We start from the raw sequence: 60,948 nt of genomic DNA, 5'->3' as shown, positions 1-60,948 counted from the left end.
CAATGATAAGCATTACGTAAGTCCAATTTCGTGAAGATCGACGCTCCCTGCAACCTCTCGAAGGCTGAAGACATCAACGGCAAAGGATAAGTATTCTTTACCGTGATGCTGTTCAGTCCCCGGTAATCGATACAAGGTCGCAAAGATCCGTCCTTCTTCTCCACAAAAAAGATCCCAACCCCCGCTGGAGAGGAGGAAGGGCGGATGAACCCCGAAGCTAGAGAATCAGAAATATATTTCTCCATAGCCTCCCTTTCCGGAACAGAAAGCGAATATAATTTGCCTTTAGGCGGAAACTTACCTGACAATAAATCTATGGCACAGTCATAGGGATGAAGCGGAGGAAGAGAAGCATCACGAGACTTATTGAACACTTCCTTCAGGTCGAGGTACTCCGCGGGCAAGTTAGACAAATCCACTGCTTCCTCCTGAAACACAGAAACAGACGGACAGGCAGACACAAGAGAAGACTCATGACACTTATTGCTCCAGACCAAGACAGATCGCAGTTGCCAGTCCACTTTAGGGATGTGACGGATGAGCCAGGGGTGTCCAAGGACTATGGGTGCAAGCGGGGAGTCCAGTATACAAAAGGAGATGATTTCAGAGTGGCTGCCTGACGTGATGAGGTTAATGTCTCCAGTAGTGAATGAAATGACAGGAAGTCTTTGGCCATTGAGGGTGTGAAAAAGTGATCCTGTGAGTGAGTGGTTTGAGGGGAATCTGAAGCTTGTGTGCATGCCATGCCATGAAATTACCCTCAGCCCTGGAGTCCAGAAGTGCTTGACAGTCGTGGGTGTGTGCTGACCATCTCAGTCTTACCCGGGAGGAGCGTAGATGATGATGAGGTCTTCTCGGCAGAGATCCCACCCGATGGTAGATTCATACTTATTATCAGGCTGGGCCCATTGACCAGACAGATGTAGGCATGATGACCGGCTCCCCCGCAGTAAAGGCAAAGGCCCTGGGATCTCAGCCTCTCCTTCTCCTCCCGGGAAAGCCGAGCTCACCCTACCTGCATGGGCTTGTGATTGTAGATGGGGCTGACCGCGTCCCTGCCGCTGATTCGTGAACCCGCAGGATCTCTCAGAGTATGGCTGGTTTGGTGCATCAACTCTTAGTGCCAACTCAATAAGTCCATTGAGAGAATTAAGAAGATCCAGGGCATAGATCTCTCTCAGGACGCGGTCAGCCAACCCATGCAGGACCATGTCCCACTGCGGGTCCTCGTTCTATTTACACTCCACCGCTAAGGTTCGGAACTCGATCGAGAAATCCCACACCAATCTCTCTCCTTGTCGCAGGTCTGCAAGCATTCTGGCTGCCTCCCTCCCGGCGACGGCCCAATCAAACACTTGTTTCATCTCAGCGGCGAGCATCTGGAACGAGCAAGCTCACGCGCCACACCTGAGAGTTATGTCTGTCAAACTGAGCCATCACCTGCACCTCAAAGCTGTTGGTGCTCTCTCTCCTGTCAGAAACACACAACACAAATCAACTACACCGACAACATGCGTAGAGTCTAAGGAAAACGTGTTAACTTGTAAAACCCAGCACCATGATGTGAGCTTACTAAGATGTTCTGATATGCCACATTGCTGTAGCTGCTAGGACACTGTGGGAGGCACTTACTAGCTCTGCACAGTATATTGTAAAAACTGACATTGTGATGTTCTGTTTTATTTTGTTCGATGTTTTATTTTGTTATATTTTTTCTGAGACATACATTATGAATACAGGGGTATTTAACAGAGGTGTCAAGTAACGAAGTACAAATACTTTGTTACCTTACTTAAGTAGAAATTTTGGGTATCTACGTATACTTTACTGTAGTCATTTTTTTCAGCCAACTTTTTACTTCTACTCCTAACATTTTCAAGAAATTATTTGTACTTTCTACTCCTTACATTTAAAAAATAGGTTTGTTACTTCTATTTCATTTCGGCTTGTTTTCATTCTGGCTTGTCATCATTAAAAAAGAAAAAATAATAAAATCTATTCAGATAAATCGCGCCATCCGGATGAAGTGAATTGGATTGTGGTTGGATGAGAAGTATAAACATATACCATTCCGACACTCTATTGGTTTGTATGTGATCCATTGCACCTGCACACGACACAAATCACATCACACTCCTGCAAGGACATCTTTAGTTTATCAAAAAATATATTTCTTAAGTTATTATTTCTCAACTACTGGCTCATTTATCCAATGGGTGCTTTCTCTTCTTCCTCCGCAAATTAAGCTACTGTAGGTCAGTAGTGAGACGTTTGAATTAGCGTTTGTGATTGACAATGTTTTAGGCTATACCAACTTTCTAACTTGTTACCCCCCCCCCCAACACTGGACATAGCAGAGTATGTAGCGAATACAGGAAGGTATCAATCAAGAAGGTATCAGGATTCTAAGTTATTTTTAATTTTTCTTTTTTTATTAATCACTTGGATTAATCATTCATTTTGACAGCACTAATGTTTATTATAAATAGACAACCGTACAAGGGTAATTGTTACTAAGCCTGCCCTGGGTACACCAGTGTTCTTGTCCATTGCCCTCGCAGATCCCTGCAGCTAAGTTTGGATGTACATTTACATTCCATTAAAGGTTATTGATCAAATGCCTCTGAAGTTTGACTTTTTGCACCATAACAATACTTATAGGCAACTAGTCATCATATCTCTAGTTCTTTGATGTATTTGCATTGTACTAAAATGTGTTCATTTTCAATGGGCATATATGCGGCTGAAACAGGTAGCCTAGTGCATCCCAAATTTTTCAACATGAACATTTTAATAGAACATTATAGTCATTATGGCCTATAGCCTTTAGAAAAAAAATTTGTGAGGAGGTGATGTAGTGCACAATAGGCCCCTGCCTAAGCTTTTGTTCTTAATGGCATTTTTTTCCTTACATCACTTTTACATTTATACTTTAAGTAGTTTTTTAAACCAGTACTTTTACACTTTTAATTGAGTAAAAAGCTTGAGTTGATACTTCAACTTCTATAAAAGTCTATTTAAACCCTAGTATCTACACTTCTACCTGAATAATGAATGTGAATACTTTTGACACCAGTGGTATTTAAAAATACAGGAATCTTCATCAGGTGAGTTTTTTTTTTTTCAACTGAAAATTATTCTTGTTTTTATTTTTTTTTACAGAGTAAACTGTTTTTTAACTTAAGTCTTCATAGGCCACATTCACACTGTTTTTGACCCATTCAATTTAACTATAATACTTTTTTGATTTATGCACAAAAACAATAATAATATACTGTAAAATAAAAAAATATGTATTTAATCAATATAATTTATTCTATAGGCTTAGTACTGTAAAATTGTTACAAACACGCCAGGTTTCACCTCCACACAATCACAGTGCACACCCTCACCTGAATACTAGATCACCACCACCTGTTCCTCATCACCCACTCATCAGCGCTGCACCATAAAAGCCACACACACGCACTCAGTCTTCGTCCGGTCACGTTCGCGACAAGATCAATCCTGTATGCTTACTATTTGGACTAACTCCTCTTCTACTCTGTCTCCAAGGATTATCTCCGAAGGACCCAGTTTCCCGAAGTGCGTGTCTGTGGTTCACCGATCCCTCCAAGAAGTCACAGCCTTACCTGCACAGATCCAAACTCCCATTCACTCCTCACTACCTGCTCCTCTGCTTGTGTCTTTAAATAAAAATCTTCATCTGTTACTCCTCAGCTTCCCGAGTGATCCGTAACAGATGACCGGACCAGCACCGACAGGCACAAGCATGAGCCTCACGGACCCCTTTCAAGATCTGGTAGATGCACTCCGTCAAACACTCATGTCAGCCCCAGCATCTCCACCACCAGCGAAAACTTCGGCCGATCCTGTCATCACTCCTTCATCTGCCGTGCACGCCAGTCCCTACTCTGGCTCGGTGGAGGAATGCATCGGTTTCCTGCTTCAGTGTTCACTGGTCCTGGAGATGCAACCGCACTTGTATCCAACGGACCGCTCTAAGGTAGCCTTTATCATTTCCCAATTGCAAGGCAAAGCACTACTGTGGGCAGATTCACTCTGGACTCAAAATAACCCAGTTATCCAGTCTTATTCTAGCTTCATCAACCATTTCCGAGAAGTTTTCGGCAGACCTGCCTGGGATTCTTCGATAGGTGAGAAGCTGTACAATTTAAAACAAGGGAAAATGTCTGTCAATGAATATGCCTTGCAGTTCAGAACTCTGGCGGCCTTCAGTGGATGGAACGAACAGGCTTTGCTAACGACCTACCATCAAGGACTGGAACCCTGAGTGCGGTTGCATCTCGCTGCATACGAGGATACCATCAGCCTCGAGCGATTCATCCAGCTGTCCATCCGCTTCGCCACTCGTATGCAGTCGTGCTTAGAAGAGCACCAGGGCCAGGCGCATTCCTCCACTCCACTCAGCCGACCAGAGAACGTCAGCTCCCCAGAACCAGCCAGTGAACCCATGATGGTTGACTCCTACCGCCTCACTATGGCGGAGCGTCAAAGATGGCTGGCCCAGAATCTATGCCTTTACTGTGCAGCTCCGGGGCATACCATAGCTGTGTGCCCCGTCCGTCCTCCTCGTCCCATGGTGAGTGCCATTCTCCCTTCACGATACCAAATGAAACCACTCACCACTGTTGTGACACTTACTGCTGCCGATGTATCTCTTGCAGTTTCCGCCCTCCTCGATTCTGGGTCAGCCGGCAACTTCATCTCCGGCGCCCTCTGCCGTCAGCTCAAGCTCACTACTACGGCCACGCCGGCCGCTTACCAGGTCCACACAATCACCGGCAAGCTGTTGAGCAAGAAATACATACGTCACTGTGTGGGTCCCATCTCCCTCCAAACTGGACTCCTGCACCATGAGGAAATCCATCTGCTGGTTCTGAAGGATTCCACCGCTGACGTCATCCTAGGGCGCCCATGGTTGGAGCAGCACAACCCCGTTATCTCCTGGAAGACAGGAGAGATCCTGAAGTGGGGCGAGGCTTGTTTTCAATCATGCATCTCCGGTTGCCCTATTCCAGTTGAACTTCCCCCCGAACCACTACCAGTCTACTCCACCTCTATCGAGAGCCCTGTCGAGAACCAATCCATCACCATTCCTCAGTGCTACGCCCCCTTCAGCGATGTCTTCTGCCCTAAGCGGGCCTCCAAGCTGCCTCCATACCGGCCGTGGGACTGTGCTATTGATCTGCTGCCGGGTGAACCAGTGCCAAAGGGACGGAAATACCACCTATCCGTTCCCGAGGAGAAGGCCATGGAGGATTACATCAAGGAGGCGCTGGCACAAGGATACATTCGCCCATCTACCTCCCCTGCTGCTTACAGCTTCTTCTTCATGGCAAAAAAGGATGGAGGTTTGCGATCATGCATCGATTACAGAGCACTAAACAAAATAACTCTAAAATTCCGGTACCCACTTCCCCTCGTCCCAGCGGCCCTGGAACATCTCCGTGGTGCCACTGTGTTCACCAAGTTGGACCTCCGCAGCGCGTATAACCTCATCCGGATACGTGAGGGGGACGAGTGGAAGACCGCCTTTATCACCCCTACTGGCCACTATGAGTACTGCGTCATGCCGTATGGGCTTGTTAACGCCCCCTCCGTATTCCAGGATTTTATTCATGAGGTGCTCCGGGATTTCCTCCACAAGTCCGTCCTAGTTTACATAGACGATATCTTGATTTACCCCCGGAGCCTGGCAGAACATCAGCGCCACGTTGCGGAGGTCCTGCAACGCCTGAGGGACTACCATCTCTATCTTAAAGCCGAGAAGTGTTCCTTCCATCAGCCCTCAGTGCAGTTCCTTGGGTACACCATTGACCGCAGTGGCATTCGGATGGACGGGGGAAGGTGAGCGCAGTCAGGGACTGGCCCATTCCTACCACTATCAAGGAGCTGCAACGATTCCTTGGCTTTGCCAATTTCTATAGACGATTCATTCATAATTTCAGTACAATCACCAGCCCTCTTACCAACCTTCTCCGCCAGAAACCCAAATCTCTCTCCTGGACTCCTACCGCCACTGAAGCCTTCCAAGCCCTCAAGCAAGCCTTCACGACTGCCCCACTCCTAGTACATCCGGACCCCGATCGACCGTTTGTGGTGGAAGTGGACGCCTCGACCACCGGAGTGGGAGCGGTCCTTTCCCAGCAGCAGGTGACTCCCAGTCGCCTCCATCCATGTGCCTTCTTCTCCAGGAAACTCAACCCGGCGGAGGTAAACTATGACATCGGGAATCGGGAATTGCTAGCCATCAAACTTGCCCTGGAGGAATGGAGACATTGGCTAGAGGGAGCCAAACACCCGTTTCAAGTTCTCACTGACCACAAGAACCTGGAATACCTTAGAGCAGCCAAGAGACTCAACCCCAGACAGGCCCGCTGGGCTTTATTCTTCACCCGCTTCCAATTTACCATCTCTTACCGCCCAGGGGTAAAGAACGTGAAGGCCGATGCTCTGTCCAGATGTTACGCTCCCGAGGAAAAATCAGAAAATCCAGAACCCATCCTCCAGGACGATATCATTTTCGCTCCTATCACCTGGTCAGCTGAGACTCTTCCTCCTGCCGAACCTCCTAATGACACCCCGCCGGGTTGCCCACCAGGACACTTGTACATCCCCAGGACACGGCGCACTCCACTTATCCACTCCACACATACATCACTTGGCACTGGTCACCCTGGGGTCAATGAAACCCTCTCGTTGCTACGGGAACGCTTCTGGTGGCCCAACATGGCCTCGGATGTCAGAAGGTACGTGAGTGGATGTACCAGCTGCGCCATGTCCAAGAGTCCTCGCCACCTACCATGTGGCAAACTCCTTCCTCTGCCCGTTCCTAATCGCCCGTGGTCACACCTAGGGGTGGACTTCATTACAGACCTTCCACACTCTGACAATAACACCTGTATATTGGTAATAGTGGATAGATTTTCTAAAGCTTTTTGTCTTCTTCCTCTGAAGGGCCAACCTACTGCCATGGAAACTGCAGAACTTATGTTCAACCATGTCTTCAGGTACTTCGGCATCCCAGAAGATATCGTGTCGGATCAAGCCCCCCAGTTCATCTCCCGAGTATGGAGAGCATTCCATTCCCTCCTAGGTGTGGCCATCAGCCTGTCCTCCGGTTATCACCCCCAGTCTAACGGGCAGACGGAGAGGAAGGTCCAGGAGATCGGACGCTTCCTCCGTACCTTCTGCCACGGCCACCAGAACTCCTGGAACCAATTCCTGGGGTGGGCCGAGTACGCACAAAACTCCCTCCGTCAACCCACCACTGGACTCACCCCCTTCCAGTGCATACTCGGCTACCAGCCACCTCTATTCCCCTGGTCAGGAGAGCCCTCGGATGTTCCCGCCATCGACTACTGGTTCCGGGAGAGCGAGAGGGTCTGGGACGCGGCTCGTCACCAGCTACAGCGGGCACTTCGCAGACGCAGGACGACAGCCGATCTTCGCTGGTCCGAGGCTCCCCAATACCAACCCGGTCAGAAGGTCTGGCTGTCCACCCGGGACATCCGCCTGTGTCTACCCTGCCACAAGCTCAGTCCCAGATTCATTGGCCCGTTCACCATCACCCAGCAGATAAATCCGGTCACATATAGACTCCAGCTCCCTCCTGAATACCGGATTCACCCCACATTCCATGTGTCACTCCTGAAACCTCACCATCCTTCTGTTTCTCCCTCCACAGAATCTGGCGAGACGGAAGCCCCCCCCCCCCCTCCTCTCCTCCTGGATGACGGTGCAGCCTACATTGTCAAGGACATCCTGGACTCCCGGCGGCGTGGTGGTCAGCTGGAATACCTCGTGGACTGGGAGGGATACGGTCCAGAGGAACGGGTCCCACGCAATGACATCTTGGATCCCAACTTACTGGATACCGTCCATTCCATTCACCCCAATCGACCAGCTCCCAGGGGAAGAGGACGCCCACCACGTCGTGGTCCCCGGCCCTCAGGAAGGGGCGGTGGGGAGGGGGGTACTGTTACAAACACGCCAGGTTCCACCTCCACACAATCACAGCGCACACCCTCACCTGAATACTAGATCACCACCACCTGTTCCTCATCACCCACTCATCAGCGCTGCACCATAAAAGCCACACACGCGCACTCAGTCTTCGTCCGGTCACGTTCGCGACAAGATCATTCCTGTATGCTTACTATTTGGACTAACTCGTCTTCTACTCTCTCTCCAAGGATTATCTCCGAAGGACCCAGTTTCCCGAAGTGCGTGTGTGTGGTTCAACGATCCCTCCAAGAAGTCACAGCCTTACCTGCATGGATCCAAACTCCCATTCACTCCTCACTACCTGCTCCTCTGCTTGTGTCTTTAAATAAACATCTTCATCTGTTACTCCTCAGCTTCCCGAGTGATCCGTAACAAAAAATTTATAACTTATTTATTTTCAAACATTAAGTAAGCTTTTATTTAGGTGGTTTGCCAGCTAAAACAAATAAAAAAGTGTGCTGCAGGTATGAACCATGGAATGAACCGTGAAATGTGCTGCAGAATGAGCTATGGCACTGTGTTCAATTATACATGTAAACAAACACCCAATCATGAGCTGGCGGCATGTAAATGAACACAGTGCCAAGTTTCCCTCTGAAATGGCAGTGCATTCATTTAAATAAATCACAGCTTTCATGATTTGAAAATCATGTCTCATCACAAAATTTATCACACAGCCCTACTCCTTGCTAGGTTCAAAGTACATTGAAATGGCTTGGACCCTTCCTTTAATATGTACGTGTTTTTTATTTGTTTATTTTTAGACATTCTGTATAAGAACTAAACTAATGTCTGTAGTGCAGAGTTTGGCTTCAACCCTAATCAAACTCACCTGAACAAGCTAATGTCTTCAAGATCACTAGAAATCTACACTCAGGTGTGTTTGATTAGGGCTAGTGCTGAACTCTGCAAGTAAGAGGCCCTCCAGTTGCCCATCCCTGTAGAGTGACCATATATCTTTTCTTTGACACATCCTGGTCTTCAAAAATGTTCAGGTTTTGGCTTTGTTTTCATACTTGCTGAGGGTAATAACCGGAAAATCGTTTGACAAATAGCATGCAAGCATAATACATAATCAAGCAACTAGAAAGACCTGGAGCGGATCCTAGAGATGTTCTATGCACGTTGTCTGTGATTTTGTATGATTTTCAAATACATGGACACGAATTAAGAATTTGTTCCTTCATATTAATTTACTCTCTCCACAGCTTACTAAAACAAGGCAATACATTAGTACAGCATGGCCACAATTTACTGTAATTTTTTAAATAATTGAACAAAATAATAAGTGGGAAACAAGTTCTTAATTAGTGGGAACTAATTACAATATACTTTTATATTGTACCCTACATTTAGAATTGTAAAGCAATTTCTTTTAGGGTTAAATGGATATTTACGACTAAAGAACATAACAGAAATAATACCTTCCAGCTAGCAGTGCAATGCCATTCTCCATGGTCCCCTTTGTCCCAGACCCAGTTTGTCCCAGACCCAGTTTAGAAAAGAAAAAAAGCCAGAAGGTTTGTCATTACAAAAATTGAACAATCAGGAGCAAGAACTTCAGAACCACAAGACACCAAGAATTAATTCTTCAAGACTCAAAACACTATAAATAGCTGAATATCACACAGCACGATGCTTGAAGGCTGCCTGAAGTGTGAACTGCAGCTGGACGTGATTCACAAACTAATGCACAGCAACCACAGACCGAGAAAGTCAAAGAAACATTGTGAATCAGATCTTTCTGATCTGCTGCAATGCTCTTCGCCACGAACATCTTGCAGTAAAACTACTTCTTGATACCGACAAGAAAACATCTAATACAGTTCAGTTAATGATAACTTCAACAGAAATGCTGGACTCCACTAGGGTTGTGGGTTTGAGTCTCGGGCTGGCAATAGCACGACTGAGGTGCCCTTGAGCAAGGCACCGAACCCCAACAGCTACCCGGGGACAGCAGCATAAATGGCTGCCCACTGCTCTGGGTGTGTGTTCACAGTGTGTGTCCGTGTTCACTGCTGTCTGTGTGCTCTTTGGATGGGTTAAATGCAGAGCATGAATTCTCAAGACACCTTTATTTATATAGCACTTTAAACAAAAAGATTGTCAAAGCAACTGAATAACATTAATTAGTTAATTTTGTAAAATGAGAGGCAGTTCATCACTGAATTCAGTGATGTAATCTCGGTTCAGCTTAAATAGTGTCTGTGCATTTATTTGCAATCAAGTCAACGATATCGCTGTAGATGAAGTGACCCCAACTAAGCAAGCCAGAGGCGACAGCGGCAAGGAACCCAAACTCCATCGGTGACAGAATGGAGAAAAAAACCTTGGGAGAAACCAGGCTCAGTTGGGGGGCCAGTTCTCCTCTGACCAGACGAAACCAGTAGTTCAATTCCTCGCTGCAGCAAAGTCAGATTGGCAGAAGAATCATCTGTTTCCTCTGGTCTTGTCCTGGTGGTCATTTAAGAGTCAAACAATAAATCCGCCGCCTGACACTTTTTTTAAAATAGATTATAACCTGCAACACAACTCAAAACATTGTGGATGCATTCACATCTACTTTGTATTGTCGGAAACTTCACTAAACGTTCTCCTGTCCACAACATTCAGTGACTCTAACTGAACTAATTATATTACAAATTCATGGAAACTGATACTTCCATGTACTTAAACTCAGAACAAAATAAAGTGTCCTCTTCAGTTAATAACTCGTCACTAAATAGAGTTACATCTGTTAAACAACTGTTAAACTTTCCCACTTTTTTTCTATCGTTGGGACCTACAAGATGCAGACTATAACTGAAGGTGAAAAATATAGCAGCTAAACTTTGGAGGCTGTAATAAAGGCAAATATTAATGGGTTACTGTGTGTAGTCTTTGAGGTAATGAGGTCTAATGACTCTTTCAGGTTTTGCTGTAGTAACCACAAGATTATCTATACTAGATTTTAAGCCTGTCATTTTGATCCTGAATTCCTCAGTTGGCTGTTTAATCTGTAATTATTTTAGTCCTGTGGCCCTGTTGTTCCTGAAGTGTCGCTGATACCTCCTTAAAATGTTCCCTGAATTTACCTGGACGGCATAAGATCTGTAGTCCACGTTTCACAACTGTGCCTTTTCTGTCTTTGCTTGTTTCATCTCTGATGGCCTGCATTCTTTCTTCTGCTATATGAACGTGCTGGACCATGTTTATGCTCTCAATCTCCATTTCTACTAAACATATTCAGGTAAATATGAACGGCTCAGTGTGTCGGCTAGTAACATGTCCTTCACTGGGATGTACTTGACGTCGATGTCATACCTTTGCAGTTTAAGTGACATTCTTTGCAGGTGTTTTGGGTGTTCAGCAGTGGTTTCTCTAGCAGATTTACATGCACTCTAAATCATAAACATCTTACATTTTCTAAACATTTAACATCTTATAACAAACGTCTTTGAGACATATTGCAGATGTGCAAAAACTCTAAAAAAAAAATACATCTTTTAGATGTAAATGCAGACATTATTAAACAGATGTGATGTAGGCCTGATCAGCATACATGCTCTCAGGTTAATGAACTATCCAAAACACAAATTATTATACACAAATCATACTCAAAATGTAACATTGTGTGCAATATAACAGGTAAAACAAAATGACAGTTTTCAAAACTGAAGCATCCAATACAGTTGTATCTATTCACATTGTGCACATGTGCTGAATCTGTTGATGTGTTTGTGCGAGTGAAAAATCATCATGTAGCCTACACATCAAAGCAACATAAAAGTCAGTGCATGAAGTTCGTATGGATAACAAACAGTGTGGCAAAAATCATCCCATTATTTTCTTTTGTATTGAGAAAGTAAAAAAAAAAGTAGTAGAAAACGACTCATATCACTCATTTAAAGGAGCTGACTCATCTGCGAACGACTCACCACTAATTTCATTGTTCAAACACAAGAAGCAAGAGTCCTTGAACATACAAAAATCACTTTGAACAGCAAAAAAGAAAAACAATTCATCACAGGGTGAAGAAAATGGATATACGCTTCACTTAATTGTGGTTACATCACCAATTTTGTTCAAGGGGTGGCTAAACTTCCCGACAGGCTCAAATCATGCCTCACACTCCATCCCAGGAAAGTGGCAAAATCTGTAACTAAAGCTGGTTTGCTCCACCATTAAACAGAAGCAGCGATTTCAGTAAAGAAACATGGCAGCGGTGTGTAATGAGTGTTGTTGCAGTACGGACTGTGTGGACTGACTGTAGACTGATTAATGACTGCCTTGGATGGTCACTGCAGTCCAAAAGTTAAACGAGACAGTCGAAAGGTACCGTTTTTTGCTGCAATGCTCCTAGGAAAAGAACAGGTGAAGTTTCAGGTAGATTTTGGAGCTAGCTTTAATATAATACCTGTCAACATGTTAAACCCAGCAACACAAGCTGAAAAGACTGAGAAAGTGGTGGTGATGTACAATAATTTTTAGTCCAAAGGCTTTTAATTTTGTTCTTTGTTTTGAAATTTGTTCTGAAATTTTAAATAGGCCTTGCTTATTTAAATTGTCCTTTGAAGTTTTTATGAAATTGTATTTCCCTGCAGCATTTACAAGTGGGATGTAGAGTACTATTGTATTTATATTCCCCCTAAATAACGAAGTACTCCGACACACATCTCCACAATCCAAAAATCCAATTCCAAATCAAAAGATCTGTACTGCCTGTTGGTTAGAAATTCGACGGAGGAGTTCAAGATAAACTCAGAAAGGTCCGGATGCTCTTGATGCTGGATGGGATTAATGTTCAGCATCAGATAATATGTCAATGAGGAAAATATTTACCTTGAGACTTGTTTGTAGATGATTAATGCATCACCACATAAAATGGCATCGCTTTAATAAACAAATTCTGAATATAATCAACATAACAAGTGAGAAGTTGCAAGCTTTGTTGCTAAGCAGAATATATATATAGATTTTGGTGGCATCTCTAACACCTTTTCATTGCAAAGTGAGAGAAACATGACCTTTGCTCTAATTTCACATTACACACTTTGCTGCTCAAGAATAACACATTAAGCAGGAGCAAATGACACCCACTCTCCTCTCGCCTCGATTTTGTGAAACTAACAAGATTTCAGTTGCTCCTATATTCTGTTTTTATTAATAAACGGCGCTGAGGCTTTTGCAAGTTCAAAACGTCAGCCTCGCCTGTCAAAGTTTCCAACTCAAGATAAAGTCCCCCAAGTACAATCATCTCTTTTACCATTTTCATTCATCTTTTATTTATTCTCTTTAGGTGTCTAAATAATCTGATCATCCTTTTTCCTTAAGAGACTATCTAATCTTGGATGTGTTCTGTTCTTTCTTCTTTTCCTCTTGCTCTTCTTCGTAGCTTTCCTTTCTTCTTTGTTGTGCTTCCTATGTAAACCTTGCAAAATTAATTCACTCATGTCCATTTTTAGATCACCTGGTTCCTTTTCCATGATTCCTCTTAATAGGGATTGATTAGGAGAGTGCATCTTATTTATTGGATCTATTTTCTAGTTTTATAAAACAGTACTATTAGCCTAGTTCTGTAAGGTCAATAACATCCATTCAATCCATTATCCAAACCATTATACAAAAGTTTTTTTTTTTTTTTTTTTTTTTTTAAAGCCGTAATTTAAAAGCTGTTTATTTTAGCTCTTAATTTAAATATATCCAAGGATGCACGACATATTAAAATGTACTTTGTAATTAGTTATTTAACCCCTGTGCAGTCTTCGGTGATTTCTGACCGGAGAATTTAACATTTTGAATTTTTTTTATCGTATCTTCGCTAGAATGGTACGAACACACTTGTGTGTGAACACACACACACAAAATTGATGGCATGATTCAAAAAAGCTATAAGTGGTCGTAAAAAAAATATTCAAACTCATGGTCTTCGGTCAAAAACAACTGAACATAGAAATAAATGGGAAATGGAAAAAAAATCGAAAATGCAGAAATTTTTTATGTGTATAATCAACAAATCCCACATGATGCAGAAAAAAAGCACAGAAACTAAGGAGAGAAATTCTTAAAACATCTAGTGCAAACTCAACACACTTGCACACACATACTGTACACACCTATGAACTGGTGTGACTGTAATATTGCAATTATCTAAAATAAAATCAATAATTTGACTATTGTGCAGTAAAAAAAGTGGACACATCCTCTGACACTCTCACAGACACACACAGAATTATACATAATGAATTGGTATGGCTATAACCATATGAGTCAGAAGACTGAAATAAAAGGTTAAAACCAGATCAGACCTAGAAGGATTAAGCTCTGATAAAGCATTCCTGTTCATTTCTGCTACATTTTTATAGACTTTTTATGCTTTGTGTACCAAAGTGCTGTCTGTGTTCAGGCTTGAATGTAGCAATAAAAATGCAAAAAAAAAAAAAAAAAACTACACGCCTTTGAGAATGCCTTAATGTACATTTAAATCCACATCCTAATAAAAGTAAACAATTATGTATAAAAACAATGAGAATTCACAAGCCTCTCTATACACTCCTATACAGGAATCTAGTGGTTACACTATGAAATTACAAGTTTTTCTTTTTTTTTTTTTTGCTCTCACGTGGAGGTGCTACTCTGCCTTCAAAAATTGGATTTTAAAGGCCTAGTCTCTTTTTTAATCTGAAATAATGCATTCATTCCCATAACACTCTATGTACTTGCTACATCATTAGAAGAATGCCATCTACGCTAATATTAGTCTGTTTCTCTCTTATTCTGAGGTCACCGTAGCCACCAGATCTAGTCTGTATCCAGATCAGAGGGTCACTGCAGTCACCCGGATCCAGTACGTATCCAGACCAGATGCTGGATCAGCTCCTAGAAAGGACCTCTACATCCCTGAAAGACAGCGGAGACCAGGACAACTAGAGCCCCAGATACAGATCCCCTGTAAAGACCTTGTCTCAGAGGAGCACCAGGACAAGACCATAGGAAACAGATGATTCTTCTGCACAATCTGACTTTGCTGCAGCCTGGAATTGAACTACTGGTTTCGTCTGGTCAGAGGAGAACTGGCCCCCCAACTGAGCCTGGTTTCTCCCAAGGTTTTTTTCTCCATTCTGTCACCGATGGAGTTTCGGTTCCTTGCCGCTGTCGCCTCTGGCTTGCTTAGTTGGGGTCACTTCATCTACAGCGATATCGTTGACTTGATTGCAAATAAATGCACAGACACTATTTAACTGAACAGAGATGACATCACTGAATTCAATGATGAACTGCCTTTAACTGTCATTTTGCATTATTGACACCGTTTTCCTAATGAATGTTTTTCAGTTGCTTTGACGCAATGTATTTAGTTTAAAGTGCTATATAAATAAAGGTGACTTGACTTGAACAATTTTTTTTTTTTAATTTGAATTATTATTAAAAAAAATGTATTTTCAATGGGGAAAAAAATTATAATTATTGCATAAATATTAATTAGTAACATGAAATGTTCTCAAAATACAAAAGAAAAAAATATTATTGAACAAATAATATATATGATTGATTTTACTGAAGAACAAAAAAGTTACAGTTCAGGTGTCCGGTCACTTTTGACCGTGAAGACCATGAGTGACTCTAAAATGAGCAGCACACAAGGGTTAGGCTGGACCCATTACTGTGCTCTCTTTGCATGGCGTAAGTAAAAACTTGCTCAACTCACTGTGCTCTCCCCTATAACTGTTGCTTTCAAAAAGATGAAAAGAGCTTTATAACCTTTGTAGATTTACCCAAGGGTATATCGAAGTCAGTGTCATTATGCTTAAGAGCCTGTTTAGTTATCTTGTCCACACCCTTGTTACCCTCCACACCAACATGAGCCGGCTACCATAAAAATATTACTGAAGTTTCAATGGCAAATTCTGTATAAACATTGTAATATTTCTATTAATATATCTTGTCTGGAATCCAATTTTCCACTGAACTAGTAAGGACTGAAAATGAATCTGAGCAGATTATAAAACAGCACATGGTTTAATTTCTTCCACTTGCTGTAAGGCTATCAAATAGCCTCCATCTCTGTCATATATACAGATAGATCATTAGTGATCCTTTTAGCATCTTTATACTTAAAAAGAAGGATATACATAGCTGAAACTGTGCGTCCAGTTACTGGGTCTTTAACCATCTGTAAATATTTTTACAAAGTTACAAAGTGCTTTACAATAAAAAGATACAGCAGTAAAGTAAAAATGATCATCAAAATACTATCAAATATTCAATCATACCAGATTTAAATAAGCATATATGTTTTGATATATTATGTATTATATGTTAATCTTCAATCTTAAATCTAAATCTATTTTTCTTGGCATGTTCTATTTCCTTTCAAATCTATTAGAGCCCTAAAAAAAATAAAAGAAATATATCAACTCTATACCCCATCCATTTAAAATATTCACAAATTTTCCACTGATGTTGATCATAAAAAGTGAGGTATACCTATATATAATGTATCGAACAAGTCCATCTGTCACATTTTTTCACAAGCAATTCACTGCAACATTTCTCTTCCTCATAGAGTAGTCTACATAAAATGCATGGACAGTTCAAGGTTTTGTTTGTTGAAGTTCAGTGTAGTGCAGCATTATGCTCACTACTTATCTGTATTTCTTTAGGAGACTGCCATCTGGTGGAGATTTGTATTATGATTGAGAGGGCAAGTTTAATTCACTTCACAGACACACCTGTTTGCTCATGTCTCTAACACAGAACCAGGAAATTACACCAACTCTCCACTTCAAGGAAAATGAAACTGAAGTGCCTGTCAGCTGTGTTGCGTCTCTGTGTGTGCATGCAGTGAAATGGCTGAAGCCACATTTTCTCAGGATAAATTCAGCTGTCCAGTGTGTCTGGATCTATTGAAGGATCCAGTGACTATTGCCTGTGGACACAGTTACTGTATGAGCTGCATTACAGACTGCTGGGATCAAGAGGATCAGAAGAGAGCCTATAGCTGCCCGCAATGCAGACAGACCTTCAGTCCAAGACCTGCTTTAAATAAAAGCACCATGCTGGCAGAAGTGGTGGAGCAACTGAAGAAGACTGAACTCCAAACTGCTTTTCCTGCTGGACCTGGAGATGTGGAGTGTGACGTCTGTACTGGGAGAAAACACAAAGCCATCAAGTCCTGTCTGGTGTGTCTGAACTCTTTCTGTCAAAATCACCTTGAACAACATGAGAATCTCTTTAAAGGAAAGAGACATGATTTAATGGATGCCACTGGACGACTTCAGGAGATGATCTGCCGTAAACATGAGAAACTGCTGGAAATTTACTGCCGTACTGACCAGAGCTGTATATGTCTGCTCTGTATGGTGGATGAACACAGAAATCATGAGACGGTATCAACTGCAGCAGAGAGGACCGAGAAACAGGTACAGACTGAGAGACACTGACAACATTGCCCAGGTCTCTGAAATGAAAACACAAAGTCACTGATGAGTCACTCAGAAACATTTTGTACTTTCAGCTTCACTCATATTTCCGTGATGTACTGTTCTTTTGTCCTATACAGAGACAATTAGATGAGACATGGAGAGAATTCCAGCAGCAAATCCAGGAGCGAGAGAAGAGGCTTCGGGAGCTGAAAGAGGCTGTGGAGACTCACAAGGTGAGTTTTGAGAAGGAGCAGCAGCACTGGCTCCAGATTCTTCTTCAGTTGGTTATTGAGGGTGGTTTTTAGCAGACTGTATCAGCAGAAGTAAGAGCTGATTGTAATGTGTGTCCTACAGCGCTCTGCACAGACAGCAGTGGAGAGCAGTGAGAAGATCTTTACTGGACTCATCCGCTCCATTGAGAAGAGACGCTCTGAGGTCACACAGATGATCAGAGATCGAGAAAAGACTGTAGAGAGTCGAGCTGAAGGACTCATGGAGCGGCTGGAGCAGGAGATTGATGTTCTGAGGAAGAGAAACGATGAGCTGAAGCAGCTTTCAGACACACGTGATCACATCCATTTCCTTCAGGTAGCACCAGGGCTCAATTTTTTTTGCCATTTTTTATGCCATCCTCCCGCATTCCTTTTGTTAAAAAAAGACAAAAAGCATCCCCTCTGTAAAAACATTATTCCCCCTTTGCATCTCCTTTAGATTAATTATGTTCCGTTTTATGTAAAACTTATGCAAATGAAATATTAAAATTCTCTACGAATGATAATTTAGCATCCCTTAAAAAAACAGCAAAGTGCCCTTAACCCACTAAACTGTGTCGTCTGTTCTACATAGATAATAGATAATAGTTCTACACACACTTGTGTTTTCATGCCCACTTAAACAGGAAATATATCTCGTAAGTTGACACGTGGTCAAGTGCAAAGACCTTATATCTGGGTATTTGGACAAGATCAGTCACTTGCTTCATTTGTAAATGAAACAGCCGTTTTGAACAAATCAATTGAATGAATGATGAGTAACTGACTAAGACAGGGACTTGCTTCCCCCTACTGGTTGTTTTAATGTCATTTATTTATCCATTGACAGGCCTGTACCAGCACAAAAACACAGTCACCAAAATATTGTTTAGTTATCGTAATCAACAAAAATCACCAAAGATATCGAATTTTTTTGTCAGAATCGCTCACCACTAATGGCGCAGTACTACCGATGTAATGAGGTCACAGGTATGTGTTTCTTGAGTAATTTAACTCAACCAAGCATAATCAAGGACCAGAACTATAAAGAGTTATTTTTATTTGAAAGAAATCTGTTGAAAATGATTAGACTATAAACCTTTCAATACCCCAGAAGGCATTATGTAGGTCATTTGGCAACCTACATTGTGAGGAGCAAATGCCCCCACAAAGACAGTAAAACTTTCCATTTTTGACATTGTGGGGCCATTTCGTAAGGCCCCACAAAGAAAACAGCTTATATTTATATATAAATGTGAAAATGTGAAAGCTGACCATATCCTTGAGAGACCGTCTGTGTTCGCGTTGGCCGTCCCCGCTCGGTGTTGTACGGTGAAGTGGAAGTCCTGGAGCGCGGGGAACCATCGAGTCACCCTGGCATTGGTATCCTTCGCTCGGGCCATCCACTGTAGAGGGGCATGGTCTGTAATCAGGATGAAGTGGTGGCTGAGGAGGTAGTAGCGGAGCTCCAGGACTGCACACTTGACGGCCAGTGCCTCCTTCTCGACGGTCGCATACCGTCGCTCCGCTGAGGTCAGCTTCCGGCTGATATAGATGACCGGGTGTGCCTCACCGTCGAGGACCTGGGAGAGGACGGCTCCCAACCCGGTATCGGATGCATCCTTCTGCAACAGGAAGGGGCGATTGAAGTCGAGGGCCCTGAGCATGGGCTCGGAGGTGAGGGCGGCCTTCACGCGCTGGAACACGCTCTCCGTTTCCGGGGTCCACGGGACCTTCACTGGCTGCCCCTTCCTGGTCAGGTCTGTCAGGGGAGAGGCTGAGGAGGAGAAGTTAGGAATAAAACAGCGGTAGTAACCCGCCAACCCCAAGAAGGCCCGTACCTGCGTTTTGGTGGTGGGCCGCTGCACGGAGAGGATCGCCGCCACCTTCTTCTCCTGGGGTCGAATGAGGCCGCGGCTCACTTGGTAGCCGAGGTACTTGGCTTTGGTGAGTGCCAGGTGACACTTACAGGGGTTGGCGGTCAGCCCAGCCCGGGGGAGTTCCGACAGCACCTTCTGCAGCAGCTCCAGGTGGTCCTCCCAAGGATGTCCATAAGCAGCTGGAAGGTGGCGGGAGCCCCATGCAGGCCGAAGGGTAGGACCCGGTATTGCCAGTGGCCACTAGGGGTCGAGAACGCCGTCTTCGGCTTGGCCTGCTCCGTTAGGGGGACCTGCCAGTAGCCCTTGGTGAGGTCACTCAACATCTCCCATACCTCCTTCTCAATGGCATGGCGCCGAGCCTCTCGAACTCGATAGGGCCGCTGCCGGATGATCACTCCGGGTGCTGTGCTGATATCGTGTTTGAGATATAACCCGGATAACCCGGTGGACCTCTGGGGTACCTCCCGGATGCAGAAGAGGAGATAGGGCAGCATCTTGTCCCAGTCACGCCTGTCCTCAGCAGCCACCCGCCGCAGCATTTGCTTCAGGGTCTGGTTGAACCATTCGACCAGGCCATCCGTTTGCGGGTGGTATACAGTGGTGCGGAGCTGTTTTATTTGGAGGAGCTTGCAGATGTCAGCCATCACCCGGAACATGAAGGGGGTGCCCTGGTCAGTCAGTATCTGGGATGGTAGGCCGACCCGACTACTCAACAGGAAGAGCTCCTGGACGATGGCTTTCGCGGTGGCTTTGCGGAGTGGGATGGCCTCAGGGTAGCGGATGGCATAGTCCAGGATGACCAGGATGTGTTCGTGTCCCCGAGCGGACTTTGGCAGCGGCCCCACTAAGTCCATTCCGATCTCAAAGGGCACCTCAATGATGTGCAGCGGAATTAGCGGGCTGGGGGGAGGGGTACATGGAGACGTCCGCTGGCAGGTGGGATAGGCCTGACAGAAACGTTTCACCTCGTCCTCCAGGCCCGGCCAATGAAAACGGTCACGTATGCGTTGGATGGTGTTTTGGGCCCCCAGGTGGCCGGCCATGGGATGGGCATGTGCCAGTTCCAGCACCGCTCCTGTTTTGGTCCGTGGAACCACCAATAAAGTTTTCTCCTCCCCCTCCGCTGGGAAGCACAGTACAGCAGGCCGTTTTTGACCACGAAGTGAAGTGTTGGGTGGGGTGCCGGTTGGAGGTCCTTCCCCTCGGCGACCCTCACTTGGGCCCAGCAGTGTTTGAGGCGGTCATCCTCGTGCTGCTCTCGGGCAAAGGCCCCAGCCCCCGTTACCTGCTGGAAGATGTCATAATAGAGGTTAGGGTTATGATGTGCAGACTCACCTTCTCTGGGACTGTCCGAGGCCAGTAGCATGGGACGCCGTCGGGGCTTCGTTGTCGTCCGGTGTGGGGGGGCGGTTCAAGGTGGGGCTGACAGGCTGGCTCGCGGAGGCAAAGAGGCGGTCGAACCCCGACCAATCCCTGCCGAGGAGGACCGGTACAGGCAGATCCTTGATGATCCTGACTTCCACCGGCCAGACGCCAGGGGGCGCCGTGATGGTGATGCGCCGTGCCGGTACTTCTCGAGTATCTCCGTGGACACAGGTGATGGGCAGTCTGGCTTTGGGTTCTGGCCGTGGAGGAAGGACAGTTGGCTGGACAAGGGTGACGGCGCTGCCTGAATCGAGGAGGGCGAGGACCAGCCGGCTATTTATCTTCACTTCCGCCTGTGGGGCCCGCTTTGGGGTTTCGGCGTGGACGGCACAGCCTGCCAGCCAAGCACGTCCAGGGGAGCCAGCCAAGCACGGGGCTCCGCTCGGGAGTAAGCATGAAGTACGCCCGTTGCGCTTCTCCCGTCAGCAACACCGCCACGATCCCAGCCCACTCGTCCCTGGGCCACGCCTCCCAGATGGCGATCGCCTCGAACGTCTGAAGGAATGTCTCGACGTCATCATGTGCCATAATTTTTGGGATGAGTTGGGTAGCCTGGGCTCGGGGGTCAGGCAGCGGAGTTCGCGGGGCGGCCGCCATGCGGAGGGCGGCGAGCTCTAGTTCCGTTTCCCCTTGTCGGGAGGCCATGTGCTCCTTAATCTGTTATTGGCGGATGCTCACCTCGGTGAGGTGCTTTAACAGATCCTCCATCGTTGGGGGAGGAGCGCCACCTGGGGAAACAGGAAGGGGACGTGAGAAACAAGCCCGGGAAAAAAAACTTTGTCAATAAACCAAGTGAACGGTGACAGTGACAGTGGGATCCTGGTCAGTGACCTCTTCACTGTAATGCCCGCATTCTCCACCAGTGTGACGGGGTGATGAAGCAAACAACACGAGGACCAAGGTAAGTTCCCCGAAGGGTGGATTTTATTGAGGTGGTGTAGGGAAAAATAGCCAACGTGAGGGGTTTCCAGTGCTCAGTGCTCAGCCTTCTCTTCCTCCTTTGGTGCGCAGTGCTGTGTGGGTCCGTGAGGTCCGTGTCCTTAGCGGGCTGGCGGTCACACACTGCTGTCTGGAGGGGAAACACAGAGAATTGTTAGCTGAGTCTTTTGGAGACATCGCTCACCTCTGTGTTCGACGACGCTGCTTATAAAGCCCGTTTCTGATGGGCTGCAGGTGTGACCGCTCAGCCCATAATGAGCAGGTGCAGGTGTGTCTGCTCTGTTTCCAGCGCGACGCTGATGAGAGATGTATGTATGTATTAATAATAATAATGATTACAATAATGTATTTAAAAATTTGACAAGTTTTGTAATCATTGTGTAAAGTTAGTAAAGTATCCCCTATGAAATTTTCATACAATTCGACCACAGGGTAGCATCATGACCTGTAGTCACTTCATTACAGAGAGCTTATTCTTATTTTAGTAAGCAGTAGTTCATTTCTTCTATCCCTGATTTATTCTCTGGTTGTTTGTCTTTGTGTCTGTGTAGAGTTTTCCATCTCTCTCTGACGCTCCTGGATGTCCGGATGTTCCCAGCATAACTTTCAGTTCCTATGATGATGTTGGACAATCAGTCTCTAAGCTGAGACAAAAATTTGAGTATTTTTGCAGACAGAAGATTGAAAAGATATCTGATAAGGGTAAGACTTTCGGGGGGGGGGGGGGGCTTAATGCTATTTTATCCATGCTATTTCATGCAGTTATTGACACTGTGCCAAATATACTCCTTCAGGGTTCGTATTAGTTTCTGAAAGGGTTTTTTTTTATTTTATTTTATTTTATTTTATTTTTTTTGAGCATGGCCCTGTATGACATCATAAAAGGCCAAATTCCTTGTATGGGCACTTCTCCCGGAAGAGCCTTTGCACTCGATTGGCTGAAACTATGTGTTATATCTCCTTTATAAAACATGCTGTATGCAGAGAATGGGAGATGAGACTCTGATTGGTTTATTGCACGCTATGCCCAAAACATATGGAAGCATATGGGTAGCAATATTCAATTTAGGATGTAATATGCAAAATGACAAGGCAATATGTAAAATGGCAATGCATTTCTGTATTAACATTTACATTTTCCAATACATTTGTGCAACGTTTGGTGCAAAATGAAAATTTAATTACATAATTTTCATTTGCCATTTTATACACTAGTTTTAATATCTAAAATTAAAACTAATTTTAACGCTTTATAAGTCGCAAAATTAAAATGAAAATGTATTACAGAAACGATTAGATATGTTTAACATGTTCAAACAAAAACTGTGGCAAAATTATCATTCAAATTTTATTTTTCTTAGTTGCATTTTCACTCACAGTCGAGACACTTACGCTTGCACTTTCATTCAATGAATGTAGCAGAATTCAATGTGCACACTGAAAATGCATTCCGAGCCGATCGCGTCTCCGCCTCCTCCCGCCATGTCAATCACTGCGTGGACAAGGCGGGGCTTGCAGAAGATCAAGAGACTCAATACTCAAGAGGATTCAAGTGAGAGAACATGGACAAGACAGTTTGTCCGTGTACGTTTTGATTATAAAAACGATTATGTTACAAATAGGTTTATGGCTTCAATATTTCATTCGCACTTGTGGGCAGCGCTGAAATGCTGCTTTCATCCGATTAGTCGAATCGCTCCGCCTTCAGCACGTCTTTTCATTTTCTCAGACAGGATAAGAGTCAGTGCGAGAGTGCAGGAGGCCAAGATGGCGGCGGTGTAGGTGGTAGCGTATCTTTGCTCTTCAGGGAAATAGAGGTGAAGTGGTGATATAACCTATTAATTGGACTGGTGATAATGTGAAAAAATACGTGGAAAAAGTTATGTGATTCTGATTTGACATCTTTATGCATTGGTAAAAGAGGCAAGAATAAAGTTAAACAAGATTGGCTTGACACCATGTCCTCCGACGCATCTGGCTCAATTGTTCAATTTGAGGATTCAGCATCAGCCTCGAGTAGTGCTCGATCTAAATTTAATAAAGATACCGAATCACAAAGCTTTGACGGATGTCCAAATTTCAACAATGAGGTTGTTTTCACATCCCTCCCGGACACTCCTCAGAATCCAGCTATAAAAAAAACTAAACGCACAGAATCTAACGTTAGTGGTAACGGAAATGAGAATGTCTTGGCGGCTATTCATGATCTTGATTCAAAATTAGACAAAACGTTCCAGAAGATTTCGGCGATTGAAACCACCACCGAGGCAACTTCCAAACAAGTCAAAAGTCTAACAGTGACGGTGCAACAGCTTATTTTGGATGGTCCTGAAAGCAAGTGTACAGGAGTGTAGACGTTACAGCTGGCGAAGGTTTCTAAAGTTGAACGGCGTTGCGGAAAAAGACAATGAGGATCTCGTTCATCCTCTGGGTCCGAATCGGACGGATGGAAAGATCAGATCGATCATAATTCTGTTCTCACAGATCTTTGGATCCTTCTATTCATCAAAGAATATTTAAAATAGTAAAAATATTTCACAATATTACTGCTTTTGCTGTATTCTGGATCAAATAAATGCAGGCTTGGTGAGCAGTAAAGACTTCTTTAAAAACATTAAAAATCTTACTGTTCTAAAACTGTTGACTGGTAGACTATATAGATTAAAGAAATTTTATATTGTAATGTTTTATATAATATTGAAATGGTTTATATATATATATATATATATATATATATATATATATATATATATATATATATATATATATATATATATATATATATATATATATAATTTCTGTCCCCCTCACTTCTGAATAAATTGCTACGACCCTGCACCTCTCCCTTTACATCCTGGTAGGTAAGTCTAATTAAAGTAGCTAATATTTTTGTTATTTTTTCTTATTCTTGTTCTTGTTATGGATAATTCGTTTAACTCCTTGTCAGTCATAACCTTAAATTTAAGAGGTTTGCGGCCAATCTGAAAAGAAAAGTAATACAAAAGAAAAGTGCAGCTGATCTTATCTTTCTTCAAGAAATTCATTCAGGGGAAACAGATGTTAAATTTAGAAAGTGAAAGTGAAGTGAAATTCAGCCAAGTATGGTGACCCATACTCAGAATTTGTGCTCTGCATTTAACCCATCCGAAATGCACACACACAGAGCAGTGAACACACACACACACTGTGAGCACACATCCGGAGCGGTGGGCAGCCATTTATGCTGCGGCGCCCGGGGAGCAGTTGGGGGTTCAATGCCTTGCTCAAGGGCACCTAAGTCGTGGTATTGAAGGTGGAGAGAGAACTGTACATGCACTCCCCCCACCCACAATTCCTGCCCGGGACTCGAACTCACAACCTTTCGATTGGGAGTCCGACTCTCTAACCATTAGGCCATGACTTCCCAAATTTTGGAGAATGCAATGGGGAAACTCAATTTTCTTTAGCCATGGCAGCAGCCACTCGGCTGGGACTGCTATAATATTACACAGATTTAAAGGGACTGTATTAGAAACTGTATGCTCTGATGAATGTAGATGGGTTTGTGCTGTAATAAAACAAGATAACGCCACCTTTATAGCTTGTTGTGTATATGGACACAACTCTCGTGCATACAATAGAGTAATGTTCTCTCATCTAGTGGACAAGCTTATAAAGAAATATAATAATGCTTATTTTATTTTGGGGGGAGATTTTAATGAATGTATGGACGATCACCTGTATAGATACCCCCCTAGACTTGATAGCAGGAGGAATAATGACCTAACTTCTTCCCTGTGCTCCGATCTCTCTCTTACTGATGCATGGCGGTTCTTTAATCCTTCTACATCTCTTAGGTCTAGGATTGATTTTTTTTCTAATTTCATCTTCTATCCTTAAAAATGTAAAAGATGCTTCTCACGTCACAGCCCCCTAATCAGATCATAAATTAGTTGCAATAAAATTAAGCGACATCAATGATAATTCAAGAATGAGGGGCTACTGGAAACTTAATAATAAATTGTTACAAGGCAAAACGTTTTATAATAGTATCATCAATCTTACTAAATAATTATTTACCGCATCAACCAGAGATTATAAAAAATTGGGAGTTCTTTAAATATAAAGCTAGATATATTGCAGTTAAAAGAAGCAAGGAACTTAAAGATATTAAACATAAAACTGATGCAGAGCTGGTTAATAGACTTAATGCATTACTGGCTAAAGATAAGATTACAGAAGAAGAAGATATGGAATTAAAAAAATTTAATCTGGAATTCGACAGAGCTTACTTAGAGTTGGCTAAAGGTGCATATATTAGATCTCGGGCAAAATGGCTTGAGGAGGGGGAGAAGAATTCTAGCTATTTTTTTGCCCTGGAAAAAAGAAACGGTCAGAAGAAGGCTCTTTCAGCACTTAACATCGGTGGAGTTACCCAAAAGAAATATCAGAATTGTTACCAATTTTTTTTGCAATCTTTACAACTCTAAATTTAACTATGACAGCTGTGAAAAATGTATTGATACAATTAAACACCACATTACAATTATTGATCATGAGTTTAGTCAAATTTGTGTCGCTGATTTGTCAATAGATGAAATTAATCAAGCTCTGCACTCAATGAAGTTTACCAGGTAAATCCCCTGGAATTGACGGGCTTTCAGTAGAATTCTATCTTCACTTTTGGGAGTTTATACATTTATTTCATATGTATAAGGAATGCATCAGTCAGGGAGAAATGACCTCTACAATGAAACAGGGAGTTATATCCAGTCATCTTTTAAACTTTTCTGATAAATTGACAAAAACTAAAAACGTCTTTAACATCTGGCTTCAGAGAGATCTTTCTTTATACGGTAGAGTCCTCTTATCTAAGGTGGAAGGGCTTTCTCGCTTTGTATACCCTGCTCTCTCTCTGTTTATCAATGATAAAGCTATAAGGGAAATTATCAAAATATTTCTGGATTTCATTTGGAAAATAGGCCTCACAAATTGAAAAGAGAAGTACTCTCTAATTCCAGAGGTGAAGGTGGCCTTGACTTTTTGGATTTTGCTGATACTATAAACACCTTTAAAGTAAACTGGCTGAAAAGGTGCCTTGTGAATCAGTGTCATTATCGATTTTCATTCCTAATAATATCTTTAACAAACTCGGTGGCCTGTCTTTCCTATTAAAGTGCAACTTTTTACCTTGCAAGTTACTCATTTCCTTATCTAAGTTTCACCAGCAATGCCTTCTCTCGTGGAAATTGTGTTTTGTCCATAGCTTTTCCCCCCACAAAGTTCTCCTTTGGAATAACGCAGATATAATCATTAGAAATAAATCTCTTTGGTTTAACAATAATTTTAATTGCATTCTATCTGTCTTTGATGATTCTGGTCATTTTCTTACCTATAAGCAATTCTTGAATCTCCATAACTTTCCAGTTCCACCAAAGGAATATAATACCTTGATAAAAGCTATCCCAGCTGGCTTAATTGAATTAATTAAAAATCACCTTAACTTCAGTAAAGGTAATAGTGTTTATCCGGCTTTACGCCTGGGCGAGATAGATTTTTTTAGATAGAAAATGCAACAATAGATATATTCGCACAATTTTTCAAATGAAGAGAAAGATTACTCCAAGGGGTAAATTCTATTGGGGATCCCTTGTAACAAACATAATTTGGAGAAAGGCCTGGCTTTTGCCTAGTAAATTTTGTGTATCCAACAAAGGAAATTCATTATAAAATCCTTCATAAAATCTATCCTGTTAACGTATCCATCTCTAAATATTCTGATATTGATGAGACCTGCTCTTTTTGTGGTTTTGTGGAGGAAGCTATCACCCATTTATTTTGTGAGTGTAATGTAACCAATAGATTTTTGGGCTGAATTAAGTGCTTTTGTTTTTGGCCCTAGAAATGTGACCCACACTTTCATTCTCAAAGAGATTATCTTTTATTATGAAAACCCAAAGCTGATGTCCCTTGAACATGTTGTTAATTTCCTTATCTTGTATGCAAAATTATTCATTCACAAGCAAAAATGGCTTAAGTCTCCTTTGAGTTTCCCTCTTTTTCTTGCTGACCTAGTATTGTTTGAATATTGTCCCATTGATAAATACAGTGCAAATAGTTCTGGATAAAAGTGAAGTGGAAATAAAAATCAATAATAGACTGAACAGTTTCATGATAATGTCTGTAACTTTTTACTTTTTATTACATTTATTACTTTCGTCTTTTAAGTCTAAGGCACTAGGTATGTGTGTGTGCCATTAATAATTAATTGTGAAAATTAATATAGTTACATTTATGAAATAAATTAGTAATATTAGTTTTATTACATACTAAATTGAATGATGTTTCTCTTTTTAGTCTTCTTTGTTGGGCTTGAGAAAGACAACATATATTTAAACATTATTATTATTTATTATAAGAGTAATTGACACCGACTAGAACTTTAATGTTTCACCAAATTCAGCTCAGATCTTCAGCCTCGTCTGACTCGTGTTGCTGTATAACTGGCCAGTCTTACCTTCCCAAAAAATCCTAGTGACTTTTGTTACCCAAGCAATGAAGGCCTTAACACTTAATGTCCACTAGAGGGGGCAACAGGATTTCTGTTTACAATAGTTTAAATTAAAAATAAATAGACGAATTTCATGTGTATTGCCATGAATATGCCATATCTGTGTACAAGAATAAACTTCACACTTCAAGCTGTACTACTGAGCTACTTAAATCTTCCCATTCTGGCTTTTTCAACCTACCTCCAAATTTACTTTAAGATATAGTTTATTCACACTGGTTTATGCATTTAATGTTTGTCCATCTGGAACTTTTATTTTTCATGAGCTGTATATTTTAAGATGTACTAGGTGTTGATAAATCACATGCAAAGAATGTAAAGAGCTTTGATTTTTTTTTTTACTATTATTTGTTATTGAATTCTAAATAGGAAATGAAATGATCAAAACGTACACGGACCAGAAGGCCTTAGGTTCTACTAGCGATTTGATTGGAGACCAACAGCCAATCACAATTGACCTTTAATTTTGCGATTGGATGATTTTGTGGCACACTTGTAACGCTGTTGTAAATTGAGCGAGCGTGTGTCAAGAGTTGAACGTGAACAGAGTTAAGAGGTTGAGAGAGAGAGAGAGAGAGAGAGAGAGAGAGAGAGAGAGAGAGACTTGACAGGAGCGCAGAGAATAAGTTTGTGAGAGAGCACCTGAGTAAACTGCATGAGAGGGGTTATTACTGCACATTAATATGGATAATAGCAAACAAAATATAGTTCTCTGTGCTCAAAACGTACAATTACTCGCTCAGGATTGAGGCACACATATAACGCCATACAGGTGGAGACGTGATCGGCTCGGAATGCATTTTCATTGAGCACATTGAATTTTGCTACATTCATTGCGGGACATTGAATGAAAATGCAAGCGTAAGTGTGTTGACTGTGAGTGTAAATGCAATTAAGAAAAATAACATTTGAATGATAATTTTGCCACAGTTTTTGCTTGAACATGTGACACATATTTAATAATTTCTGTAATACATCATTTTAAATTTGCAACTTATAAAGCATTAAAATTAGTATTAATTTTAGATATTAAAACTAGTGTATGAAATGACAAATGACAATTATGTAATTTAATTTTCATTTTCCACCAAATGTTGCACAAATGTATTGAAAAATGTAAATGTAAATACAGAAAAGCATTGCCATTTTACATATTACATTCCAAATTGAATATTGTTACCCATATGCTTCCATAAAAACACACCCATTACTCATTAAGAGAAAAGGGAAAACACTTTTAGACCATGCAATGGGGACAGACTATTTTTTTCCATCCTAAAGGGGTTAGTACACCCAAATATAAAAATTATGTAATTAATAACTCACCCTCATGTCGTTCCAAACCCGTGAGACCTCCGTTTATCTTCAGAACACAGTTTAAGATATTTTAGATTTAGTCCGAGAGCTCTCAATCCCTCCATTGAAGCTGTGTGTACGGTCTACTGTCCATGTACAGAAAGGTAAGAAAAACATCATCAAAGTAGTCCATGTGACATCAGAGGGTCAGTTAGAATATTATGAAGCATCGAAAATACATTTTTGTCCAAAAATAGCAAAAACTACGACTTTATTCAGCATTGTCTTCTCTTCCGTGTCTGTTGTGAGAGAGAGTTCAAAACAAAGCAGTTTGTGATATCTGGTTCGTGAACGAATCACTCGATGTAACCGGATCTTTTTAAACCAGTTCACCAAATCGAACTGAATCGTTTTAAACGGTTTGCGTCTCCAATACGCATTAATCCACAAATGACTTAAGCTGTTAACTTTTTTAACGTGGCTGACACTCCCTCTGAGTTCTTTTGCGCTCGACATAATGGCGTCATTGGTGATGACTGCCCTTAATTCAAGCCTTCGGTTTACCCGCGCTCATAACATTAGCTCAGAATCAGTTCAGTTCAGACGCTCTGTGTGTCGGTCTGCTTCACGCTGAATCACACATGCGCAGTATCATCAGCTCCTCGGTTCTCGAATAAGACGCGTCTGACAGAAACGGTTCTTGACTCGTGAATGAGTCAGTCTTTTGTTCATTATCTGGCTCGGCTCGGTGTCCATCTTCAGTTCTCTCTTCACAGCAGTTCAGTCCGTGTACTGTTTGAGTAAATGAATTACTCCGGGATATTGGTTTGTTTTAACTCAGAGGGAGTGTCAGCCACATTAAAAAAGTTAACAGCTTAAGTCATTTGTGGATTAATGCGTATTGGAGACGCGGACTGTTTCAAAAGATTCAGTTTGATTTGGTGAACTGGTTCAAGAAGATCCGGTTACATCGAATGATTCGTTCGCGAACCGGATATCACAAACTGCTTTGTTTTGAACTCTCTCTCACAACAGACACGGAAGAGAAGACAATGCTGAATAAAGTCCTAGTTTTTGCTATTTTTGGACCAAAATGTATTTTCGATGCTTCATAATATTCTAACTGACCCTCTGATGTCACATGGACTACTTTGATGATGTTTTTCTTACCTTTCTGGACATGGACAGTAGACCGTACACATAGCTTCAATGGAGGGACTGAGAGCTCTCGGACTAAATCTAAAATATCTTAAACTGTGTTCCCAAGATGAACAGAGGTCTTACGGATTTGGAACGACATGAGGGTGAGTTATTAATGAAATAATTTTAATATTTGGGTGAACTAACCCTTTAAGCAAAAAAAATAGCAAAAGTGTATTCGGACACACTCTAAGCGCAGTTGTGGCGTGGGCTTTAGACCTTGCTCTTAGACCATTAACATAGTGTCCAGAGACATGCAGAACATGCAGGATTCATATTTAAATAGTATTTTTGTTGCTTAATATTTAAAGATACTAGTCCGTATTATGAATTGATATAAGTGTAATGACCTACTTTTGACCTAAGTTCCGCGTTAAACAGTCAAATTTAATTGACTGTTTAACGCGGAACTTAGGTCAAAAGTAGGTCATTACACGTATATCAAATCATAATACGGACTAGTATTATGTATTAAATTTTTATAACTGGATTCCCTGATTCTGTCTGCATTTCATGTATTGTAGAAATAATAGGGCCCTAAGCATGCTTAAATTATTGCTGAATAATTTATTACTTAAATTATTATTACTGAATATATTTCAGTTGCAGCAGAGAGGCCTGAGACAGAAAATGCAGGATTGGATTTGAGAGAGAGACTGTATTTTCACAGAGCACAGACAAATCACAGCACAGCACAAATTTTTGCAAACATTTTTTAAGCAACACTTCTTAATGTATTTATTTTAAAGACACATTATTCTGTTTTTATGAAGTTTATGTTTAATGTGCTTTATAATGTTTAATAACATTTAATAACAATCATCATTGAATTACTATAAAGTCACTATGCTGTGCTACTATGTGTTTATATATAACTGCATATCATTTTATAATATAGTTATTTATATAATTGAAGCAGGAGAGAGAGAGATCCAGAGACCAAGGTTTCTGATAGAAAAGGTATGTAAAGGACTAATGTACTCTGGAAAATTAATTAACACACTATGAAATATTATGCAACAATTCAATGCTTTAAAATGTTTATTGAATTTATTGCAGCTTAGAGAGAGTCGGACTCGGCAACAAGAAGATTTTAAGAGAAAAAATATGTCGGATAAGAATAATTTTCTCTTCAGATAAATTGATGCACCATGAAAAGTGACATAAAATACAGTGCTTTAATAATTGTTGTTAAATTGATATATTTAGTTAATTTACACATAATACGTCTGTTGGTTTCCACAGTGAGATGCACTAAAATCACCCCAGAATATGACCGAAGGATAAGAGTGTTGGGCTGAAAGGAAATCAAATACAGGCACCATATGCAGTTTTACACTGGTGAACCCATATTGTCTGATTAGCACCAAATTTTACTTTTGAAGAAAGTGCAAAATGAATGCAGTTGAAAGCCAGATCAGCTTACATTAACAATAACTTTTATAACTTTTAAAAAAAAAATCCAAGACTTGTCACAAATGGGTGCTAAACTAACTGCATGAAGCCAAGGAATTCAGAGAAACAGGCTTTAATAAGATAATCTACAGAATACAGGTTTGAACAACAGGGGTAACATTCATAAAGTACATACGACACCAGACCAAGAACAGAACCAAACAGGGAGAATACATACACAGGAACCAATGAGATAATTAACAGGACAGACTAATGGAAACAATAATCAGACACACTGAGAAAATTAGTCAAATAACAAGCACAGAGAGAACCGAACCAAACACAATGAACAAACACAGCCATTTCTGATAAATATGAAAAAAGCTTGTTGTATTTTATATTGCCTTCTAGTAAAACTGGGCCCTGACTGGCTGATCTTTTGGGTTTGAAGCTTAAATAAAACACTGAAGTGTTTAACTAACACTGAGTTTAACTAAATTAAAATCACTTGCATGGTGTAATGTAATTATGTATATGCCAGCCACAAAATATCAGTAAATCAGTAAAATAAGAATAAATCCATAAAAAGTGTTTGTATTATTCAATTTGATATATAATTATTGCCAAATTAGGCTTGCGATGGACTGATCAACTATCCAGGTATTTCTCTGCCTACATAATACAGACAGGTTAGAAATACGATTGATGGATGTACATATGCGTGTTGCAAATTAACAAAAACTGGTTTTATTACCCTGTGTGTTCGGATTCATTTTGAGAAAATATATGCTGATAGGATTTATGTCAGTATAGTCATTTTTGATGAGCATTTAGTTAGAGTGAGTCATCCAAGAGCAGAAAGAGCAAGGGGTTCTGTGGTGATGGGAAAAGACCACAGTGAGTCAAACTGAAGGATTTGTAGCGATTGACTTAATGCCCGGAGTGTTCATTAGAACTTCCACATTAAGATAAACCAGCTCGTAACCTCCAGTGAAGCGGTATGGTAACCCTGCGAAAATGTTCCTGTGTGCCTTCTACTCTCGCAAGCTCAACTCTGCAGAACGCAATTATGACGTGGGTGATCGCGAACTCTTGGCCATGAAGACCGCCTTTGAGGAGTGGAGGCACTGGCTGGAGGGAGCGCGTCAGCCTTTTACAGTGCTCACTGATCACAGGAATCTGGAGTACATCAGGTCAGCTAAGCGTCTGAATGCTCGCCAGGCTCGCTGGTCTCTGTTCTTTTAAAGATTCGATTTTAAGATCACCTACAGGCCGGGCTCCCAGAACGGCAAAGCGGACGCCCTGTCCCGACAGTTTGATGGTCCCAGTGAAGAATCCAAGCCTGAACCCATGATTCCCCCTGCACTAATCGTGGCTCCTGTCCAGTGGGACATAATCTCTGAGATCACGGCGTCTCTAAGTAATCATCCCGCTCCGCCAGAATGTCCCGCTGACCGGCTCTTTGTTCCGTCCGGGCTCCGCCACCGTGTGCTTCAGTGGGTTCACTGCACCCCTAGCGCGGGTCATCCTGGTATCGCGGCCACCATACAGTTGGTTTCCAATCGCTTTTGGTGGGTTTCCCTCCGGTCTGATGTCATACAGTTTATTCATCAATGCTCCGTTTGTAACACTGTGAAATCCTCCCATCTCAAACCCGCTGGATTATTACAACCTCTGCCAGTACCACAGCGTCCCTGGTCGCACATCGCAGTGGATTTTGTTACGGATCTGCCTCCATCCCAGGGGTTTACGACCATCCTCTCCGTGGTGGACCGCTTCTCTAAGTCCTGCCGTTTTATACCCCTGACTGGCATGCCCACGGCCTTACAGACAGCCGAGGCTCTTCTCAACCAAGTGTTCCGTCTCTTTGGTCTGCCCGAGGACATTGTCACTGACCGCGGGTCCCAGTTTACCTCCCGTGTCTGGAGAGAGTTGTGTTCCAAACTCAATATCAATGTCAGTTTAACATCTGGTTACCATCCCCAGTCCAATGGGCAGGCTGAACGTCTAAACCAGGATTTGATTCAATTTCTGAGAACTTACTGCCACCAGAATCAGCAGGACTGGAGTCGCTTTCTGGCCTGGGCGGAGTATGCCCAGAATTCCCTGTTAAAGCCTGCCACTGGTCTAACACCTTTTCAATGTGTTTTAGGTTTCCAGCCTCCTCTCTTCCCGTGGGCCGGGGAGCCATCCGACCTCCCAGCAGTAGATGCATGGCTCCGGCGCAGCGAGGCCATCTGGGATGCTGCTCACGTTCACTTGCAGCGCGCCATTCGCCGGTACCAGCATCAGGCAGATCGGAGGAGGCGTGGGGGTCCCAGTTACCGACCCGGCCAGTGGGTGTGGCTCTCTGCACGAGATCTCCGTCTCAAGCTCCCGAGCAGGAAGCTATCTCCTCGTTTCGTCGGGCCATTTAAGATTCTGCGTCAAATAACACCTGTTTCTTTTCGTTTGGCTCTCCCTGCTCACTACAGGATCTCACCCACGTTTCATGTGTCCCTTTTCAGACCCGCTGTCGTCCCTAGGAGAGAAAGGAGCCGGGAGGAGGTCGCTCCTGTGCAGACTCCCCCCATTGAGGTGGATGGCGCGGAGGCTTTCCGGGTGCGAGAGGTCCTGGACTCCAGACGTCACGGTGGGGCGTTGCAGTACCTTATCGACTGGGACGGGTACGGTCCCGAGGAGCGTTCCTGGGTCAGGTCTCAGGACATCCTGGATCCCACATTAACTGCTGCTTTTCACCGAGACCACCCAGATCGACCTGCTCCAAGACCCCGTGGTAGACCCCGCCGTTGGCCAGGTCCTCGCTTCCGGCGCCACTCGCAGGGGGGGGGGCTCTGTCACGGAACGCTCGACAACGCCTCCTCCTGGTTTCACCAGATCCCTCTCTCCTGCGTATTAGGACTGCTTTTCCTATTACCCTCCTCTGCTCATTATCTCCTGATTAATCTCGTTATCATTGCATGATTATCACCTGTGTACCCTCAGCTCCCCTTTATCTGGACTGTTCTGCTGATCGTTCATTTGTGAAGTCTTGATTTACCCATACTCTGCCTCTAACTTGTTTCTCGTGTTTCTTCTTGTGATTTTGACTCTATCTCGTTTGTGAACCTAAGCTGCCAGCCATTTGACCCACGCCTGTTTGAGTTACGATTCTTGGATTGCCCTTATCTGTGTGCTGTTTAGTGTAATTTATACTGGCCTTGCCTGGTCTCCTTGAGTTGTATGACTGTCTATCTCTGCTGGCTTACCTGTGTTAATAAAATACTGCAGATGGATCCGACCGCCTCAGCCTCTTCGTCACAACTGTAGACATGTTCAAATGTGTGAATACAAAATCAATGTTCTAAAACTGCATCTGGCATTGACAATAAAGGCAAAAGAAAGAGTTGGTACTTTTGTATTGAGTTATTAACTTTACAAATTCATGAGCACAGTTTACATAAATTTATTACATGGAATAAAAAACACTAATATATCAATAGCATACTCAAACAAAAACCGTGTGTCTTCTGCAGAAACATACCAGTTTTTCCTCAAAATATCTTCTTTTCTGTTCACTAGAGGAAAAAAGGTTTAGGATGACATTACGGTGAGTAAATGACAACATAATTTTCATTTTCATAATCCCTCCAACTATTCATAATTCAAAATCAGTTGAAAAACTTAAATCTTATGTTTAAAAGTATTTTAATCATCAATCAATAGAAGTATTTGATATTGACTTTAACAGGGCCTTATGTGTAACATTTAGCATGTTACAATTTCCATTACAGTCTCTAGTCACTCAAATTGTAATATTATGCCACTCATTTATTGCCATTAAAGTGGCTAGTGCGCAGCCTTGAAACAGTTTCAGAAAGTCTCTCCATAACAGGATGCTCGTCAGGAAGAGTCTCAGAGAGGAAGTTGTAAAAAGTTGTGAATGCTGATACAAAAGTCAGTCAGCAATAACTTTCATTTTAGTCTGCACCCCTCTCAACCTTAACACCAACAATGAGCAAGGAATGGACAGCACGTTTGAAAAATCAGCTGAAGAAGAGTCCTTTTTATTCAAATGCAATTATTGGCTTTTTAATGTTGGGACTTGAGAAGCTCGTGGAGATGGACTTTGCATGTCCTTGTAAACCTGTGATGAACCTGGTGTTTTCTATCGCGTATTTTTTAGTTCCTGCTCTGTTCTCCAGCTCACTCATGTTTTATATTCATAGCCCACAATGCAAAGCACAGTATAAGCTCTCCACTTTAACCTGCATCATTCCAGCTGTTGTTTGGATCATGCTGCTGTTCTTTGATGGACAGTACTTTGCCTGTGCCAAAACCTCCTGGGCAGGACTGACGGTTAAGACGGATATATCTGCTTCAACAACATGGTGTCAGCCTTTGACCGATTCTAACAATGTCACTGAAAAGCAAATGGTATTTTTTGGCTTTCGAAATACTTCTCAGGTGAGTGACTCTATGGGACAATTTTCATCATGTTTGATGTGGAGGAAGATGAGATTCATCAAATTAAAAGTATCAAAGATTTTGTCATATGCTTTAAATGATATAAAACACTTTTTCGCTTCAGTTTGTGGGACTGGGCTTCCTGCTTGTGATCTCTGTGATCCTATTTATAATTGGATGTATGAGGTGTTGCCATCAAACTGCAGGAACCAAAGAACCTGAAGCTGAACAAGTGGAAATGGAGGATCCTGGTCAAAGTTCTGCTCGCCCTCGTGAAAGATCTGCATTAATGGAGGAGGAATGCAGTGCATCTTCTGCACAGCTGTAAATACAGAAGCTTTGAACAGAGTTCTCGCAAAGCATCACTTAATGTTCACAAACCTCATGTTTAACATGGTAAAAAAAGGGAAAACAACAATATTTGTAGCACATTCTCATCCAGCTGAAGCACAAAGTTTTGCATTTGTTTCTCAGACGTCTTGGTGCCACAGAAACCACATCCTGTAATTCAGTGCACTGTGTTAAATAACATGCTGCTCACGTTTGCTAAAGGTTTTTTTTTTTTTTTACGCTTTTGGCTTGGTATATTTACTTTGAAGTTTTTAAAATAAAAAATGAAAAATACACTTTGTAACTGATTACTGTCATTTGTTGCTATACTTTAAGGTGTGTGAGGTTATCAGGTGAAAATGAAGCATTAAGTGTATGTTGATCTACTGATTTTAGCTGCAGACAGACATAAATGTGTCCTCACCTGGCAAGCAACAGAAAAAAGATGTTTCATAACCACTTCACCAGCAACCCCACAAATGCTAGTCAAAGAGTCAGAATTACTAGTAGTAAAAACAGTTTAGGAACAGTTTAAGAGAAGCTCAACTAGACAAAGTGAGTACCTCTTTTATTTTTAGAAATATGATGATTTGATAGGTTTCCCAAAACATATTTGAAAGAGACAAAAATGTTTTCCCAAGTTCTACTTTAAGCTTGAGTATGATACTGACAAAACTGCATTTTCTGAATGCTTTTTAAAGCTCAATATGTCTTTAGTAAATCTCCAATGAGACTCCTGGTGCCTGAAATGAGGGAAATTTCTGGGTTTTCTGTTTCAGAATGGGAGGTTTGTCAAACCTGAGAAAGCAGGTCAACCTCGTTCCTAAAAGAGAAGTAACTTATAATCAGAGTCAGTTACCATGGCAACTTACTCTGTGAACCTAACCAGGAGCAGGGGCCTGTGCCATGATGGTAGCTGAATAAATTCAGAGTTACAGGATTAGTCTTGAGTTGACAAAACCAAACCTCTCCAATCCGGCTTTGTTGGTACCATGATGCTGATCATCAACTTTCTTTGTCAACTCGGGCTTTGATCCTGAGATTGTGGAGCGCGTGCACATGAATGTGTGACATCACTGGCGAACAGCCAATCACGAGCCTTGCAACACAAAGCAAGTTTGATTTACTTCTCGCGAGAGACACAGCGAGATTCCAAACTAAAGGTTAAAGGTTTTGATAAAGGTTAAGAGTTTGAAGAATAAGACAAATTTAAACGTCATATGAAAAATGAAGGAGGACAAATAAAAATAATCTTGCTCTATCACAAGTGAAATTTGTTAACAGTTTATATATTTGAAAATATATAGTGATAGAGACTCGAACATGTAAGGTCAGATTCCTTATTTTTTAAATAGTGCAATCTTTTTATACTACAGCTTATTTATATTACATGTGTATATCTGTATACATTTATATAAAATAAATGATTTATAATAACTGTTAAACTAAAACTTCTTGTGTAAAAGATAAATAATAATAATATTAATCACAATAATTATATAAATCATAAAATGACTCAGTAATTATCATTAAAGCCAGACTTCTATTTTTTTTTTTTTTTTTACATTAGTGATCTTTAATTTTGAGCAAGATAAACTGGAGTGACTTTGTGTCAGACATGTGTCACTTCTCTCACTTCTGATTGGTCCAACTTCAGTTTGAGATCTCTATCGCATCGGCTTCGGTGGGATGCCCCAGCCACTTCTGTCTCTTCCGGCAGGGTGGTCGTCAGCCCAGCACCACTGCCCAGGATGGCAACCAGCCAAGCGCCACAACCCAAGATGGCCGCCAGTCCAGCACCACTGCCCAGGATGGCTACCAGCCAAGCGCCACAACCCAAGCTGGCCACCAGTCCAGCACCACTGCCCAGGATGGCTACCAGCCAAGCGCCACAGCACAAGATGGCCGCTAACCCATCGCCAATGCCCAAATTGGCCACCGTTCCAGCACCACAGCCCAAGATGGCCGCCAGCCCAGCACCAATGCCCCAATTGGCCACCGGTTCAGCGCCACAGCCCAAGATGGCCGTCAGCCTAGCGCCACAGCACAAGATGGCCGTCAGTCCAGCGCCACAGCACAAGATGGCTGTCAGTCCAGCGCCACAGCACAAGATGGCCGCTAGCCCAGCGCCAATGCCCAAATTGGCCACCGGTCCGGCGCCACAGTATAAGATGGCCGCCAGCCCAGCACCACAGTACAATAGGGCCGCCTGTCCAGAGTCATGGCCCAAGATGGCTTTCATCCCGCTGCACAGGATGAGGGTCTCAGTTGACCCTCCGGAGTCGAGTCAGGTTCCAGTTGACCCTCCGGAGTCTAGTCAGGTTCCAGTTGACCCTCCGGAGTCGAGTCAGGTGCCAGTTGACCCTCCGGAGTCGAGTCAGGTGCCAGTGAACTCTCCTGAGTCGAGTCAGGTGCCAGTGAACTCTCCAGAGTCGAGTCAGGTGCCAGTGAACTCTCCAGAGTCGAGTCAGGTGCCAGTGAACTCTCCAGAGTCGAGTCAGGTGCCAGTGAACTCTCAAGAGTCGAGTCAGGTGCCAGTGAACTCTCCAGAGTCGAGTCAGGTGCCAGTGAACTCTCCAGAGTCAGGGCTAGTCACCGCTGATCCTCCAGAGTCAGAGCTAGTCACCGCTGATCCTCCAGAGTCAGGGCTAGTCACCGCTGATCCTCCAGAGTCAGGGCTGGTCACCGCTGATCCTCCAGAGTCAGAGCTGGTCACCGCTGATCCTCCAGAGTCAAGGCTGGTCACCGCTGATCCTCCAGAGTCAGGGCTGGTCACCGCTGATCCTCCAGGGTCAGGGCTGGTCACCGCTGATCCTCCAGAGTCAGGGCTGGTCACCGCTGATCCTCCAGGGTCAGGGCTGGTCACCGCTGATCCTCCAGGGTCAGGGCTGGTCACCGCTGATCCTCCAGGGTCAGGGCTGGTCACCGCTGATCGTCCAGGGTCAGGGCTGGTCACCGCTGATCCTCCAGAGTCAGGGCTGGTCACCGGTGATCTTCAAGGACTGAGTCAAGTCACCGGTGATCTTCAAGGACTGAGTCAAGTCACGGGTGATATTCATGAACAAAGGCAAGTCACCATTGATCTTCATGAGCAAAGGCAAGTCACCATTGATCTTCATGAGCAAATACAAGTCACCAATGATCTTCATGAGCAGTGTCAGGCCAGCACCAATCTTCTGGAATCCAATAAGGACACCAGGGGATTACCAGAGTTTCGTCGTCCCGTTGGTCCAGCCGCACGGAGGTCTGCTCCGCCTTGGGAGGCTCTGGTCCTGACCACATGGCTGTGGTGGTCTTCTGCTCCGCCCTGGGAGCCTTCCGCCCTGACCACACGGTTGTGGGGGTCTTCCGTTCCGTCCTGGAGGACTCTGACTTCGTCCACAAGGACGTGGTGGTCTTCGGCTCCGCCCTGTGGGGCTTCCGTCCTGACCACACGGTTGTGGTGGTCTTCTGCTCCGCCTTGGGGGCCTCTCGTCCTGACCACATGGCTGTGGTGGTTTTCTGCTCCGCCCTGGGGGACTTCCACCCTGACCACACTGTTGTGGTGGTCTTCTGCTCCGCCCTGGGGGGCTCTCGCCCTGACTACACGGTTGTGGTGGTCTTCTGCCCCGCCCTGGAGGACTCTGGTTTTGACCACAAGGACGTGGTGGTCTTCCACTCCGCCCTGGAGGACTCTGGCGTCGACCACAAGGATGTGGTAGTCTTCTGCCCCGCCCTGGGGGGCTTCATGTTGTTGTTTTTGCTTTTTGTTTTTGTGTTCAGTCCTGTCCCTGTTCCTTTCTGTTAGTCTGGCCATCCATCCCTCCCCCTGAACCTCCTCCGGTCCTCCTCCCTCCTGGTCTCCCTGTTTTGTGTTTTCAATTCTGGTGCCTGTTCCCCATGTTTTTCTTTTCTGGCCCTCCGTCCCTCCCCCTGAGCCTCCACCTGTCCGCCTCCCTCCTGGTCTCTGTTTTGTGTCTGTCGTGGAGCGTCTGGGAGCCGCTCCGTAGAGGGGGGGTACTGTCACAGTGTCTGGGTTGTGTTCCCTGGGTTTCCACTAGGTGTCCTCCTTTCCCACGGTGTCTGTCACCTTATCACTTCCTGTTCCCTTATTTGGTCACCTTCCTCTTTGTTGAGTAATTGATTGTTCCCCACCTGTCTCGTGTTCTCTCATTATCCTTCTGTGTACTTATACCCGTTCTGTCTGAGTCTGTGTTACAGAGTCCTTGTTTAATGTCCTATGATTATTCATGTCCGTCGCTTCTTGCCTTGCCTTGCCTTACCTTACCTTGTCTTCGTGTCTTGTTTACGTTGGATTTGGATATTCTGGTTTTGACCCTGCCTGGACTGTTTACCCCTTTGGATTACCCTTTAAATAAATGACTTACCTGCAATTGGTTTCCTCTCCTGTGTTTCCTGTAACGCCGATCGTGACAAGGTTAGCCGTGGAGTGTAAGTTATTATGGCAATGAATGCAGCTAAAAGCCAAGCAACTTACGTGGTACCTAAAACCCAGGATTGGTGCAAACTAACCTGAAACTAATCTAGCTTCAAGGTACAGGCCCCAGGTTTTCTTCACTAAACTCAGAGTTTATTTTGGTATCCTCCCCCTTTTTAAAGCACAAGTGATGTTTAAATCTCATTCATTCATTCACCCTGCAAACATGCATTTTTTAGTCTGTAGGCTATTTTGGAACCTAAACTAAGTGCATTTTACTTAAAACAAGAAAAATGTAATTACAAATGAAAACAAGATTGTTTTTCTTACCCCATTGGCAGATAATTAGCAAAATAAGAAAAAATACACTTAAAAGACTAAATACCTTATGTCATTTTTCTTATGTAGAAAATGCATCTTGATTAAAAAATCTTGACAAAAAACGGCATGTCATGTTATACTGAATCATGTAGATTATGAGGCTATATTAATTTGTAGGGCGTTACACTTACATCGGGCAAGGATTATTAAGGATTTTTTTTTCCATATCCGCATGCATATTTATTTGAGCGGTATTTTTAAAATAGTAGTTTTCTATAACATCATGGTAAGGTAAAGGTAAAGGATTTTATTGTCATTCCAAAGCATGTACATGATCTGGAACGAAATTAGGTACTGAGGTCTGGTTAAAACCATTCACAATAAATAACTAACTACTCATCAATAAATACAATAGATAAAATAACAAATAATACAAGCCCATATTAATATATGAGTACAGTCTCTCCACACACTAAAAACCCTTAAAAATTACCAGCATAGTAATAAAGTGAGTGCAATCTAATTTAGGACAGCAAGTTCAGTTTATCAATTCTGTAGTTGTCAATGTTAAAAAGTCTCACGGCTTCTGGATAGAAGCTGTTTTTTAACCTTGATGTCCTAGCTCTGATGCTGCGCAGCCTCCTGCCTGAAGGAAGTGGGTCAAATAGTCTATTGGCAGGGTGAGAGAAGTCTTTCATGATACTTGCAGCCCTAGTCTTGCATCTGTTGATGTATATATTTCCAATTGCAGGGAGACTACAACCGATGACTTTCTCTGCCATCTTAACCACACGCTGTAGGGCCTTCCTATCTGATACAGAGCAGTTTCCATACCACACTGTTATACAAGATGTTAGGATGCTCTCCACCACACACCTATAAAAAGATGTGAGAACTGTAGTTCCCAAGCCAGCCTTTTTAAACCTCCTCAGAAAATACAGCCTTTGATGAGCCTTTTTTACCAGACTGTTACAGTTGGATTTCCACTTTAAGTCATCGTTGATATGTACTCCTAGATATTTGTAGCTGGAGACAACTTTCACCTCAGCTCCCCCAATACAAATGGCAGGGGGGTGTCTCCTATTGGTTTTCCTAAAGTCCACAATAATTTCTTTAGTCTTTTCCACGTTAATGCATAGGTTGTTATCCTTGCACCAGGCCACCATTTGTTCCACCTCTGATCTATAGGCTGATTCGTCATTCTGAGAAATGAGTCCCATCACCACAGTATCGTCTGCAAACTTGACAACATGATTACTCGAGTGTCTGACTGAACAATCATATGTCAGCAGTGTATAGAACATTGGGCTCAGGACACAGCCCTGCGGTAAGCCGGTGTTAAGAACAATGGTGAAAGAACATTTATTATGGATTTTTACAGACTGTTTTCTGTTTGTTAAAAAGTCCAGTACCCAGTTGCACAATGAGTAACTCAGTCCTAGAATTTCCAGTTTGTGTATCAATGTCTGTGGAATGATTGTATTAAAAGCCGAACTAAAATCCATAAAAAGCAATCTCACATAGGTGTCTTTGCTGTCCAGATGGGTAAGAGCCAGATGTAAAACTGATGAGACGGCATCTGCAGTGGATCTGTTCTTTCGATAAGCGTACTGATTCTGGTCAGTGCTGCCATCAATTTTCTCACTGATTTGAGTCATGACCAGCCGCTCAAAACACTTCATCACTATTGGGGTGAGTGCTACCGGGCGATAGTCATTCAAACATGACACTGTTTTAGTCTTAGGAACAGGAATGATAGTAGCAGATTTAAAGCATGAGGGTACAACTGCTTTTGACAGTGAGATATTAAAAATGTCAGTCAGTACCTCTGAGAGCTGAAATGCACAGTCTTTCAGAACCCTGCCTGGGATGTTATCTGGGCCTGCAGCTTTTCGTGGTTTGACTCTCTGAAGGACCCTCCTTACATCTTCTGTGGTTACACTGGGTGGCTGCTCACCAGGTGGTACAGTGAGTCTAGTGCTAGGAGTGTTATTAGAGACCTCAAAACGAGCATTGAAAGTGTTGAGAGCATCAGGAAGAGATGGATCTCTGGAGCATTCAATATCTCCTCTTTTATAATCAGTGATGCTCTTAATGCCAGCCCACATTCTCTGGGGGTCGTTGGTAGAAAAATGACCCTGTATCTTGAGAGCATAATCAGCCTTAGCTCTATTTATGCCGGTATTCAAATTCCTCCTTGCCACTCGAAGCGCCTGCGTGTCACCCTTCCTGAATGCTGAATCTCGTGCTCTCAGAAGTGATCTGACCTCAGCAGTTAGCCAGGGCTTCTGGTTAGGGTGGATAGTTATTGTCCTAGTGGTAGTAACATCATCCACACACTTACTTATGTAACAGGTTAAGAGGATGCAGATCCACCTCTCCAGCATCTGTTGCTGCCTCCCTGAAGACCTGCCAGTCAGTACTTTCAAACTTGAAATTCGAATTGCTTTATTTGAACTGATTGCCAATTTAATTCGTTTATACTTCAACTGTTCGTACAGCGAACATTGAAATCAGTATATTTTTACACTTCTGTTTATATTACTTCATGGATAATTAGAATACAAACAGGATGATAATTTATACGTTACGAGCTAGGTAGCTCAGATCTGGGCAAAGTTTAATCTTAAAATACACCACACATGGCAATACTTTATAAATGAAACTATAATTTATTGAGCTACTCTTTTACATGGATCTAAAACCTAATGGACACACACACACACACACACATATACGTACACACATATATACACACACAGTTACTGAAGAGAATGATAACGGATTTGAATTAAGTCCCAGAAGTAGGTTATTTGTTAGATCGCACCAAGAAAATCACAAAAGCAGAGATGTGTCTTATCTTTACTGCTTAAGATCAATTTCCACCTATTTCAGCAAGAAATTAAGTATGTTTGTTTACTTGCAATTCCGCTGAAAAGTGGGAGATTTTCTTTGTTGCCTCGTCTCATTGAATCCCCGCGCCTCGGATTGGATGCAGATCTGACATCTGGATGACGTCTTTTGGGAAAACCCTCCTGGTGATTGGTTTGTTGCCTGATTACGTAGAATTTCAGAGAATTTCAGATTGTTTCGCTGTGATGAAGTTTCAACGGAGTGGTTTTGAGTTCTGGATGGCAAGAACGCTAGCAGCGTTGGAGTTGGTAGTTCATGCCATGGCGAAGAAGGAAGAGCAGCGCAGTGCGCCGCATTTACGCGACACGACACGGCAAGACCAGACAAGACCAGAGACTAGACACTGAATAGGACTTGGGCGTCGTGACATCATTACTTTGCGTGGCCGCCATATTGATGGCCTCCTTTACTGCTACTTAGACTGCTGCGCAGTGTTTAGAAGTACTCCCTCTCAGCTGTGTGTCTTAATTTGATTAATTAAAAATCTATTTCAACCATGGTAAACCGTTGATGTACTGTGGGGGTGTAATAGCGCAACACTTAATCACCATGAGGAAAAAAAAAAGTGAATTTATTAACTTTTCACCGCTTTCCTGCTTGGAGGCGCGATCATGGAGACCATGACATCTGAATATTTACTTTATATAGCTTAAGTCAACATTGCACATAAGGGAAATTTCCCGGTTTACTAATCTAAAATTTGTGAAAATTTCAACATTCATCTTTCTGTTGTTATCCCTCTGCTGACAGCAAAATTTGTAACGTTACTACAAACTGCTGCATTAACTAAGCGAGTTGTGAAGCTAGGTCTGATGTGACTTTGCTTACAGATTGGCATGAAATCGTGCTCTCACAACAACCACGCTATCTTAAAATGACCAACATTACGCTAAGGTTGCTTTCAAGTAAGCAAAACGATGCTTTGAAAACATGTTTCGCTGGAAGGGCAAGGGGTAGCAACAGGACAACAGTACAGAGACTGACAGGTCCGATCGAAGGGCTAACGGGATTTTTTACAGGAAAATACTAAAACATGAAGACAGCAGGAAAAGAGCTCAAATACGTGAGAACCCCGGGAAAAAAACAGGAGTGTTGACAGTTACTAACTACACTTTTGAAACACATAGTTAAAAGTACATGTGTGAATGGTTGTTAGCACTAACAGTTACTAAACTAGTAGCTCAGTGTAGCGCAGCTTACCTTTGTCCGGATTACTGTATTACTGTATACTGTTTGCCGGCTTTATAATCTGCAGCTCCTGAACCCATCCATTTGTGAACTGCACATAAGACTCCAATGACTTCTAGCTTCGGAACTGTTCTGAAGTGTAGGCGCTCATAAAACAAACAAGGTAGCTGAGGATGTCTGTAATGCAAAAGTGAGGCAGCAAGTCGTCGTTGGTGCTCTACTCTTTGTTGGGAATTTCATATGGATCCAAACCGTTAATAGTGCCGATTTTGTCCACATACCGGTCCCTGACATCCCTATTTGGTGTATCCCTTTAAATCCCACAATCTTTTCACAATTTTACCATCTTTTCTCTTTCTCCCAACTCTGCTTCTTCTCGTTTGACTTGCTGTATGTTTACATTCGCGAGGCCATCAACATGGCCGCCACGTCCCAGAATGCAATGCGGCGCCCAAGTAATTTCTCTACTGTGCGACAAGAGAGTCTCACGTTATGACACAATAGTTAGCCTATTTTTTACAAAAACTGCTTCTACTGGGCCACAACGTAAGATACAAGGTAATGGAGCCTTTTAGACATTTTTGTGTTTCTTTAGAAATAATTAATGGACAAATGGAGTCTTTAAACGCATCAGATGTAAAGTTATTCGCTGTCAAAGTGACGCCAAAATGAATGGGAGTCAATGGAATGCTAACAGCAGGTGGGGGTCCGCTAGCCAATGGCGGCACCCAGGGATGCTTCAATAAAATATGAAACCCTGCCCCCCTGATTAGTTCAAGCATTGGGGTTTTATCGAAGCAGATTTGGTCCATCCCACGATGCGATCTTCCAATGGGATGCTGTTGAGGAGCTTAGATACGCCCCGTACTATTTCTCTTTGTACACTTATTAACCATCATGTGACATCGTCATGTGAGATGACCTCCTTCCTGGAACTTTTGTTAATACCTTATAAAGTGTCATAATATGCAAACAATACAGAATCTGGAGATTTCATTCGCTCCAAGTTTAGGGAAATAACGTGAGCTTTCATTCAATACTAAACATTCCATACCTTACACACAATAATAGCACTAAATGTCAAAAGGTGTTATAAAACCATATATAAAACATTGGTTAAAGTTGCACCGATTACTTTGAGCACATCAAACATATATAAGACATAAAACATTATTTGTGAACATAGTTAAAACTTCAGATTTCTCAATGGTTGTCCTTTTGAGATTGTTTGTTGAATAGTTTAGTTCGTAGAAAGATTTTCAAGCAAGCAGAAGGCAGAGTCATGGGATGGGTGCTGTATTGGTTCTTTGTGTTGAGGTCCATTAATTATTAACGATTCCTGTGGCGTTTCCATACACTGTGATCATGTGATGCTTCTGGATACACAGGGTCCTTGTATCTTGAGAAAAGAGTTAATGTCATCAACTCGTTTAATTGGAAAACAACACGGCTGACAGGAAACCAACCCAGATGTTGATGTCACATGTTTAGCTCAAGAATAGTTTTCTCGATTTTGCAACAGACTTGTCCTCTGTTGTATGATCACATTAGCACTTGACTTAATGTTGACATAGGTTTTTTTAGCAGTTCTCCTTGACAGGAAACGGGTCCAGACAATCCAAACTTAACCCAGTCAACCAAACTTAACCCAGTTCAGCCAATCATCACACTTATCTAACTTGACTTCACAGCTTCAATGGAGGGACTGAGAGCCTTTGCTACACAGAGCCGTAGTTCACAGAAAATCCACACAAAATTGATTTCAAAATCGCAGGCGATTCTTTGTCGATTTTGAAAGTGATTTTGTGTAGCTTGTCGGTGGATTACAGCTCTGTGTAGTAAATGCCGCTCCACCTGAACCAGTGTTGCCAAGTCTGCGGTTGTTTTTCATGTCCGCGGGTTGAAGCGACCCCAATACCAATAACGTAATGTTTAGCCCATAAAATGCAAATTTTACCAAGACAACCCTGCCAAAAAACGTGTATTTTAACCCCGGGAAGCAATTTTTATCGGGGAACCTCCTGGAGACGCGATTGGGCTAGTTGTGGACCAGTTTTGAGAAGCAAGTGGGCAGGATTTGTTTTGAAAAACAAATGGCAACCCTGATCTGAACGCACATGCTGGAGATGTACTTCTAATCACAGGAGCGCATTTACTGATGAGATGCGCATGAAAATCGTATTCGATTTTTTGCACAGCCCTAACGGAGGGCAAGGTCCATAGCGGGAAACAGAGACAGGACGTGAAAAAACCAAACAACAACCACAAGGAAACCAGGAGGGAGGTGGACTGGCGGAGGACCAGGGAGGGACGGAGGGCCAGATCCATAGAGGTAAACAGAGAGCGAGAAAAATAACCCCACAACAACAACAAAACACAAAGGCCAGGAGGGAACGGAAAGTTCAGGGTCCCAGGGCAGAGCCGACAGAGCAGGAATCCAGGGTGGAGCAGGTGGAACTGGAGCCCACCAGGATGGTGCAGATGGAAATGGAGCCCACCACAACCGAACAGACGGGACTGACGCCCACCAGGGCAGTGCAGAGTACCACCACAGCCGAGCAGACGAGACATTAGCCCACCAGGGCGGTGCTGAAGACCACCCCAGCCGTGTGGTCGAGGGCAGAGGACCACCACAGAGAGATCGATGGCACAGGAAAGCAAGTCTGGTTAGGTAAGCCTGAAATAGAGATCATGAACAGGTTAAGGGTGGCCTCCGTGGCCCTAGATGGTCTCCATGTCCATGACAGGGCAGGCGGTGAGTTCCTGGATGGCCTCCATGGCCATGACAGAATAGGACGAGCGCTCAGAAAGTTCGGCTGAGACCGTTGAGGCTCTGGAAGTTCCACAGAGATGTGAAGAGGCGCTGGAAGTTCCGCAGATACGTGAAGAGGCTCTGGTAGTTCCGCAGAGACGTGAAGAGGCTCTGGAAGTTCCGCAGAGACGTGAAGAGGCTCTGGTAGTTCCGCAGAGACGTGAAGAGGCTCTGGTAGAACCGTGGTGATTTGACTGGGTTCAGGAAGATCAACTGTGGCTTGACTTCGTTCAGGAAAATCAACGGTGACTTGACTTGACTCAGGAAGATCATCGGTGACTTGCCTTTGCTCATGAAGATCACCAGTGACTTGACTTTGCCCTTGAAGAACACTGGTGACTTGACTTTGCCCATGAAGATCAATGGTGACTTGACTTGACTCCTGAGGTCTAACTGTGGTAGTGCTTAACTCATGAGTGTTAATGGTGACTTGACCTGACTCTGGAGTGTTAAAGGTGACTTGACCTGACTCTGGAGGGTCAACGGGGACCTGACTCGCTCTGGAGGGTCAAAGGGGACCGGACTCGGCTCTGGAGGGTCAACGGGGACCGGACTCGGCTCTGGAGGGTCCACGGGGACCTGACTCGACTCTGGAGGGTCCACGGGGACCCGACTCGACTCTGTGAATCCCCAAAAATCCAAGATCTCCAGCTCATTCATCTCCCACTCCGGCACAGGGTTATCCAAACAATAAAAAGTCTTTAAGTGCCTCATCATTGTATCCCAATCCTACCGCCAGGGTCCAGAATACTTGTGCCAAACCACCCACCTCATTCCCCTTTTGACGGAGGGTGGTTAATTTTAGGAATCTCCCCCTCCGCTCCTCCATGCTGGCTGGGGAATGGACACGAAATCCCACACCGCTGGATCTGGGCATGGATGGAGTCCTTCTGTTACGATTGAACACAGAATGAATGTCATGAATGTCAGTTATTGCAAAAAGAATTACATTTGAGAAGTAAATATTTATTATGGAATTCAAAAATTGACTAAATCAATTAATGTATTTATAGGCTACTGTATGTATACTATGGAACTCCTTAAGAGACATGTTGGTGGAAAAAATACGGGGTGGAAGGAAAAAATATTTTTCAAATATTTTGCATTCCCCCGCCTAGATACTTTGCGTAAGGGTGATTTTAAACAACTGTGATATAAGCTTTTAAGTCATTCATCCCACTGTCAGCATGCACGTCATGTATTTGGTTTGGGCAACACAAGGTGTCACTGTGGCTTCAAAGCTTACAACTCTACCCTGGCTCAATTACAGACAAGGAAATGTATAAAATATAGGGCGCTGTTTGTAAAGCGGCTCATGTTGAAAATAACTGCAACATTTTGTCACATTTAGCTTCAAACAATGTTAAAAAAACCGGTATGAATTTTTGACGGTCACTTTTTAGCACATTTACAACAATATTTGTCAACTTAGAGATATTTTAAATAGTTAAATGTAAATATTAAATGTTAAATCTAAATGTTAAATATAAATATAAATCTAAATGTTAAATCTAAATCTAAATATAAAATCTAAATGTTAAATCTAAATCTAAATGTTAGATATAAATTTTAATCTAAATGTTAAATATAAATCTAAATATAAATGTCAAATCTAAATGTTAAATATAAATCTAAATGTTAAATTTAAATGTTAAATCTAAATATAAATATTAAATCTAAATATTAAATATAAATATAAATGTTAAATCTAAATGTTAAATCTAAATATAAATGTTAAATCTAAATATTAAATCTAAATCTAAATGTTGAATCTAAATGTTTCGGGTGAAACTAAATATTTGGATAATATGCAAATTCAAAATGCCGGAAGTGCCAAAATAAAAGCTCGATGAGGTCAATGTGTGTGCATCGTGTCAAATAAGTAACGAATAAAAACCATCTCATCCGAGGAAATTGACTCTTGGACATGGATTATTGTGATAATGACTACCGTATTTTCCAGACTATAAGTCACACTTTTTTTCATAGTTTGGCTGGTCCTGCGACTTATAGGTCAGGTGCGACTTATTTATCTAAATTAATTTGACATGAACCAAGAGAAAACATGACCGTCTACAGCCGCGAGAGGGCGCTCTACAATGTAAAACACTAAAGGTGCCTCAGGTATCCTTTTGAGTACTCCAGGAACCTTAAAATGTATTTAAGTGCCTCAAAGCTTTTTCTCATAAGGGCAGAGGGCAGAGGACCACCACAGAGAGATCGATGGCACAGGAGAGCAACTCTGGTTAGGTAAGCCTGAAATAGAGATCATGAACAGGTTAAGGGTGGCCTCCGTGGCCCTAGATGGTCTCCATGGCCATGACAGGGCAGGCAGTGAGTTCCTGGATGGCCTCCATGGCCATGACAGAATAGGACGAGCGCTCAGGAAGTTCGGCTGAGACCGTTGAGGCTCTGGAAGTTCCACAGAGATGAAATCTAAATGTTAAATCTAAATATAAATGTTAAATCTAAATATTAAATCTAAATATGAATGTTAAATCTAAATGTTAAATCTAAATATAAATGTTAAATCTAAATATTAAATCTAAATCTAAACGTTGAATCTAAATGTTTCGGGTGAAACTAAATATTTGGATAATATGCCAATTCAAAATGCCGGAAGTGCCAAAATGACTACCGTATTTTCCAGACTATAAGTCACACTTTTTTTCATAGTTTGGCTGGTCCTGCGACTTATAAGTCAGGTGCGACTTATTTATCTAAATTAATTTGACATGAACCAAGAGAAATGGACCAAGAGAAAACATGACCGTCTACAGCCACGAGAGGGTGCTCTACAATGTAAAAAACTAAAGGTGCCTCAGGTATCCTTTTGAGTACTCCAGGAACCTTAAAATGTATTTAAGTGCCTCAAAGCTTTTTCTCATAATAGGGTTCATAGAGGAACCATTATATTCTTTGCAGTTCATGCAGGAACTCATGGAATCCTTGAAGCACTTTGTTTCCAGTTCTGAGGTTCTGGAATCACCCTTTCATTACACGGAGACCTCAAAGTGCTCTGGAGGTTCCTGGAGGTTCCTGGAGGAACTCACATTTTAAAAAAGGGTTACTGTAAGCTCTGCTAATATTAAAGTGAGGTTATTGAACGCAGTCTCAGCTGCGTCCGACCACCTGAACGGAGTACTGGGAGAGGTCAAGGCTGTCAGAGGTGAGGCTAGTTGGCTGAAATTGCGAATGAAACACAGATAGAAATTGGCGAACCCCAGAAACCGCTGTAGGGCCTTACGGGAATCTGGAGATGGCCAATCTATCACAGCCTTAACTTTGTCAGGGTCCATACGTATTCCCTCGGACGAGATGATATACCCTAGGAAAGGAACAGACTGTGCATGGAATACGCATTTCTCTGCCTTGACAAAAAGCCCATTCTTAAGTAACCTCTGGAGCACTCGTCTGACGTGTTGAACGTGTTCCTGGAGAGATGAAGAAAAAATCAGTATGTCATCCAGGTAAACATATATAAACTGATCTACCATATCTCTCAACACGTCATTAATGAGGGCTTGGAAAACCCCTAGCGAGTTGGAGAGCCCGAACTGCATCACCAAGTATTCAAAGTGCCCTCTGGGGGTATTAAAGGCGGTTTTCCATTCATCCCCCTTCCTGATGCGGACCAAATGATAAGCATTACGTAAATCCAATTTTGTGAATACGGATGCTCCCTGTAACCTCTCGAAAGCTGAAGACATGACTGGTAATGGACAAGTGTTCTTTATCGTAATGTTGTTCAGCTCTCGGTAATCAATACAAGGTCGCAGAGAACCATCCTTCTTACCCACAAAAAAGAATCCCGTCCCTGCTGGAGAAGAGGAAGGATGGATGAACCCAGATGCTAAGGAATCAGAAATGTATTTTTCCATGGCCTCCCTCTCAGGAATAGAAAGAGAGTATAACTTGCCTTTAGGCGGAGACTTACCTGGCACTAAATCTATGGCACAATCGTAGGGATGATGCGGAGGAAGAAAAGCAGCACGGGACTTACTGAACACCTCCTTCAGGTCCAGATACTCTGCGGGCACATTTGGCAAAACCATGTTCTCCTTCTGAAAGACAGAAACAGGGACAACAGGACAAGCAGAAACCAGACCAGACTCATGACAACTTTCACTCCACAATGTGACTGTGTTGGAACCCCACTCCACTCGTGGATTATGTTTTATTAACCAGGGGTGACCTAACACAATGGGAGCTACAGGGGAGTCCATGAGGAAAAAGGATATGGTTTAACAATGATTGCCAGAGGTGAGCAGAGTGATGGGTTCTGTGTAGTGTGTGACGTGAGGCAGTTCCTGGCCGTTGAGTGCGGTGACATGGATGGGAAGAGACACAGGTCAGCAATGTTCAGGTGACATGCAAGAAGTGAGTCGATGAAATTACCTTCGGCTCCGGAGTCCAGAAGGGCGTGACAGTCATGAGTGTGATTCTCCCACCGCAGTTTTCCCGGAAGGGGAGTCGATGATGTTGTTGAGGACTTACCAGCGGAGATCCCACCCGATAGTAGCCTCAAGTTTACTACCGGGCTGGCTCTTTTACCGGGCAGGTGAAGATGGTATGTCCTGAGCCTCCAGAGTACAGGCATAGTCCTTGGGACCTCCGCCGTTCTCTCTCCCTCCGGGACAGCCGAGCTCTACCCACCTGCATGGGTTCGTGGTTGTCGACGGGACCGAGTGCATTCTCTCAACTCGAGCGCCCCCTGTCCGGAGAGATGGTATGGCGCTTAGGACTGGTCTGACGACCCAGGCGATTAATCCGGGCATCAACTCGTAAGGCTAAGTCAATAAGACCGTTGAGTGTGGGGGGCAGCTCGAGGAGGTAGATCTTCTTTTGAACACGGTCGGTCAGCCCATGCAGGAATCGATCCCACTGCGCCGCCTCGTTCCCCTGGCACGCGGCTGCCAGGGTGCGGAACTGAATGGAGTAATCCGTGACCGAAGAGGTTCCCTGATGTAAGTCTGAGAGCTGGTGAGCGGCTTCCCTGCCAGCCGCGGCTCGATCAAATACCCTCCTCATTTCCTCCGAGAGGGAGTGGAACGAGGCGCAACACGGATGTTGATTTTCCCACACCGCCGTCCCCCATAGGGCGGCCTTGCCCGACAGTAGAGTGAGCGTGAATGCCACTTTAGATTCCTCGGTGGCGAAGGTGCGGGGCTGCAAGGCAAAGTGCATGGAACATTTATTTAGAAAAGTTCTGCAGAAATCTGGCTCACCGGAGTAGTTTTCTGGCGCCGGAAGTCACGGCTCTGGCCGGAAGTGGTCCTGGGGGGTCTCCCGGGGGACGGGCGGCGCAGGCGGTGCGATGGGCGCAGTGGAAGAAGTGAGCTGATGGATCTGCTGGGTGAGCTCGGACACCTGTGCCACCAGCGCTTGGATAGCGCGTCCAGTGTTAGAGATACTCTCCTGCTGCTGATCCATGTGTTTGACACTGTGGCGCATAAAGTCTGTTAGAGTGTTGGTGCTCGCTGCTTCCATGATGGGGTCAGAACGTTCTGTGACGACTGGGTGAAGGAGGTGCTGGAAACAAGTGCGAGTTAAAAAGTTTAATGAATATGAAACAGACAAACAAGGGTACAACCCGATGCTGGGAAGACGACAATCCAAGACAGTGGTGAGGAATCTGGATGGTGACGGTGAGAAGGCAGGAGGAGAGGATGGCACAGGAACTGCGGGTAATCGAGCCGAAGGTCGTGATGCTTTGTGGAAGTGCGGAGAGTGGATGAGGTTCCGGGGGAAGACACGGACATCCAACGCAAACAACACAGAAGCAAGAGACAGAGATCAGACATGAAACAACGTTCTCACAAACACAAGACGTGAGACAAGCCAATATATAGGGAGTGTGTAATGAGTGACAGCTGCTGCTGATGACAATTAACGGAGACGCCCACAAACTAATCGGTGCAGACGCGAAACACACAGACTTCACCACAAAGTGCAAAACCCAGAGATCACGGTTTACCAACCGTGACAGTTTCTCCAAACGTGTTTATTATTTTAGGTAGTCATTATCACGATAATCAATGTCCAAGAGACAATTTCCTCGGATGAGATGGTTTTTATTTGTTACTTATTTGACACGATGCTATAAACACACACTGACATCATCAAGCTTTTATTTTGGCACTTCCGGTTATTGGCATTTTGAATTTGCATATTAGCTAAATATTTAGTTTCAACCGAAACATTTAGATTCAACATTTAGATTTAGATTTAGATTTAGATTTAACATTTAGATTTAGATTTAACGTTTAGATTTAACATTAAGATTTAGATTTAACATTTAGATTTTACATTTAGATTTAGATTTAACATTTAGATTTAGATTTAACATTTAGATTTAACATTTAGATTTAACATTTAGATTCAACATTTAGATTTATATTTAACATTTAGATTTAGATTTAACATTTAGATTTAACATTTAGATTTAGATTTAACATTTAGATTTAACATTTAGATTTAACATTTAGATTTAGATTTAACATTTAGATTTAACATTTTGATTTAGATTTAACATTTAGATTTAGATTTAACATTTAGATTTAACATTTAGATTTAGATTTAACATTTAAATTTTACATTTAGATTTAGATTTAACATTTAGATTTAGATTTAACATTTAGATAACATTTAGATTTAACATTTAGATTTAGATTTAACGTTTAGATTTAACATTTTGATTTAACATTTACATTTAACATTTACATTTAACATTTACATTTAACATTTACATTTCACTTTAGATTTAGATTTAACATTTAGATTTAGATTTAGATTTAACATTTAGATTTAGATTTAACATTTAGATTTAGATTTAACATTTAGATTTAACATTTAGATTTAACATTTAGATTTAACATTTAGATTTAGATTTAACATTTATATTTAACATTTAGATTTAACATTTAGATTTAGATTTAACATTTAGATTTAACATTTAGATTTTACATTTAGATTTAGATTTAACATTTAGATTTAACATTTAGATTTAGATTTAACATATAGATTTTACATTTAGATTTAGATTTTATATTTAGATTTAGATTTAACATTTAGATTTAAATTTAACATTAAATTTAGATTTAACATTTAGATTTAACATTTAGATTTAGATTTAACATTTAGATTTAACATTTAGATTTAGATTTAACATTTAGATTTTACATTTAGATTTAGATTTAACATTTAGATTTAGATTTAACATTTAGATTTAACATTTAGATTTAGATTTAACATTTAGATTTAACATTTAGATTTAACATTTAGATTTAGATTTAACATTTAGATTTAACATTTAGATTTAGATTTAACATTTAGATTTTACATTTAGATTTAGATTTAACATTTAGATTTAGATTTAACATTTAGATTTAACATTTAGATTTAGATTTAACATTTAGATTTAACATTTAGATTTAACATTTAGATTTAGATTTAACATTTAGATTTAACATTTAGATTTAACATTTAGGTGTAACATTTAATATTTATATTTAACTATTTAAAATATCTCTAAGTTGACAAATATTGTTGTAAATGTGCTAAAAAGTGACTGTCCAAAATTCATACCAGTTTTTTAAACATTGTTTGCAGCTAAATGTGACCAAATGTTTCTGTTATTTTCAGCGTGAGCCGCTTTACAAACGGCGCCCTATAATAAATAAATGTATAAATAAATACATTTTAGAATAATTAGATAAATAAAGACATGTGCAAATAAATTTAAGAAAAAATACATAAATGTGGAAAAAATAAAATATACATAAATGAGGACATAACAGTAAAAGTATTTATTTATTTGTCTTTGTATATTTTTAATTTATTTATTTATTTATTTATTTTTGCTTCTTTACATTTATTTATTTATGTATTTATTTCTAATTTTGTCTGGTTTGCAATTCCATAATTTATACCTTATATAAAATAATAATTGTATATATATACACACACTCAACAGCAATTTTAGTAGGTACACTTGTTTAATTGCTTGGTATAACACAAATAGCTAGCCATCTAGATGTGGTGAAGACAACTTGCTGAAGTAAAACTGAGCATCAGAATGAGGAGGAAATTAGCTTTAAGTGACTTTGAACATGGAATGGCTGTTGGTGTCAGACAGGCTGGTCTGAATATTTCAAAAACTGCTGATCTACTGGGATTTTCAAAACTCGTTACAGCCAAGGTGTGCAGAATACCATCTCTGAATGCACAACGCATCAAACACTGAATCATATGGGCTACAGCAGCAGAAGACCACATCAGGTGCCGCACCTGTCAGATAAGAACAGGAAACAGAGGCTAAAAATCACACAGGCTCATTAAAATGGACATTAGAAGATTGAAAAATGATGCCTGGTCTGATAAGTCTCGATTTCTGCTGTGGCATTCAGACAGGGCCGTCGCTAGTGGGGTGAAAGGTGGTGACGATTATAGGGGCCCACGGCCGAGGGGGCACCCCCGGCGGTCTCGACCGTCTGGCTGTGGCCAGTCTAAAACGACGCTCAGGACAGTTGACAGAATGCTGCTGCGTGTCGTTACGAAAGCCTATCATTTTAACATGTTATTAAGCCTTGCCACTTGCCAATTTAACCATTCAAAAGACTTTAAAGCATTCAAACACAAGACATGGAAAGGCTGAACTGAGTAGCTGGTTACTCGCGTGTTGTGCTCGGTGTGCACGCGGAGAGAGCCGCGTCTCACAGACAGCAACACTGAACCGACCTCTCGTTTGCAAAGTTCTCCTTTAAGTTCCTCCTGGACCTGAACGAACAAAAACAAATCGCAGTTTAAACAAAACAGCCCACTTCAGCACCGCGGTGTTCAGGCTCACGCAGAGAAAGGCGTCTCAAAAAACTGAATTTGTCTGTTTTTTACGGTGGCCGAGAGAGCTCAACGCGCTGCAATTTAAGAAAACACATCAGTTTGACTGACAACCCAAGTGCTGCGAATCAAATCATCACAACACATGCATATAACTAAACGCACTGCACTCTCAGAGGAGCACCAGGACAAGACCACAGGAAACAGATGATTCTTCTGCACAATCTGACTTTGCTGTAGCCTGGAATTGAACTACTGGTTTCGTCTGGTCAGAGGAGAACTGGCCCCCCAACTGAGCCTGGTTTCTCCCAAAGTTTTTTTCTCCATTCTGTCACTGATGGAGTTTCGGTTCCTTGCCGCTGTCACCTCTGGCTTGCTTGGTTGGGGTCACTTCATCTACAGCGATATCGTTGACTTGATTGCAAATAAATGCACAGACACTATTTAACCGAACAGAGATGACATCACTGAATTCAATGATGAACTGCCTTTAACTATCATTTTGCATTATTGACACACTGTTTTCCTAATGAATGTTGTTCAGTTGCTTTGACGCAATGTATTTTGTTTAAAGCGCTATATAAATAAAGGTGACTTGACTTGACTTGACTTGTGAGGATTTGCAGCGTTTCTTAATTTGCATGTGCTGTGAGGATTTGCAGCGTGTTTCATTATATGTATATGTTGTGAGATTTTGCAGTGCTTTTCGTTATATGCATGTGCTGTGAGGATTTGCAGCGCGTTTCATTATATGTATATGTTGTGAGATTTTGCAGTGCTTTTCGTTATATGCATGTGTTGTGATGATTTGTAACACTTGTGTTGACAAACTGATGAAGATTTTTTTTCTTCATTTGCTGGTGTTTTTTTCAATTTGCATGTGTTTTCTTAAGTTGCAGCGTGTTGAGCTCTCTCAGCCACCATAGTTCATATGCTCTTGTACCGACAAATTCATAAAAAATGTGAAAATACTCGTCTTGGATAGTATGTTCGAAAAATGTCGATTATGTCTTAAGTGAAAGTAAACAGTTGAGAAAAATAAATTGTATGTGTTTTATATTGGATGCATTCATTGTCTTTTAAAGTGACCGCACCTAATTAAGCTACTGCTGCTGTAATATTAATCCAAGAAAATGAAAGAGAGAAAATCACTCACTGCTCTTGACTGAATTACTCCTTAGTTTTAACAAGAATGAGTGCACAGTCAAACCAAAAATTATTCAGACACCATATATTATTAAAAAAAAAAAGTTTTAATATTAGGTGCAGGACACTATAGTTAATTTAGGTAAGTAAGTATAGCTAAATAAAGCGAACTGTGACATATTATACCCCAAAAAAACTTCATACAGTGGACAACTAGTGAAATTGATAGAAAAAAAATGGGACCAAAAATTATTCAGACACTTTGACCTCATGTTTTGCTTATATGTTAGTTTTTTTCTTTAATTGCTAATGCAACCTTTTCACACCACAGACTGAACAGAATTATGCATTGCTTGGTAATTGTTCAACAAAGTATTGATAGTTGTGTAAATATTGCCATACTAACAGTTGTCTGAAGTTTGGTTTGATTGTTATCCATTACATTTCTTTCTATCAAAGTTATCTGATATATTATCAATCTGAATTTGTTCTGACAGTTCAACTCTGATTTCTTATCATATTTTATTACCATTTTATAAACTAGAGCAAATAAACTGTGATGATGTAAGAAATGTTGTCTGAATAAATTTTGGTTTGACAGTTAATTTAATTTTTACAGTGAAGACTATGCAGTGCTATTTTATATTTAATTATTTGTTTTCTGTACCTGTACACCTACAAACATGAAACAACTTAAACATTGTGCAATTAGCACAAATAAATAAATAGAATGAACATTTAAATGAAACAATTTCAAACAGGGCCCACCGGTACAACCTGCACCGGGGCCCTGCAAACCCCAGCTACGGCCCTGATATGGTGTATTCACTTCTCACTGCTGTGTGTGTGTGGGTGCACTTGGATGGATTAAATGCAGAGCACCAATTCTGAGTATGGGTCACCATACTTGGCAAATGTCACGACATAAGGTGAACTGTGACATATTATACCCAAATAATTTTCATACAGTTTACAACTAGTGAAATTAGTGAAACTGTGTAAATAGCACAAACAAATAAACAGAATGAACACACAAAATAAACACTTTCAAACAGGCTGCTAACCCCAGCTACGGCCCTGCATTCAGATAAAAGAACCTGAAAGTATGGATCCATCCTGCCTTGCTCTGTGGTTCAGGCTGGTGGTGGTGGTGTAATGGTGTGGAGGATATTTTCTTGCCACACTTTGGGTCCCTTAGCACCAAATGAGCATCGTTTACACGCCAACGTCTTCCTGAGTATTGTTGCTGACCATGTCCATGACACCATGACACAAAGCTCAAATCATCTCAGACTGGTTTGTTTTACATGACGATGAGTTCACTTTACTCAGATGACCTCCACAGTCACCAGATCTCAATCCAGTAGAATTGCTTTGGGATGTGGAGGAATGGGAGATTCACATCATAGCTGTGCAGCTGATAAATCTGCAGCAACTGCATGAAGTTATCATGTCAATATGGGCCAAAATCTCTGAGAAATGTTTTCAACAGAATTAAGGCAGCTCTGAAGGCAAAAGGGGGTCCAACCTGGTACTAGCAAGGTGCACCTAATAAAGCGGGCAGGGAGTGTATGTATGCATGCATGTATGTATGTGTGTGTGTGTGTGTGTGTGTGTACATAATCAGAATCAGAATCAGAATCAGAAAGAGCTTTATTGCCAAGTATGCTTGCGCATACAAGGAATTTGTTTTAGTGACATAAGCTTCCAGTAAACAGACACACAACAACATACAGAAAAAAAAAAAAAAAAAAAAAAAATTTACGGGAGAATTACAAATTGGCAAATAAATAAGTGTATAAACAATTGTGCTATAAATGATAATGGAATAGGATTGAGTGAGATGCAGGAATGTTCTAGGATGGAGGGGTAACAAATAAATATAAGGATATTGCACATTTTTGCATAAGCAATACATTTAATGTACATGTATGTAGTAAAGTCACCTTTATTTATATAGCGCTTTTAACAATACAGATTGTGTCAAAGCAACTGAACAGCATTAAGTCGGAAAATAGTGTCAGTAATGCAAAAAGGCAGTTCATCATTGAATTCAGTTATGTCATCATCCAGCTCAGTTCAGTTTAAATAGTATCTGTGCAATCAAGTTGACGATATCGCTGGAAATGAAGTGTCCCCAACTAGACCAAAACATCGGTGACAGAA

At 42.1% G+C, this 60,948-nt stretch overlaps 2 protein-coding genes across 2 annotated transcripts; both read left to right on the top strand.

Moving 5' to 3' along the window:
* The first annotated feature begins 16,799 nt into the window (after window positions 1–16,799).
* On the top strand, window positions 16,800–31,695 carry LOC132104573 (E3 ubiquitin/ISG15 ligase TRIM25-like). The gene is made up of 5 exons (XM_059510139.1): window positions 16,800–17,432; window positions 17,573–17,668; window positions 17,790–18,023; window positions 22,482–22,632; window positions 31,586–31,695. The coding sequence occupies exons 1-5, from the start codon at window positions 16,860–16,862 to the stop codon at window positions 31,693–31,695; spliced, it is 1,164 nt and encodes a 387-aa protein (XP_059366122.1). The 5' UTR covers window positions 16,800–16,859.
* Window positions 31,696–36,218: 4,523 nt separating this feature from the next.
* On the top strand, window positions 36,219–37,280 carry LOC132104774 (calcium homeostasis modulator protein 4-like). Its single transcript, XM_059510320.1, has 2 exons — window positions 36,219–36,817; window positions 36,942–37,280. Exons 1-2 carry the CDS (start codon window positions 36,365–36,367, stop codon window positions 37,143–37,145), a joined length of 657 nt encoding a protein of 218 aa, XP_059366303.1. The 5' UTR covers window positions 36,219–36,364; the 3' UTR covers window positions 37,146–37,280.
* The last annotated feature ends 23,668 nt before the right edge of the window (window positions 37,281–60,948 follow it).

This window comes from Carassius carassius, chromosome 25 (genome assembly GCF_963082965.1).
Source record: "Carassius carassius chromosome 25, fCarCar2.1, whole genome shotgun sequence".
Classification (NCBI taxonomy): Eukaryota; Metazoa; Chordata; class Actinopteri; order Cypriniformes; family Cyprinidae; genus Carassius; species Carassius carassius.
The sequence above is the reverse complement of the archived record's forward strand: the minus strand, read 5'-3'. Positions and strand labels throughout refer to the sequence as shown.

Excerpts from the sequence above, each read along its gene's own strand:
- LOC132104774 (XM_059510320.1), top strand. The coding sequence starts at position 36,365 with ATGAGCAAGGAATGGACAGCACGTTTGAAAAATCAGCTGAAGAAGAGT. Across the intron at positions 36,818-36,941 it reads GCTTTCGAAATACTTCTCAG|TTTGTGGGACTGGGCTTCCT; the intron begins GTGAGTGACTCT and ends TTTTCGCTTCAG.
- LOC132104573 (XM_059510139.1), top strand. The coding sequence starts at position 16,860 with ATGGCTGAAGCCACATTTTCTCAGGATAAATTCAGCTGTCCAGTGTGT. Across the intron at positions 17,433-17,572 it reads CAGAGAGGACCGAGAAACAG|AGACAATTAGATGAGACATG; the intron begins GTACAGACTGAG and ends TGTCCTATACAG. Across the intron at positions 18,024-22,481 it reads ATCACATCCATTTCCTTCAG|AGTTTTCCATCTCTCTCTGA; the intron begins GTAGCACCAGGG and ends GTGTCTGTGTAG.